Source organism: Myotis yumanensis, unplaced genomic scaffold (genome assembly GCF_028538775.1).
Source record: "Myotis yumanensis isolate MYYU_CA2020_CCGP unplaced genomic scaffold, mMyoYum1.0.hap1 SCAF_38, whole genome shotgun sequence".
NCBI classification, from domain to species: domain Eukaryota; kingdom Metazoa; phylum Chordata; class Mammalia; order Chiroptera; family Vespertilionidae; genus Myotis; species Myotis yumanensis.
In genome coordinates, this window is record NW_027223789.1 from 183356 (window position 1) to 254939 (window position 71584).

The 71584-nt window shown below is 49.4% G+C and overlaps 1 protein-coding gene and 1 pseudogene across 1 annotated transcript; one reads left to right on the top strand and one right to left on the bottom strand.

Annotated features, from left to right (window-relative positions):
• Positions 1–12077: 12077 nt before the first annotated feature.
• LOC139000873 (E3 ubiquitin-protein ligase RBBP6 pseudogene) lies at positions 12078–14712 on the top strand (annotated as a pseudogene).
• A 639-nt stretch (positions 14713–15351) lies between these two features.
• On the bottom strand, positions 15352–49731 carry LOC139000874 (nucleotide sugar transporter SLC35B4-like). The gene is made up of 7 exons (XM_070402853.1): positions 49655–49731; positions 39788–39901; positions 18631–18733; positions 17242–17291; positions 16296–16377; positions 16056–16120; positions 15352–15391 (listed from the first exon to the last, which is right to left on the bottom strand). Exons 1-7 carry the CDS (start codon positions 49729–49731, stop codon positions 15352–15354), a joined length of 531 nt encoding a protein of 176 aa, XP_070258954.1.
• Positions 49732–71584: the final 21853 nt, after the last annotated feature.

The window sequence follows — 71584 nt, forward strand, 5'->3', positions numbered from 1 at the left end:
GGCAGGGCCGTCTCCCGGAAAAACAGCCTCCCAAAATGTCGGAGACTGTTATCAGTACTGATATCTTATCTTTATCCATGTGCTGGGAATAAGGAATGAATTGACCCACCCAGGTCTTGATATGCTAAATCCTGTCCTTGTGCCAGGAATGAGGAATGAATAGGACCTGGGTACACCCAAAATTCCTTTGACCTTAAACCTCCCCTTTGGAAGTAAATAAATGCGCTGTGTTGTCTGTGGTGGGTGTGACTGTCTCTCCATCAGAGTGGCAGCCCCCCACCTGGCCCCAGCTTTTCTCTATTTCTGTGTCTGGTCTCGTTTTTTCTTTATTTTCTTAATCCCCAGCTCCTCCGCTCAAGAACCTGTCGTTTTCCCGTGCGGGTCGCGGGAAACAGAAACAGCTCACCACAATTGGCGCGCCGAACAGGGATTGAGTAAGGAGGCAAGAGAAGAAAGCGAGGGGATCGCTCCTAGAAGTGCGCACGCGACAGATTGAAGGTAAGGAGTGTATTGTGTGAATTGAATCAACCGGGTGTAAAATATGGGTAATTCAGGGTCTCGGGAAAGAGATCTCTACTCTCAAATACTTAAAAGTATGCTTAAAGCTCGAGGATGTTCTGTTAAGCGTAGTCAGATTCTTGAATTTTTAAATTTTATTAATGAAACATGCCCCAGGTTTCCTGAAGAGGGAACCGTGGATATTCAAATGTGGGAAAAGGTTGGAAAGCAGTTGCGTGACCGATACACAGCAGAAGGTCCAGAGAAGATTCCTATTCCCACGTTTACACTGTGGCCATTGATTCGTGATTGTCTTGATCCAGCACAGGCGAGTTCAAGAATGCCTAAGCGGGATGTAGCTAAGACTTTACAGCCTGCAGTTGAGGAGGGCGAATCTTTAAAAATATCACCTCTACCCTCTGCGCCTCCTCCACCTCCCCCCGCTGCTCCTGCTGCTGCTCTGCCATCTGTAGTTAAGAGTCCGCCTAACAAAGATTTGCCTCCAAAATATGAGCGGGAGCCAGAGATTGAGGAAAAGAGAGGCAAGCATCACCGTGAGTGGGATGATTCAGATGATGAGGAAGATCTTGCTCACAGTTTTGCAAAAATGGCCCTAGCCACCCGGCCTTTACGGCTACAAGCTGATGCACAGCCAAATGTGAAAGTAATTTCAACTCCCGCACAGGTACTGTCCCCTTTACAGCAGACCTTACGGGAGGCCAGACGAGCTGGAGAGGATGTTACAGGATTTTCAATGTATCCTGTCGTAGAAAGGCCAGACCCTACCAATCCAGGGCAGGTACTGAGAGTGCACGAGCCTATTCCTTTTAAAATCCTCAAGGAGTTTAAAAGCTCTGTCTCCATGTATGGCCCCACTTCTCCATTTGTCTTAAGCTTGCTTGACACTGTGACTAGTGAAGCTCTGCCTCCTCTGGACTGGCAAACACTGGCTAAGGCATGTCTCTCCCCTGGAGATTATTTAATGTGGAAATCCAATTGGACTGAACTTAGTACAGAGCAGGCGGCTAGAAATCAACAACATGGTGTGCCTATCACTCTTGAAATGTTAACAGGAACGGGGGCATATCACAGCTTACAGGCTCAGATGATGTTCCCTTTGCAAGCTTATCAGCAGATAAGTATTTGTGGTACTAAGGCTTGGAGGGAGCTGCCCACTAAGGGAGAAAAAACCATGGACATTGCTAAAATTATACAGGGGCCAGAGGAGCCCTATCAAGACTTTGTGGCACGGTTGCTTCAGGCAGTAGACAGAGTGATTGGAGATCCCGATTCGGGATCTCTACTAGTGAAGCAACTGGCTTTTGAGAATGCCAATAGAACATGTCAGGAGGCTCTACGCCCCTACAGAAAAAAGGGGTCAATTCCTGAGTTCATCCGTATTTGTGCTGATATTGGGCCTTCCTATGTTCAGGGAGTGACTTTGGCTGCTGCATTGAAAGAGTCTCTGCAGAAGGACCATTCAGAAAAGAGAACTTGTTTCAATTGCGGAAGGCCAGGTCACCTTGCTAGGAATTGCAGGCAACAAGTTGCCTCAGGGGGACAGGGAAGTTCTGCTCCTAGTCTCCCTGCTAGGCAGCCAGATCTTTGCCCTCGCTGCCGCAGGGGAAAACATTGGGCCAATGGCTGCCGCTCCCAGACGGACATTAATGGCCAGCCTCTTGACTCACGTCAGGGAAACAGCAAGTGGGGCCGGCCCCGGCCCCACCAAACAATAGGGGCACTGTTGCAAACAGTAGGGGCACTACTGCCTGCGGAAGGCCTACCGTCAGGAAACTCTACCACGCCACCCCAGGAAGTGCAGGATTGGACCTCTGTCCCACCGCCGGATATGTATTAACTCCTGATATGGGTCCACAAGCAATCCCTACAGGGATTTATGGACCATTACCTGAGGGCACCATGGGACTTATTTTAGGAAAAAATAGCTTAACTATGAAAGGATTTCAAGTTTTACCAGGTATGATAGATCAAGACTATACTGATGAAATTAAAGTTATGGCACAGACAACAAATACCATAATTCAAATTTTTCCAGAGACTAGGATAGCCCAGATTATAATTTTACCCTATTATAGAGCAGGGAAACTTCTCTCCACAGAGCTTCGGGGAGAAAGAGGATTTGGGTCCTCTAATCAAACGTGCTGGGCGCAGCTGGTTAAACGAGGGCGCCCAGAGCTAGAATTAAAATTGAATGGTAAAGTTTTCCTAGGAATAATAGATACGGGGGCAGATGTTTCTGTGATTGCCTCCAGGCACTGGCCCCCTGCATGGCCTCTTAATACAGCCACTGCCAATTTGCAAGGCATCGGCCAAGTCTCTCAGCCTCAGCAGAGTGCGCAGCTCATCAAATGGGAAGATTCAGAGGGAAATACAGGATATTTTACACCTTATGTACTTGATCATTTACCTATTAACCTCTGGGGAAGAGACATTCTAGAGCAAATGGGAGTATTACTAATGAGTCCCAATGCTGCGGTTACAGCTCAAATGTTAAATCAAGAATTTTATCCCATTAAAGGATTAGGAAAAGGGCAGCAAGGCAGACTATCTCCTATCCCCACGTCCACCCAGCAAGGGAGAAGTGGGTTAGGATACGGAGAGCCGCAGCCTTTTCATTAAGGGCCTTGGTCGTCTCTCTGACCCAGAAAAAGACTGCTGCAAAAATCACATGGCTGTCTAACGACCCTGTTTGGGTTGACCAATGGCCCTTAACTGGAGAGAAGCTTCAAGCAGCACAGCTTCTAGTACAAGAACAGCTTGAAGCTGGTCACATTGAACCCACTTATAGTCCATGGAATACACCTATTTTCGTAATCAAGAAAAAATCAGGTGGGTGGAGACTTTTGCAAGATCTCAGAGCAATAAATAAGACCATGGAGGTTATGGGCCCCCTTCAATCAGGGCTGCCCTCACCTACTGCTATTCCTCTTAATTATGAACTACTCATTTTAGATTTAAAGGATTGTTTTTTCACTATACCTTTGCATCCGGATGACTGTAAACGATTTGCATTTAGTGTCCCTACAATAAACTTTAAAGAGCCAGCGAAGAGATACTCCTGGAAAGTGCTGCCGCAAGGAATGGCTAACAGTCCTACGCTATGCCAGGATTTTGTAGATGCCGCTATCCACCCCATAAGGCGGCAGCACCCCCAGGCATACATCATCCATTATATGGATGACATCTTGTTGGCTCATGAGAATGTGGACACTCTTCATAAAGTTTTTGCAGATTTACGACACTCTCTTTTAACTATGGGACTGTGTATTGCACCAGAAAAGATACAGAAAAGTTCTCCTTTTCAATATCTAGGCAGTTTAATTGAGGGACGTACCGTACGTCCTCAACGCTTATAAATTCGGACGGATTCATTGGTAACATTAAATGATTTTCAAAAGTTACTTGGGAACATTAATTGGGTCCATCCTTCACTAAAATTGACTACTGCAGATTTAGCTCCTTTGTATAATATTCTTCGAGGGGATTCCTCACCATCTTCTCCTAGACAATTAACTGCTGAAGCTGGTGCTGCTTTAACCAAAGTAGAAGCTGCTCTTCAAGCTGCTCAGCTTACAAGAGTAGATTTGACTAAACCCCTTCAGGTATTAATTTTCCCTACTACTCACACTCCCACGGGAGTCATTTGGCAGGACTCAGGAGTAATAGAATGGCTCTATCTGGCCCATTCTCCAACCAAAGTATTAACACCTTTTCATGATTTGGTTTCTCAGCTCATAGCAAAGGCACGGTACAGACTAGTTCAATTGGTAGGGCAAGAACCTTCCCTCATTGTAGTACCATTTACCACAGCGCAGCAAAGTTTGCTGTGGCAAAATTCTGTAAATTGGCAAACGGCTCTTGCTAACTATCCTGGTCAAATTGGAAGTCATTATCCTGCTAACAAAATTTTACAGTTCTTGTCTTTAACAACTTTTATTTTTCCAAAAATAGTTAAACAGCAACCTCTCCCCCAAGCACTAACCGTCTTCACTGACGGGTCCAGCTCAGGGAAAGCTGGATTTCATAGTGTAAAGGGTTCAAAAGTAATTCAGACAAATTACTCCTCTGCGCAACGAGTAGAAATCCAAGCTCTCATTTATGCTTTAAAAAGCTTTGCCTTTGAACCTGTCAACATCTATAGCGACAGTGCTTATGTAGTTGGAATGGCTACAATTATTGAAACTGCTACCATTGGATATACAAACTCTGAAGAGTTATTCCATCTATTTATCACCTTGCAAAGAGTTATTCAAAAACGGCAGTTCCCATGTTTTATTGGCCATATTAGATCCCATTCTGGTCTTCCAGGTCCTTTGGCTGCAGGTAATGAGGAAGTAGATCGTCTCGTTGCCTCAGTAGAGGAGACCACCCCATTTTCCATGGCACAGGCCTCGCATGCCCTGCATCATCAAAATGCCTCTGCCTTGAGCAAGGAATTCCATATTTCCCGAGAGCAGGCTCGCCAAATTGTCAAACAATGTTCTCAGTGTGTTATTCACCTCCCTGTGCCAGCATTAGGGGTGAATCCCCGAGGTCTTAAACCTAATCAAATCTGGCAAATGGATGTTACTCATGTGCCTGAATTTGGCAGATTTCGGTGGGTCCATGTCTCTATAGACACATGCTCACGTTTCATTTTTGCTACTCCCCGAACAGGGGAAAGTGCAAAGCATGTAATTAACCACTGCCTAGCGGCTTTTCCAGTAATGGGACGGCCCCTAGAGATAAAAACAGATAATGGACCTGCATATGCTAGTTCCTCCTTTCAGAAGTTTTGTAAGCAATACCAAATTGTGCATAAAACAGGAATTCCCTATAATCCCCAGGGACAGGCAATTGTAGAAAGAGCTAATAGAACCTTAAAAACTCAATTACAAAAACAAAAAGGGGGAGAGAGGTATAATCCTACTCCACAGAATCAGTTAAATCATGCCCTTTACACTTTAAATTTTTTAAATTGTGACGATGAAGGTCACACAGCAGCCGAGAGGCACCAAACTCCTGGTGTCGTGGCATCTGCCGGTATGGCAAGATGGAAGGATTTGCAAACAGGACAGTGGAGAGGGCCAGACCCAGTAATGAAGTGGGGAAGAGGCCACGTTTGTATCTTTCCAGAAGGAGCTTCTAACCCTATCTGGGTGCCAGAACGAGCAGTGCGTCATCACCATGGACCTGGGAGAACAACTCATCCCACCTTTCAAGAAGCTGAAGATCACATCTCCGGCGATGACGCCAGTTCAGCCATCGGCCCCAAAGAAGGAGAGAAGAGTAAGGCAGCAGGCTAAGACCACCCGAGAAGCTAGTGTCCCCACATGGGGTCAACTGAAGAAGCTGACCTCCGATGCTCAGCAAGTAGTGGAGAAACAGGGGGTTCAGGTAACCCCCTCCAACCTTTTTCTTGCTATGGTGACACTTGTCAGCTGCCAGGTAAGTATGGCTGCAGCAGAAATTTACTGGACTTATGTTCCAGATCCCCCCATGGTCAATCCAGCCACCTGGACTGGAGATTCAGTGCCAGTATTTACTAATAACACCAATATGGTTGGGGGTAGCTCCGACAAGCATATAACTCCTTCTTCCCAAGGTGATTATACTTATAATGGCTTTAGTGGGGAGCTCCCTATTTGCTTGTCAAAAAGGGGAACTTCAGGATGTTTACAACTCGGCCAAGAGAGTAAGACATCTTATGGTGGCACAAACATTGCTAACATTGAAGGCCCCTGGGATATGGGAAAATATGTTCAGACAGTCACTAAACTAGGATTTCCTAAGGCCACCCGATGGCTGTCTGATAAATATCCCCTGCTCCCCTCCTGCCCTAATAGTACTACTTCTGAGCTGGGAGCATTTCCTCTATGGCAAGATTGTGCCAACCCTGTACCAGTGAGGCATAATATTTCTGGCTCTGACTTGTATGTATTGGATTGGTCCCACAGGCTTGATGCTAAATATCCCTACCACGAGCCTATGTCACCAGGAGGGTTTGTAGGTAATGCCCTAACCACAAACTCAGGAAATTTACAGAAAGATCTGTGGCGTTTAGCTGCTGCTCTTGATTTTCTTAATTTTACTGGCTCCTTTTCAGCTAACACTAAAGGAGCATGTACTTTAAACCCTTGTTATGGCTTACGAGCCTGTGTCCAGCGCCCATATGTATTGGTGACTGGAAATGTGAATATCACTAGACTGGACACCCATTATGCTGTCCAATGCCATCACTGTAACCTTACCAGCTGTGTCTCCAGGCATAACCTGAATGAAGATATATTAATTTTAAAGCAGCCTTCTTTTATTATGCTTCCTACCAATATAACAGGAAAATGGTATCATGATGTAGGCCTTCAAGCATTGCAGGAATTACACAATCAGCTGTCCAGGGAAAAGCGTGCTTTGGGACTTATTATTTTTGGTATTGTCACTCTAGTTACTGTTATTGCATCTGCTGTAACTGCTTCTCTTGCATTGACCCAAAGCATCCAGAATGCAAAGTTTGTCAATGAATTGGCTCAGAACACCTCAACTACATTCCATGATCAAGAAGATATAGACAAAAGGCTGGAAACAAAGCTAAATGCTTTGGAAGCTGTAGTGATAGGACTAGGTAGTCAATTGGAAAGTATCAAGTTGAGACAGCAGCTGCAATGCCATGCTGCTTTTAGATATATTTGTGTGACTTCAGCCCGCTATAACAGTTCTCTGTGGGATTGGAATAAAATCAAGATGCATCTACAGGGAATATGGAATCATAATAATATCAGTATAGACCTGGCGCGGCTACACAAACATGTGCAAGCCATTCAGAATAGTCAAGATGAAATTATATCTCCGGCAAAATTGGCAAAAGAATTGCTGGATGATTTTAAAAAATTTAATCCTTGGGAAAAAATATCGCCTCATACCTAATTGGATTCCTTTGTGTACTACTAATCTTATCCTGCTCTTTTTCAGTCATCAGCAAGCTCCTGCGATCTCAAATCCGAAGGATCCAACTAGATGTCCACAAGCTGCATTTAAAAATTAAAAATGGGGGAGATGTAGAGGGCCCCCTGGGAATGCACATGGATGACCTTTAAATTAATGTCAGCTGAGTCCGAGGTGACTGGCAGGGCCGTCTCCCGGAAAAACAGCCTCCCAAAATGTCGGAGACTGTTATCAGTACTGATATCTTATCTTTATCCATGTGCTGGGAATAAGGAATGAATTGACCCACCCAGGTCTTGATATGCTAAATCCTGTCCTTGTGCCAGGAATGAGGAATGAATAGGACCTGGGTACACCCAAAATTCCTTTGACCTTAAACCTCCCCTTTGGAAGTAAATAAATGCGCTGTGTTGTCTGTGGTGGGTGTGACTGTCTCTCCATCAGAGTGGCAGCCCCCCACCTGGCCCCAGCTTTTCTCTATTTCTGTGTCTGGTCTCGTTTTTTCTTTATTTTCTTAATCCCCAGCTCCTCCGCTCAAGAACCTGTCGTTTTCCCGTGCGGGTCGCGGGAAACAGAAACAGCTCACCACAGACCATGACTGGAGGATTTTCCACATAGCTGACATGCCTAGGGCTCTTCTCCCCTGTAGGGACTCTGGTGTCTGACGAGATTCGCATGTTGACGGAATGCGTTCCCACACTGACCGCATTCACATGGGCTGTCTCTGGTGTGTGTTATGTGGGAACGTGTCGTCAGCTCAGACTTTTGACGGAAAGCCTTCCCACACATGGGACATACATGTGTTTTCTTCCCGGTATGCATTCTCCGGTGCTGGTTCAGGCCAGAGCTTTGACTAGTGACATTCATAGCATTGCTTGCCCGGATGGACTCAATCCTGCTTTTCTGTGGTAAGATCTTTCATTGAGAGGTCTGTCACATAGGGGCCATTCATGTGGTTACTCTCCAGTGTGGATGGCCTCATGTTGTCTAAGGAAAGAACTCTGACGGTAGGCTTGCCCACACTCACCGCACTCATAAGGCTTCTCTCCCTTGTGCATTTCATTGTGGTTTCTAAGCTCAGAACGTTGTAGAAAGCCTTTCCCTCGTAGGTGACATTCACATGGTTTCTCTCTAGGGCGCGTCATGTTCAGCCCTCTGAAGTTGAAAGCATTCCTGAAGGGAATCCCACAGTCACACTGTGGTGTGCATGTCATTGTGTCTACTAAGGCACTCCTCTAGTCCAGGTGACTTTCCGCACTGCTGGCTGACATCTCGTGTCTTTCTTACATGAAGTGAGGAATGTGGAGACACGGCTGATCTATGAGTAAATTCATCACTCCTGTCAGCCCTTGGCAGCCTTCCTCTAGAAGCTGCGGAGAGCTCTCATTCTCAGGGCATGGTGGGGGCAGGGTTAGGGTCCTGGACATGTTCTGAAGTCGTGCAGGTCAAGGAGGGCTCCTCGGATGGGGGTGGGGTGGGCAGGGACTGAGGGATTCTGAGAGTCGCACTGAGGCTGCTGAAGGACCACAAGGGCGGGGCACCTTTGGAGGGTGAATCCCTAAGGGCTTTTAGTTCCCCTTAGGGTGGGGATGACCTTGACCGTGAGAGGGGGATTAGGCATGGACCTAGAGGTGGAGCCCAAACTACAGTCATTTCAAGGAACATCAGACTCCACTCTCCTGTCAGGGACCTGAGCTTTGTGGCACAACCATGATTCCAAACATGATCTGACATGGTCAGAAATGAAACCCAATCACAAGCATGACATATTGTGCAGAATTTTATTAGTATGGGATAAAAAGTATATGCAGCAGCATTTAATAAATCATTTCATAGAGCATAATACATAAAATAAAATGAAATAAAATAAAATAATTAAAATGCCCCCCACTCCCCAACAAGACGAGATGCGTCTTCCCGGTGTGCATTGATGCTGCCGCGAGAAGCGGGTGAATCCTCCGAGTCCAGGGAATGCCATGGCAAAAGCACCAGGAAGCCGAGAGTCTCGGATGTGCACGCTCCGAAAGTTCGCCCAGTCCTGCGGCCACCAGAGCACGCTGCCAGGAGGAGCGTGGAGGCTGAGCTGGGTCCTTGGGCAGGTTGTGGGCGCAGCTCTCCAGTGGGTCCCGCACCAGCAGCGGCTACTGCGCTCCCAGCGCTGGGAACGGGCAGCGAGGTCACGTGTGCAGATAGACACGCATCCCAGGCCGGTACCGAGTGTCAACAGAGGCTGGGTGACTACAAACTGAGGATCTGGAGGCTTCGGCGGCAGAGGCGGTAGCGGTGGCACTCAGGCCCACGCCCGCGGAGGCAACCGGCGTCCAGGCAGCCGCACGGGCCGCCATTCAAAGCGACTCATCTGGGCGGAGGAGTTGGATGCCCAGGTGGACTCTTACAACTCGATGACGGGCCCCCAGCGGTTGGACGTCAAGCAGGACGCTTACAGCGGGATGAGGGTCACCCAGCAGCTGGACGCCTAAAAGGACGCTTACAACTCGATGAGGGACACCAAAAGGATGAACGCCCACGTGGGCGCTTACCATGCCATGAGGGACACCAAAAAGGTGGACGCCCAGAAGGACACTTACAGCTCCATGAGGGACACCGAGGAGTTGGACTCCCAGCTGGATGCTGACAGCGCAATGAAGGACACCGAGGACTTGGACGGCCAGAAGGACGCCGAGGAGATGGACGCCCTGCTGGCCGATGACGATGCGATGATGGACACCAGCTAAAGCACCAGCATGTCAGTGTGCGTGAGGATGGCCAGGGACCTGGGGCCAATGATGGAGTTGTTTCTTCTGTTTGGAAATAGGATTTAAAACTCCTAGAAAGATTTTTCGTGAACTTTTATTTTATTGAATAACTCTGAAAAAGACCTGTTTTGTACCGAGTCATTTTCGGGATTCATTTTACCGTTTGCTGTTTTCACCTTGGCCATAATCACCTGAAAAGGTGTGGGAAAAACAAACAAACAAATAAACGAACAAACAAAATAACTCGTTCCCTCTGATAAAGAACAACAACAAAATACCCTCCTCAGAAAAAAAAGTTGACCCCGCCTTTCCAATTTTTGAGGCTTTGGCAAGCCCAGGTGGCCAGGCCTGGACTTGGTCTCTGGGCGGGGGCCTGACCATCCATCCACAGAGTTAGCGGGGTGGGGGGAGGGTTACAGGTGGGGGGTGGGAGGTGGGGGGTGGGCGTGGGCGGGGTGTCGATCAAATGAACAGGCCAGGACGTCATCTTTGGCTGTGGATTACAGAATTTGGGTGGACTGGGGCAGGGGCCGAAGAGCACGTCCCGCCCTCTGCTGGTCGAGAAGCGTCAATGCAAGCCCCGCTCCTGCAACCTCCTGTGGGGAAAGCACAGACAGGTGACTGGACTTCCCCATTTCTGGCTAGACCCTAGGCGGGAAGGACGTGCAGGGGGCATTGTCTTTGAGAAGGCAGGGGCTGAAGGGTGTTCATGGATGGCGACGGACCATTCAAAGCAAGGAGTGTCTGTGCGTGACTGGGGATATACACGCACAGACGCACATGCTCGCTCGCACACACAAACTCCCACACCCACACCCACACCCACACACCTATCCCTCCCTCCTCCAACCCCCCCATTCCCCGCCCCCCGCGTCCCCCTGCCACACACACACACACACACACACACACACACACGGGAGCATAAGGTCCCGCTAACAAGATATCTACCGAGTGAGGCAGGCCTAGGAGATTTTCCGTGGCTTTGTTTCCTTTTGGCCCGCCCTGGGCCCACCAGAGCCTGTCTAAGTATGTATTGTCCCCTCTTCCACCGAGAAAAAATGGCGATTCCATCCTGCAAGGCATGGAAACGGAGCCCTGCAGGCCTCCTTGGGCACCTGCCCTGTCTCCCAAGTCCTCCCCCAAGCCCCGTGAATCGCTTGGGCAGGCCTGTGGCGCCCTTCCTGGTCCTGCAGAGACAATGCAAGCCTCCTCCCCTCAACTTGAGGCCCAACCTGTGACATCAGTCCTAGGGGCGGCTGATTGGTCGAGCGGGCGGCTGATTTGGTTCCTCCCACTGGCTCTGGGCTATAAAAGAAAGCAGGGACTTCTTTGCAGAGCTTCTGAGCCCTAGGCTTGTGGTGTGGCCGCTAGGACACCTGACTAGAACCTAGCTAGGCTACTGATCACCGACCACGGTCTGTGTGTCATTTCTTCTTCACCGACTCAGGTCTTCTCGCAGTACCTGGGTCACCCCAAACCACGGAGAGGGCCCCAGGGAGGTGCGGACGCACTACAGACCCCTGACCCTGCTGGGTCACTCGGACTTGTGACGTGTGGACTCGCCACCGCTGACTGCACCGCCTGCTGGCCCTGAGTCTGAGCGAGGGGAATCGGGCCTGGGTGACGCCCTGCCCATTGGCGGAGCCCCGGGCCCTCCCGCCCTGGCCCGCCTTCCTGCACATTAAGTGATTCTGGGTTTGGGGACTGGATTGCGGTTCTTACGCCCCTGCTGTGGGGAGGGGGTGTTCAACCCAAGGCCTTCGGTCCTTCGGTGTCTTGCGAGTGTTCTGTGTATGCCCATATTCTGCTCTTCAGTTCATAAGTATACGTATACTGAGCGTGTCCACGTGTCCTCGTCCAACCTGAGGATTCTTTGGCATCATGTCTTGTGTTCATTATAAATTCGCTTCCACACTCAGCTATGCCATCGTCACCTTTGATGGGCGGCACATCTCCCTCCACAACCTAAAGACGCAGATTATGGGGAGAGAGAAGCTGAAAGCTGCCAAGTGCTACCTGCAGATCAGCAAGCGCAGACCGAGGAAGAGTACACTGATGATAATGCTCTGATTCCTAAGAATCCATCTTTCATTGTTAGAAGAATTCCTATTGGAGGTGTGAAATCTACAAGCCAGACAGACGTTATAGGTCGAACTGATCCAGTGATGGGAACTTCAAAAATCACTGACGACTCTTCTGCACCTATGTCTCTGGCCCAACTTAGAAAGACTGCCAATCTGGCTGAAGCCAATGCTTCTGAAGAAGATAAAATTAAAGCCATGATGTGGCGGTCTGGCCATACATACGACTCCATCAATTACATGAAGAAGCCTCTAGGTCCACCACCTCCATCTTACACCTGTTTCTGCTGTGGTAGACCTGGCCATTATATTAAGAATTGCCCAACCAATGGGGACAAAAACTTTGAATCTCTTCCTAGGATTAAAAAGAGCACGGGAATCCCCCGAAGTTTCATGATGGAAGTGACAGATCCCACCATGAAAGGTGCAAAGCTCACCAGCACTGGGACATACACAATACCGACTATAGAGGCAGAGGCATATGCAATTGGGAAGAAAGAAAAGCCACCTTTCTTCCCAGAGGAGCCCTCTTCGTCCTCTGAAAAGGACGACCCTATCCCAGACGAGTTGCTCTGTCTCATCTGCAGAGACATCATAACTGATGCCGCTATCATTCCCTGCTGTGCGAACAGCTACTGTGATGAGTGTATAAGAACAGCGCTCTTGGAATCAGAGGACCATACATGCCCAACGTGTCATCAACATGATGTCTCTCCTGTTGCTTTAGTTGCCAATAAAGCCTTGTGACAGGCTGTTAATAACTTCAAAAATGGAACTGGTGGTTATAAAACAGGACTACGGAAACCGTTACCCCCACCACCACCGCCGATACCGCCTTGGAGATGACTCCTTCAGCGGAATCTACAGCCTCTGATGAGATCTCCAATATCAAGACAGCAAGATCCTCCAATGATTCCAGTGGCGTCCAAATCAGGCCACCCTGCTCCCTCTATACCTTCTTTCACTTCTAATCAGTCTTCTTTAGCCCCTGCTGCACCTGGAAATACATCTATCCCAGTGCCTGTACCCGACGTAACTGCATCGGTCTCCATATCAGTCCACTCGGAAAAACCAGATGGGCCTTTCCGGGATTCGGATCATAAAATATTGCCGGCCACAGCCCTCACCTTCGAACATTCAAAGGGAACCTCTTCAATAGCAATAACTGCCCTTGTGGAGGAGAAAGGTTACCAGGTGCCTGTGCTCAGAAATCCATCTTTGCTTGGACAGTCACCACCTGCTGGGTATAGCTTCCCTCCCCCCGGATTCCCTGCAGCGCCAGCCAACTTATCCACACTTTGGGTATCATCAGGAGGGCAGACTGCTCACTCAGATACCAATTCAACAACACAAGCACCACTTTTGTCCAGGGAAGAATTCTATAGAGAGCAGCGACGGCTACAAGAAGAGTCTAAGTCTAAATAGTCCTACAGTGGTTCCTCATACTTCAGAAGTCCTTCTGTTTACGCTAAATCAACACGTGGTTCAGGGCGCTCATGTTCTCCTTCTCAATCACCTAGCCACTCACACTCTCCTTCCTATTCGAATCACTGCCATGCCCCAGAAGAGGCAGAGGCAAGAGTCGAAATTAACGGCCAAGGTCTAGGTCTAGATCTCATGGATATCGTGGTCGATCTAGGTCAAGGTCACCACTATATAGGCGACATCCTTCGCAATCAAGGTCCCCTCAAGCATTTAGGGGACAGTCTCCAAATAAACGCATTGTACTACAAGGGGAAACAGAACGTGAATATTTTAAGAGATACAGAGAGGTTCCACCATCCTATGACTGAAAAGCTTATGATGGGAGGAGTGTTGACTTTAGAGACCCATTTGTAAAAGAGCATTACCGAGAATGGGAGAGAAAATACAGGGAGTGGTACGAAAAACGCTACAAAGGTTATGCTGCTGGAGCACAGCCTCGACCGTCAGCAAATGGAGAGAACTTTTCTCCAGAGAGCTTTCTACCACTTCATGTCACCAATTCTCCCCTTACAAGGGGCCGCAGAGAAGATGATTCGGGTGGGAAAAGTCGTAGAAATAGAAGCATAGGTGGTAGCAAACATCCAGAACAGCTTTCAACAAGAGACAGCCATGATCGGAAGGACAGTACAAAGTCAAAAGAGAAGGAGAGGGACAGTGCTGCAGGAGAGGGTCCAGGAAGTAAACATACGGAACTTCGAAGGTGGAAGAAAGTGAAGGCTTTCTAAACCCAGAGTTGTTGGAACCTTCTAGAAAATCAAGAGAACCTACAAGTCCAGTGATGAGATGCCTCCCAGGGCCTCTGGTTTGGGTGGGAGTGGCATTCCAGCTGCACCCCTTCCCCAACTCCAGGGCTGCAACTCCGGGGATGCTGGGCCTATCCCACCACTGGGTGTTGACTGCTGGAGCAAGCCCAGCCTTGCCTTCTGCAGGGCTCCGTGCAGAACCCCTAAACCTAAACTTAACAACCCCATCCCTAACCCTATAAACCCTCTCCCTCACCCTCACCCAAACCTGACCATGACCTGACCTTGACAATAACACTAACACTAATGCTGAAAATGACCCCTATGCTGACCCTTACCCTGGCACTTATGATGACCCTGAATCTAACCCTGACCCTGATGCTGACCCTGACCTTGACCCTCATCCTGATCCCCACAATAACACTGACACTGACCCTAAACCTAACCCTAACCCTGACCCTAAATCTAACCCTGACAGTGACCCTAATCTGACCCTGAAAATAAACCTAACAATAACCCTGACCCTTACCCTGACCCTAAACTTGACCTGACACTGACACTTATGTTTACCCTGACCCTGACCCTAGGCATGACCCACTATGCCCTATCCCCTATCCTCTATGCCCTGGCTTCCACCACCTGGGTTTTTCCCCGGAAGGCCCATGGGCGGCCTGGCAGTGAAAGAGGGACTGGAGATTTTTTTATGTGTGTTTGTGGGTTAGGGAGGGGACTGGGGGGGGTGAATGGGTGTGACTGAGGACCAAGTGGATGTACCCGAACATAAAAAACCAGGACATTAATATTTTCCTCCGTAAGTGGCGTGTTCAACTCCTTTGCAAATTTCTCCTAATAGATAGTGTTCTTCCAATAGCTCATGAAGATCTTTCTGTGTTAAGGAATAGCAATCTAAAGGGGGGGGGTGTAAAGTTTCAAAGCCAAGAAGCAAGAATCCAGTTCCTTCCCTGCTATTTCTCTTTCGCCTGGTCAGTCTCAACCTATTATTGCCAGCACAGAAAGCACTTGGCAGGAGCATCACCTCTTTTTCTCACAACGGGAGGGCCAAGCACTACTGGAATTGTCTCATTATTTCCACAAAGAGATACAATTCCCAGGAGATTCTGCTGACCAGTCAGGTCTGGGAACACTGCCATGTGGAACAGCTAACTTCTGAAGAAAATAAATCTAAGATTTAGCAATGGGTCCCTTGGAGACTTAGAGTCCACTGCTACAACGTGCCCTTCTGAAGAAGCCTGTACTCAGCAGACAGGTCATAAAGAGACGGATGACAGCCAAGCACTCACAGGGTGCTGGGCAGGCAGGCAGGTGCTTTTCTTCCTAGATCAGTGGCAACAGAGAAACATGGCACCATGACCTCGACGTTTCCTTTCTGTCACTTCTTGAACACTGCGGTTCAGACTTATGATCCCAGGTGCCTCTTTCCTGTGGCATCATTTGTTTAGCTAACACTTCTTGCCAAGAAACATGTCCCTTAGGAGAAAACTCAGCAAACAGAACTGCAGAGACAATTATCATTATTGTAATTAGCATACTTGCCTCGTAACCACCATGTAAATGCCTGGAATCCTTCATTCTCACTCAAGCTGGACTGGGAAGTCTAGGGAATAAGAAAAAACACTAGGTACAGAGACCAGAACCACAAGCAATGGGCCTGGACACAAGGGAAATGTTTGCTACCTTTTTCTCTCCCCTCTTTGTATTATTAGTAAGTACCTGGTGCCTGGGCCCCATGGCAAGCAGTGAATATAAATGATTTGTGAACCGATTCTTACCACCTGCTTTGCTGACATGGAAGTGCAAATAAATATCCCCCCAGAAACCAGGGCAATGGAAGCATATTTGAATATACTGTATCTGCAGAAATAAGAACAAGAACACATTAGGAAGGCACAGGTACCAATTTCCACAGGATGTTTTCAGTAGATGATGCCTGAGAGTATAAATCACCAGCAGAGCCCATGTAAGTCTTCATGTGCAAGGATCAGGGTGCCCACTGGTTGCTACACACACCCTTCCTTGGTGTTGCTTAACATAGTTTCTAAAAGTTTGCGGACCAACAGATTGTTTCATTGGCGGGGGGAAGGGAAGACCAGACATGACATTCCATTGGTGACAGTCACATAGGACAGTTCTGACACTTTTCATTCTATCTTCTTGGCCACTTGGGCTTTATTTGGAATTTTCTTTGCACTACGTGCACGATTAGTCCTTCGTTCACTGTGTTGCACTAATGAACACCTTCTCTGACAGCACTGTCCCACACAACTATGAGCCTGGAAATGCTCCATCCTGGGCTCTCCAATATGGTCACCAACAGCCACATGTGGCTACTGGGCAATTAAACTCTGACCAGTGAGAATTGGAAACTAAATATTTAATTTTAAGTAATTTAAATGTTAAATGTGAATAGTCACATGTGGCTACTGGTGACTACAAGGGAACTGAAATTCTCAATCAATTGGCTTCATAGGTTAGGATGGATCTAAGGACTCAATGATGCTAAGAGCTAATTCTACAGAGAGAACACTGCTGCACAGGTGGGACCCCCTACCTGGTCAGCTGCTCCAGGAATGCACATCATTGTCACAGAGAGAACTCAAACAAAGAAGGCCAAGAGCACACCCCCTCTAGCAGGAGAAAAGTAATCCACATGCCTAGCCTATAGGTGGGGCCAAGAATGTGCTTCCTAAACATAAATTATAAAAGCATATTGTTTACTTTTTCTTCAAAATGATAATCCCTAGAATCATGTTGGCAATTAGAGAACCCTGTAAAAGGAGACAAAAGGAAGTTTTAGTGCACTAGGGAAAGACAACATACTTCAAGATAAAAATGAACATTGCCAAGAGGGGAAAACATCTGGGCAGGAAGAGATTAGAATGAATAATTAGTAAGGTCCAGGTGTTCTTATGAGGGCAAAAAGTATAAGCCATAAAAATCTATCTTGCAAAATAATTACGCCTTTTAAAGCTGACAATGAAGATAGCAATGATCAATTCTCAATAACTACTCATAGCTGAAGCTTATTACAGGCTTATTTTTGTCAACTTTTCCATCTAATTTATAAGAGCTTTTACTACGTTTCTCCTCCCCACTGCGTTTTGAGGAAAGAAGTTATGTGGAGATCTCTCTCTTTTCTGGAAAGGTGTCTGTCCTTCATCAAGTGCTCATAGAAAGTCTACTATGTGCTCAATGCTGTGAGGGTCATCTTAGTCATTATAATTAGCTCTGGGAAGTGCCTTTAGAAATAACACATTTGATATCACAAAAAATTCAGACCACACCAAAATGTTATAATTCTAATCCTCACCCATTTTGTATTCTTCTGCAACCCTAACTATACTTCCCTTGAAGTCTTTTCTGCCCTCCAGGGAAAACTGTTCTTATCTATATACTGAACACAGTTCTCTCACCATACATGAGGCAAAGAAAAAACCTCTACTGCTTTGGAAGAAGCATGCCTCCAAGAATTTTTCTTTATTTAATTGTCTCAAGTCTCTGATTAAAAAAAAAAAATCAGGAAGGAAAAGGGTCTGGCCGTGGCATGTGTTTCTCAATGGTTAGAGTGTGGGCCTGATCACTGAAGGATTGTGGGTTTGATTCCTGGTCAAGGGCACATACCTGGGTTGCAGGTTCAATTCCCGGCCATGGTCAGGGCACATACAGGGAGGCAAACAACCCGTGTGTCTCTCTCACATCGATGTTTCTCTCTCTCCCTCTGTTCAACTCTCTCTATAAATCAAATGAAAAAATATCCTCAGGTGAGGATTAACAACACACACACACACACACACACACACACAGAAACAAAATGAAAGAAGGGTCTGTTTCATTTACTAGAAATAAATGTAATTTTATGTAAGAAAGAAACAAAAAGTGATGAGAAATGTTAAAGAACATTCATAGGAAGTTTGAATATAAAATCAACCAGATGAAGGAATTTAAAAGTTAAAATCTGCTTCTCAGGAAAATGTTAACTTTCCTTTTATCAATCACCCATAAGACCTGAGATAGATAAAAGTAAACCATCCACTTTCACATTGCTCTCTTTCGGCCTTCTCAGACGACAGTCAGCCTCTGCTCACTGATCTGAGCAGCAGTATTCACAGATCTAAATATCATGTGCAGGGGCATGGGGATGTTGAAGTTCAGGGCATAGTTGTTCACCAAGCTGACCGTGAAAAACATAGTCACCATGACGGCATAGTATCTGAAATGCAGAGGCAACAGCTTACCACATAGAATCTACTAGTTCAAGAAAATCAAATAGAGAAGGAAATAAATACCTCTAGTTAAAAGTATTTTGCTTATTTCCTCTTTATTAAAATTGTATCTCTATTATAATTTGAGTAGAATAATAAGTACCTATAAAAATACTTCACAAAGCCAAATTAACATGGAAAAAGTTTAAATTGTAGAGTATGTTTCAAGAAACACTATTTTAATATGCTTCAAGAATACATAGCAACTAAAAATTAGGCTTCAAAAATGTTACCTAATAGCAATTGGGTTTTTTTATTATTATTCTATTGATTTTTTACAGAGAGGAAGGGAGAGAGAGAGCTAGAAACATCGATGAGAGAGAAACATCAATCAGCTGCCTCCTGCACATCTCCTACTGGGGATGTGCCCGCAACCCAGGTACATGCCCTCGACCGGAATCGAACCTGGGACCTCTCAGTCTGCAGGCCGACGCTCTATCCACTGAGCCAAACTGGCTTCAGCAGCAATTGGTTTTTAAAAGTAAATGGGGAGAGATGACATCAGCATCATGGAAGAGTGAGAAGACTCCATTGTTTCTCCTCTTAAATTTATCTCAAGACAATTATAACTCAACAAAGATCCCGTGCTCAGCACACAAACACACCTGAAATATTTATGCATTAGCACATCTGAAGGTGGGCATGTTGAAATGAGTAGGGAAGGTGGGATGGGAGAAGGACAGGAGGAGAGGGGGGACAGGGGAAGGACAGGGACGTGACCACAGATTCAGTTTGGTGCCCATCCTGGCTCCAGCGAGCAAGGAGCACAACAGTGGGGGAGAAGTCTGGCTGCAGCCCTCACACTACAACCTGGAGGGTCAGAGGGGCAGAAGCAGTTTCCTTCCTAGAAAAGGCATTTCCCTTCCGCCCTCCCCATTAAGGCAAAGCTGGTATTGAGGTGGCTGGGAAACCATTACTGTAGGGGTGGAGCAGAGCCATAAGATCTCTACCTCAAATGCACACACAGAGAAACAACCCATCAAATACCATGAACAACAGGGTAACTTGGGAGCACAGAAAGGAAATGAAAAATCTCCAGGAACCAAACTCAAAGGCATGGAAGACTGTGGTTTAAATGACAGAGAATTCAAGACTGCAATTACAAAGAAACTCAACAATATACAAGAAAACTCAGAAAGGCAAGTCAAAAGTTCAGGAATACAATTAATGAGCAAAAGCAGTACTTTACCAAAGAGATTCAAACTATAAAAAAAAGAAACACATTCTGGAGCCGAAGAACTCAATAAATGAGACAAAGAATGCACTAGAGAGCGTTGGAAACAGAGCAGACCAGATGGAAAAAAGAATTAGGAAATTTGCCCGGCCAGCATGGCTCAGCAATTGAGCATCAACCTATGAACCAGGAGGTCACGGTACAATTCCTGGTCAGAGCACATGACCAGGCTGCAGGCTCCATTCCTAGTGCAGGGTGTGCAGGAGGCAGCCAATCAATGATTCTTTCTCATCATTGATGTTTCTTTCTCTCTCTCCCTTCCTCTCTGAAATCTACAAAAATAACCCGTGAAGAAAAGAGAGAACTGAGAGTTAAAATTTAAAAACTAAAAGCAATATAAGGATAATAGATACGGTATACCAGAAGGAGAAGAGAGAGAGGAGGGAACAGAGATCCCACTTAAAGAAATAATTGACAAGAACTTCCAAGCCTATGCAAAGAACTAGATGTTAGAATAGAGAAAACTAACAGAACACCTACTTATATCAATGCAAAAAGAGCTTCCCCAAGACTCATTTTATTCAAACTGTCAAAAATCAATGACAAAGAAAAAATTCTTAAGGCAGCCAGGAAACATAAAGATTAACCGACAAAGGAAACTCCATTAGATGATCATCACCAGACTTTTCTGTAATGTTTTCAGTAGCAACACTACAAGAGAGGAGAGAGTGAACGAAAATATTTAAAATATTGAAAGAGAGGAACCCATCAGCAAAGGATAAGATATTCAGCAAAGTTATCCTTTAGACATTAAGAAGAAATAAAGGCTTTCCCAGACAGACAAAAGCTGAGAGAATTTACCACCGTAAGACTGCACATAAGAAATGTTGAAAGGAGGTCTTCTACTGGAAACAAAAACACAAAAGTACACAAAAAGATGAATAAGATCATCAATAGATAGAAACTGAAAATCTGTTTCAGAGTAGTTTATTAAATAATCTATACTAATAAAAGAGTAATATGCTAATTAGACTGAGAGACCTTCCAGAGACCTTCTGAACGTCCTTCTGGACAAAGCCGGGGGCTTGGCCAGCCTGCAAATGGCCCTCAGCCCCTCACCCAAGTTGGTCACGCCCCCCAGCAGAGACCCCCACCCTGATCCGGGACCCACTGCAGAGCAGACCAGGCAGCCCCCACACGTGCACCAGGCCTCTATCTATACTAATAAAAGGGTAATATTAGTAATTAAGGATAATTAGACTGGGAGACCTTCCAGATGCCTTTCTGGACAAAGCCATGGCAGCGGGGCCAAGGCAGAGGCAGTTAGGGGTGATCAGGCAAGAAGGGGAGGGCAGTTGGGGGAGATCTGGCTGACGGGGGGCGGGCAGTTGGGAGCGAGCAGCTTGGCAAGGGGGGGCAGTTGGGGACGAGCAGGCCAGCAGTGGGGGACAGTTGGGGGTGAGCAGGCTGACAGGCAGAGTGGTTAGGGGCGATCAAGAAGGCAGGCAGGTGAGCGGTTAGGAGCCATCAGTCCCAGATTGCGAGGGGGATGTCCGACTGCCGGTGTGGGATTGGGCCTAAACTGGCAGTCGGACATCCCCCAAGGAGTCCCAGATTGGAGAGGGTACAGGCCAGGCTGAGGGATACCGCATCCACCCACCCCCCAGGCACGAATTTTATGCTCCGGGACACTAGTTATAACATAAAGGTTAAAGGGGGGAAGGGCATTAAAATAATTGTAACTATTGCAGATTACAAGTTCACAACATAAAGAGGGATAATTTGCAACAACAAAATGATAAAAGAGAAGGAAGAGGATTGAATAGTACAGGTGAATGAAGAGGCAATCAGAAGGAAAAGGACTGTTATATGTATGTATATATGACATATTTTGCACAATCCTAATGGTAACCACAAAACAAAAATCCAGAGCTGAGATACAACATTAATAAAGAAGAAGAAATGAAGAAGAAAATCATAGAAAACTGTCAAATTAAAATAGCAAAAATAATTATAAGAGAAAACAAACAATGGAAATAGAACAACAAGAAAACAAAGGATACAATAACTGTGGTAAATCTTCATATATCATTAACAACCCTAATTATAAATGGATTGAACTCACAAATCAAAAGGCTCAAAGTAGAGGTATGGATTATACAACAAGACCCAACTATATGTTGCCTGCAGGAGACGCTGCTCAATTACAAAGACAAACACAGGCTCAAAGTGAAGGGGCGAAGATGATACTTCAAACAAATGGCATCCAGAGAGAAGTGGGTGTAGCTGTACTTATATGAGACAAAACAGATGTTAAGATTTAAAAAAAAAAGAAACAAGAGACAAAGATAGACATTTTATAATGATAAAAGAGACCATTCATTAAGAAGACATAACACTTATTAATATGTATGCACCCAACCTGGAAGTATCAAGATATATAAAGCAATTACTAATAGACCTAAGGGAGAAACTGAGAAAAATAATATTATAGTAGGGGACATGAATTCCCCACTGAGAGCAATGAATAGATCATCCAGACAGAAAGTCAATAAGGAGAAATGGGCCTTACATGACCCAGCAGGGTGAATCAACTTAATATTTATAGAATTTTACATCCCAAAATGCCAGAACACACATTCTTTTCAAGTGCACACAGAACATTCTCAAGGAAAGACCAGGCCGGCAGTGGGGGGCAGTTGGTGCGAGCAGGCCAGCGGTTGGGGGGGGGGGCGGCAGTTGGGGGCGATCAGGCTGGTAGGGGGGGCAGTTGGGGGTCAGCAGGCTGACAGGCAGAGTGGTTAGGGGCGATAATATACTGGATAATAAAACTAATCTCGATAAATTTAAGAAGACTGATATCATACCAAACATATTTTCTGGGAAAATCACAAATATGCGGAGATTAAACAACATGCCACTAAACAGCTACTGGGTCAAAGAAGATATAAAAGAAGAGATCAAAAGATACATAAAGACAAATGAAAATAAAAATACAATATACCAAAATTTGTGGGATGCAGCAAAAGCAGTACAAAGGGGGAAGTTTAGAGCATTACAGGTCTAGCTCAAGAAACAAACAAAATTTCAAATAAACCACCTAGCATTACACATTTAAAAACTAGAAAGAAAAAGTCCAAGATGCTGGCAACATAGGAGGTCTGAACTCAACCCCTCCCATGAGCAAACACAAATATACACATATATACAGAGTAATTACTCCTGCAAGATAGCTAAGGGCTTCATAAAGAGTTTCTCAACAACAAACAACAACTGAATGGAGAAGGCTGGGAAAGCCACAAGCCCTCTGGGAGCTGCAGGAACTCCATAGCCTGGAGGCACCTGTGAACACCTTAGGGCAGGCAGGATATCTGTTCAGGGGCTGTGGCTTGCCTGCAAATCACAGCAGCTTTCCCAAATCTGCTGCCCAATCCTTTTGCCTCCAGGAAAGGGAGCAAGCAGGAACAACTCAGTGGTGCAGATGCCTGGCCTCCCTGCTGGGCTCCAAGTTGGCACTAAAGCCAGAGGTCACTTCTACATAAGACCACTTTCTGTACAACAAATGAGAGAGACTCTATAGAGAAGTCTGGGGAGCCACTGGAGCTCTCTGGAGACTGCGGGGATTATCCCTTGTTGGAGGTGCCAAAGAGCACCATTGCTTACCCCCCCCCCTTCTACCTCCACAGAGTGGGCGGCAGGGGCTCTATCCAGGTACTCTGGCCTACCAGCAAGGTAACTGCAGAGTGTACCTGACACATCACCCAAACCCATTTCAGTCCCAAACAACGGGAGCAAACAGGATCAACAGTTCATTACTACATGCACCTGGCCTCCCTACCTGGAGCCATTTCAGCTCAGTGGGCCAGTATCCAGGACACCTTACACCTGCTCAGCTCCTCTGGCTGACCAAAATCACCCGACAGACACAGCCTACACCAAGGACCCTGGTACATAAGGCCACTTTACAAAGAATGGGAGAGAGGGCTATTTCATCTAATTCATAGAACAAACATAGACACTTTAACTAAATGAAAAGATGCAAGAATTCTCTCTCAAATGAAAGAACAAGAAAAATGTGCAGAAAAAAAAGAAAAACCTAAGGAAATGGATATAAGCAATTTGCCTAATAAAGAATTCAAAGAAATGGTCATAAAGGTGCTCACCAAACTTGAGAGTGACATAGAAAAACTTAGGGAGAACTTCAATAAAGAGGTAGAAAGGATAATAAAGAACCAACCAGGTCTGAAGAATACAGTAACTGAAATGAAAAACACATTAGAGGGAATTAGCTAATACAGAAAAGCGCATCCTGAAGACAAACAATGGGAATCAACCTATCAGGACAGAAAACAGAAACAGAATTTTAAAAAATGAGGATAATTTAAGGACCTCTGGGATAACATCAAGAACCCAAACATTAGCATTATAGGGATCCCAGAGGAGAAGAGAGAAAGGAGCAGAAACTATATTTAAAGCTGGGAAAGGAAAAGACACCCAGGTCCATGAAGCACAAAAGTTCCAAACAAAGATGAACCCAAGAGACTTACACCAAGACATATTGTAACTGAAATGGCAAAAGTTTAAAATATAGACACAATCTTTAAGGAAACAAGAGGAAAACTGAATTACACACAAAGGAAACTCCATAAGGTTATCAGCTGATTGCTCAGCAACAACTTTACCAGCTAGAGGAAGTGGCAAGACATCTTTAAAGTTCTGAAAGAAAGAAAACTACACAATAATTTACCCAGCAAGGTTATCATTCAGAATTGAAGAAGAGATAGTTTTCCAGAGAAAAGCAAAAACTAAAGAAGTTCATCACCATTAAACCAGCTTTACAAAAAATGTTAAAGGGACTTCTTTAAGCAGAAAAAGACAGGCCATATTCAGAAATAGGAATATATATATATTAAAGGAAAAAATCTCACAGGTAAAGCCAAATATTAAATAAATACAGTGAATCACACATTGAAAACATACTAAGATCAAAAGAAAGAAGTATCAAACACAACTCAAACAATAAGTAGCCAGGATATACAAAACACAAAACATAACACCAATAGCATACAGCATGGATGGAGTAGTAAAATGTAGTCCTTCTAGAATATATTCACCCTTAAATGCTTATCAACTTAAAACAGACTGTTATAGATATACATAGACCTCATGTAAACCACAAACCAAAAACCTACAAAAGATATACAAAGAAAAAAGAGAAAAAAACCCAACTACTGAAAACCAGCAAACCACAAGGAAGAGATCAAGAGAAGAAACAGAGAACTATAAAAACAATGAAAACAATTAACAAATGGCAATAAGTACATACTTATTAACAATTATTTTAAATGTAAATAGATTAAATGCTCCAATAAAAAAAATAAGGTGGCTGAATGGATTAAAAAACAAGACCCATCTATATGCTGCTTACAAGAGATTCACTGAAAATCGAAAGATGCGGACTGAAAGTGAAGGGATGGAAAAAGATATTCCATGAAAAGAAAGATAGGGTAGCGATTTCAGACAAAATATACTTTTAAACAAAAATATTTTAAGAATACAAAGAAGGACATTACATAATTATAAAGGGTTCGATCCAAGAAAAGGATGCAGCAAACATAAATATCATAACTATCACATCCAACACAGGAACACCTAAATGTATAAAGCAATTGCTAATGGCATAAAGGGAGAGACCCACAGTATTACAATAGTACACGATTTTAATATCCCACTCACATCAATGAATAGATCATCCAGACAGAAAATCAATATGGAAATAATGGCCTTAAATGTCACTTTAATCCAGATTGATTTAATATCATTTTTAGAATATTTCAAACAAAAACTGCAGAATACATTTTTTAAGTGTACATTGAACAATCTCTAGAATAGATCACATATTATACCACAATATAAGCCATAATAAATTCAATAAGACTGAAATCACATTAAGCATCTTTTCTGATCACAATAACATGAAACTTAGAAGTCAACTCCAGCAAGAAAATTGGAATGTATCAAAAAGGAAGTCAAACAGAACATCAAAAACTATCATAAAAACAAATGAAAATGAAAAAACAACTTTTCAGAATTTATGGGATACAGTAAAAGCAGTTATAGAATAAAGTTTATAGCTATGCAGGCCTACCTCAAAAAAAAAAAAAAAAGGAAAATCCCAAATAAACAATTTAAGTCCACACCCACAGGAATTAGGGGGAAAACCACCCAAAGTAAACAGAAGCAAGGAAACAGTGAAGATCAGAGAAGAAAAGACAAAATAGATATTTTAAAAATTGAAAAGATCAATAAACTAAAACACTGACTCTTTGAAAAGATAAACAAAATTGCAAACCCTTAGCCAAACTCATCAAGAAAAGTGAGCCCAAATAAATAAAATCATAAATGAAAGAGAATTTACAAGTGATACCACTGACATATAAAAACTCATAAAAGAATAATACAAACAATTGTTTCCCAACAAATTCAACAAAATATAAGAGATGGATGAATCTTCCAGAAGTATATAACCTTCCAAGCCTGAATCAGGAAAAATGCAAAATCTAAACAAACTGATTACTAGCAATGAAACTAAAGCAATAATTTTTAAAAATTTCGAACAAATAAATGTCCAGGACCAGATGGCTTTATAGGTGAATTTTCAAAGAAGAATCAACACCTACTCTTCTTAAACTATTTCAAAAAATTGCAGAGGAAGGAATGCTTCCAAACTCATTCTATAAAGCCAGCATTATCCTGATAACAAACTCAGACAGACATTACAAAAAAATAAAATTACAGGCCAATACCTGTGATGAACACAGATGCAAAATTCTGAACAAAATATCAGCAAACCAGATTCAATGATACATTTTTAAAAAGTATACATCATGATCAAGTGATATTTATCCTAGGAACACAAGGCTGACTCAACACCCATAAATCGATCATCATAATATATCACATTGACAAAATAAAGGGTTAAAACCATATGATCATCTCAATAGATGCAGCAAAAGCATTTGACAAAATTCAACAAAAAGCTCTCAACAAAGTGAGTATACAAGAAACATAGGCTATATATGATCAAACCTATAGGTAATATAATACTCATTGGTGAAAAGATTAAAGCTTTTCCTCTAAGATCAGGAATAGGACAAGGATCCTCATATCACTAGTTCTATTCAACATAGTATTGGAACTCCCATCTATAGCAAACAGACAAGAAAAATAAATAAAAGACAACTAAATAGAAAAGGAAGTAAAGCTCTCATTATTTCCAGATGACATAACCATAAGGACTGAAAGAAAAAAAAACAATTAGAATTAATAAATGAATTCAATAAAGTCACAGAATAGAATTAATACACAGAAATCAGTTGGGTTTCTCTACACCAATAACCAATGATCAAGAGGAGAAATTAAGAAAACAATTCCATTTACAATTGCATCAAAAGCATAAAATACCTAGAAATAAATTTAACCAAAACCTGTAATCTGAAAACTATAAGACAATGGAGGGGAAAAAAAATTGAAGGGCAAATAAATGGAAGAATACACCTTGCTCATGTAATGGAAGAATTAATATTGTTAAAATGTCCTTATTAAAGGAAGATACAGGTTCAATGTAACCAATATTAAAATATTAATGGCATTCTTTCAGAATTAAAACGAATCCTAAAATTTATATGGAACCACAAAAGACTGAAAACAGCCAAAGAAATTTTGAGAAAGAACAAAGTGAGAGGTATCACACTACCTGATATCAAACTATTATTATTACGCTACAATACTTAAAACAGTATGGTACTGGCATAAAAACAGATGTATACATCAATGGAATATAATAGAGCAACCAGTAATAAATCCTTGCTTATATGATCACTTAATCTACAATAAAAGAGGCAAGGATATACAATGGGGTAAAGACATTCTCTTCACTAAGAAGTATCAGGAAAACTGAACACATTAAAAAAAGAGCCGAAACCGGTTTGGCTCAGTGGATAGAGCGTCGGCCTGCGGCCTGAGAGGTCCCAGGTTCGATTCCGGTCGGGGGCATGTACCTGGGTTGCGGGCACATCCCCAGTGGGGAGATGTGCAGGAGGCAGCTGGTCAATGTTTCTCTCTCATCGATGTTTCTAACTCTCTATCTCTCTCCCTTCCTCTCTGTAAAAAATCAATAAAATATATTAAAAAAAAAAAAAAAGAGAGAGAGAGAACTAAACCACTTTTTTATACCACATACAAAAATAACTCAAAATGGATTAAAGACTTAGATATCAGACCTGAAACAATGAAACTCTAGAAGAAAACATAGGCAGTAAACTCTTTGACATTTCTTTAGCAATTTCTTTTTGGATATGTTTCCTCAGGCAAGAAAAACAAAAGAAACAATAAGCAAATGTGACTACATCAAACTAAAAATGTTTGCACGGCAAAGGAGACAATCCACAAAACAAAAAGGCAACCTACTGAATGGAAGAAGATATTCGCAAATGATACATCCTATAGGGAATTAATATCCAAAATACTGTACTTAAGGAACTCATACAACATAGCACCAAAACAAAACAAAAAAATAATCCAATTTAAAAATGGGCAGAGGACCTGAATAGACATTTCTTTAGAAGACATACACATGGCCAACAGATATATGGAAAGATGTTCAAAATCACTAATCAGGAAAATGCAAATTAAAACCACAATGAGATATCACCTCACACCTGAAAGAATGGCTATCATCAACAAATCAACAAATAAGTACTAGTGATGATGTGAAGATGCACTGCTGGTAGGATTATAAATTACTGTAAACACTATGAAAAATGGTATGGCAATTCCTCAAGAGATGAAAAATAGAGTTGCCATAGGATCTATAAATTGTTTTTTGGGGGGGAGGTATTTATCCAAAGAAAACAATATCACTAATTTGAAAGACATATGCACCCCTATGTTCACTGCAGCATTATTAATAACAGCCAATATAGAAGCAACCTAGATGCCCATCAATAGATGAATGAGCAAAAAAATGTAGTGAACATATACAATGATATATTAGTCAGCAATAAAAAATAATAAAATCTTGCCATTTGCAACAACATTGAGGGACCTAGAAGGTGCTATGCTAAGTGACATAAGAGAAAGACAAATACTGTATTTCACTTCTGTGTGAAATCTAAAAACAAACCACACCAAAGAATGAACAAAACAATACAAACAGACCTATAAATATAGAGAACAAGCTGATGGTTGCCAAATAGGGTTGGGGAAGGTGGTGAGAGGGGGATGTAAATATTTTTTTAATTAAATTTTTAAAAAAGCAACAAGCTATTGAATAACTATTGGGTCAAAGAAAAAAAAGAAGAGATCAGAAGATGCATAGAGACAAATTAAAATGAAAATTCAACATACCAAAAATTTTTGGATGCAGCAAACGTGATATTAAGAGAGAAGTTTAGCTTATTAAAGGCCTATCTACACTAATAAAAGAGAAACATGCAAATTGGTGTCACTCCGCTACCCTTCCGATTGGCTAATCAGGGAGGCATGCAAATTAACTGCCAGCCAAGATGGCGGCCGGCAGCCAAGCAGCTGATGTGAACAGGGAGGGTTGCTTGCTTCAGTTATGGAGGACTCCAACGTTCCCCGCCTGACTTGCCAGCCTCTCAGCTGCAACTCTAAGCAACTATGTTGCAAATATAGAAACTAAACAAAACCCCAGAAACCTGCTTTACTCAGCCCGGCTTCAGCCAGCTGGACCGCAACATTGTATCAAATACAAAGGTAAACAAAGGCCAGAAAGCTCCTTTCAGCAGCCGAGGCCTCAGAGCTAAAGCTGGCCCAGAATAAAAAAAGAAAGAAAGAAAGAAAGGGGCACTGGGAGCTATAGTCACCCGCCAGCCTGAAAACGGGCCTCAGCCCCTCACCCAGGCTGGCCAGGCACCCCAGTGGGGACTCCCACCCTGATCCAGGACATCCTTCAGGGCAAACCAGCCAGCCCCCACCCATGTACCAGGCCTCTATTCTATATAGTAAAAGGGTAATGGGCCTACCGGCACCAGGATCAGCAGAGCCGCGAGGCCTCCAGGCACCGGGATCAGCATGACAGGGGGCAGCACCCAAACCCTCTGATTGCCCTGCAGCTCTGTGTGTGACAGGGTGCAGCGCTCCAACCCCCTGATCGGCCCTGCTCTGTGGGTGACAGGGTAGAGTCATAACCTCCCCATCGGCCCTGCCCTGAGTGTGACAGTGGCGGCACCCCAAACCCTGATCGGCCCTGCTCTGTGTGTGACAGGGTGCGGTGCCCCAACTCCCCCCCTCCCCCACAGGCCCTGCTCTGTTTGTGATGGGGTAGAGCCATAACTTCCCCATTGGCCCTGCCCTGAGTGTGACAGTGGTGGCGCCCCAATCCCCTGATCGGCCCTGCTCTGTGTGTGACAGGGGGTGGTGCCCCAACACCCCGATCGGCCCTGCTCTGTGCATGACAGGGGGTGGCGCCACAACTTCCCTATCGACCCTGCCTTGAGTGTGACAGGGGGCGGTGCCCCAACGACCCAATTGGCCCTACCCTGAGCGTGACTAGGGGTGGCATCGCAACCTCCCGACCTGCCCTGCTCTGTACGTGACAGGGGGTGGCGCCCCAACTCCCCAATTGGCCCTGCTCTGAGCCCCACAAGGGGCTGCACCTAGGGATTGGGCCTGCCCTCCGCCACCCGGGAGCGGGCCTAAGCCAGCAGGTCATTATCTCCTGAGGGGTCCCAGACTGTGAGAGGGCACAGGCCGGGCTGAGGGACACCCTTTCCCCCCCTCCCCCAAGTGCACAAATTTTTGTGCACCGGACCTCAAGTCTCAAAATAAAAGAAATTTTAAAAATTAAATTCATCTTAGCAAGTAGAAAAAACATCTAGAAAAAGAAGAACAAATAAAGCTCAAAGTCAGTAGAGGAACAAAAATAATAATAATCCAAGCAGAAATAAATGAAATAGAGAACAAAAAAAGGTAGAAAAAAACATCAATGAAATCGCTGGTATTTTGAAAAGATAAACAAAATTGACAAACCTCTAGTTAGATACACTAACCAAAAAAATGAAAACAGACTCAAAATCAGAAATGAAAGAGAAGTTACAGTGGCCATCACAGAAATATAAATCATTATACAAAAACAATATGAAAGGCTATACACCACCAAATTCTATAAAACTAAAAAAAAAAAAAAATGGTAAAGTTCTTAGAAATATACAACCAACATAGACTGAACCATAAATTGGAAAACCTAAAGAGAGTGATCACTAGTAAGGAAAATGAAACAGTAACACTCAAAGAAGACTTAATACTAATCCTTCTCAACCTCTTCCAAAAAATTGAAGAGGAGGGACTACTTCCTAATTTATTTTATGAGACCAACATTCCCCTGATATCAACACACAAAAAGAAGATCACAGGCTAATATCTCAGATGAACATAGATACAAAATTTCTAAACAAAATATTAGCAAATATAACAATACATTAAAAGGATAATACATCAAGATTAAGTGGGGTTGCCCAGTCAGTGTAGCTCAGTGGTTGAGCAATGACCCATGCACCAGAAGGTCTCAGATCAATTCTTGGTCAGGACACATACTGGGTTGTGGGCTCAATCCCTGTTGGGGAGCACAGGAGACTTGGTTGGAAAGTTTGTAAGGAGGACATTCTGAGAGGGAAAAAAAAGTGTGCTGAAGGCAGACTGCCCTGTTTATTGGAATTACGACTTAGGGGAGTGCCAAAGGCCACACCCCTAATTATTCCTTGACCTTTCCAAACAAAAAGTCTGTGCACGTGCAGACCCCTGGATGTTTACTGGAATCCTTATGCTTAATCTTTGGGTGTCCTTGCTTAAAGGACACTGCAAACACATGTGTCCTCCCAAGATTACTTACCCTACTGATTGTATCTAAAAGATAAACTTTATCTCAAACTGCTGCTACAATAAAAGCCTAATGAGACAGGTGATCCAGGCTGTCTGGTTCCTTTAGCCAGGCAGTCCCTTAGTCCTCTCTTTCACAGCAAACATTGTGTTAGAGTAATCATTCATCTGTCACTCAGGGTGTGCTGGTCAGCCCTAACAGATCCCCAGGGGGCGTGCAGGAGGCAACAGATCAATATTTCTCATCGATGTTTCTATCCCCCACTTCCTCTCCTTTCCTCTCTCAGAAATCAATTCTATATAATAAAAGCCTAATATGCTAAGTGTCTGACCATTCATTCAACCATTCAACCAGTCACTATGATGCACACTGACCATCATGGGGCAGACACTCCAGCCGGTAGGTTAGCTTGCTGCTGGGTCTGGCCGACTGGGACTGGGTGAGGTGGGCTGAACACACCCTGGAGCCTTCCTGTGGTCCCTCCCAGCCCCGATTGTGCACCAGTGAGGTCCCTTGGCCTGGCCTATGCTCTCTCACAATCTGGGACTCCTCGGGGGATGTCCGCAGGCCAGGCCGAGGGACCCCACCAGGGCACAAATCCGTGCACCAGGCCTCTAGTAAAAACAAATTGGAAAGATTAAGTAGGGTTCATTCCCTGGATGCAAGGATGGTTCAATGTCTGCAAATCAATCAATGTGATAAACCACATTAACAAAATAAAAGATAAAAATCATATAATCATATCAATAGATGCAGAGAAAGCATTTGACAAGATACAACATCCACTTATGATTAATATACTCAATTATATGGATATAGAAGGAAAGTATCTCAACATAATAAAGGCCATATATGACAAACTCTCAGCTAATATCATATTCAACGGTGAAAAACTGGACGTTTTTTCTCTAAGATCAGGAACAAAACAATGATGCTCACTCTTGCCACTGTTATCCAACATAGTACTGGAAGTGCGAGCCAGAGCAATTAAGGGAGAAAAATAAATAAAAGGTATCAAAACAGAACTGTCACTATTTGCAGACAACATGATTCTGTATATAGAAAGCCGTAAAGAGTCCACCAAAAGACTATTAGAAACAATGACAAATACAATGAAGTAGCAAGATACAAAAATCAATACATAAAAATCCACTATATTCCTATATGCCAGGGGTCCTCAAACTTTTTAAACAGGGGGCCAGTTCACTGTCCCTCAGGCCGTTGGAGGGCTGGACTATAGTTTTAAAAAAACTATGAACAAATTCCTATGCACACTGCACATATCTTATTTTGAAGTAAAGAAACAAAACGGGAACAAATACAATATTTGTATTTGCATGTGGCCCGCGGGCCATAGTCTGAGGACCACTGCTATATGCTAACAACAAAATACCAGAAAAATAAACAAAACAATCCCATTTACAACTGCAACAAGACGGATAAAATACCTAGGGAGAAATTTAACAAAGGAGGTGAAAGACCTGTACACTGAAAACTATAAGACATTGTTGAAAGACACTGAAGAAGACACAAAGAAATGGAAAAATATCCCATGTTCATGGACTGGAAGAATAAACATTGTTAAAAGTGACCATTACCTAAAGTAATATACAGATTTAACACAATCCCCATCAAAACCCCAATGTTGTTTTTCACAAAATAAGAACAAAAAAATCCTCAGATCTATATGGAACCACAAAATACCCTAAAATAGACAAAGCTACCTAGAGAAAAAAGGACAAAGCCTGATGTATCACACTGCCTGTCTTAAAATTATACTACAAAGCTAAAACAATCAGAAAAAGAGACATACAGACCAAAGGAACAGAGTTTAGAGCCCAGAAATAAGCTAACACATACTAGTCTATGGGCAACTAATAGTTGACAAACGAGACAAAAGCACACAGCAGAGAAAAGAAAGTCTCTTCAATAAATGGTGCTGGGAAAACTGGAAAACCACATCCAAAAGAATGAAACTAAACTGCTATTTGACACTATAAACAAAAGTTAGCTCAAAATGGACCAAGGACTTGAATATAAGACCTGAACCAATAAAATACATAGAAGAAAACATAGGCACTAAACTTGTGGACTTTGGTCTCAGAAGGGCTTTTGTGAACTTGACCCTAAAGGCATGGGAAATGAAAGCAAAAATAAATGAATATGTCTACTAGTACATCAAACTAAAAAGCTTCCACATAGCAAAAGAAACCATCAACAAAACAAAAAGGCAACCAACTGAATGGGGGAAGATATTTGCAAATGATACCTCTGATTAGGGCTGATACCAAAAATACATAAAGAACTCATACAAATCAACAACAACAAAAAAAAAAAAACACACCAAACAATCCAATTAAGAAATAAGCTGAGGCTGAACAGACATTTCTCTAAAGAGGACATATAGATGGACAATAGAGATATAAAAAGATGCTCGGCATGACTAATCGTCCGGGAAATGACAATTAAAACCACAATGAAATATCATCTCACCTCTGTCAGAATGGATATCAGTAAATCAAATAAGTGCTGGCGAGAATGTGGAGAAACAGGAACCCTCTGGCATTACTGGTAGAAATGTAAATTGCTGCAATCATTATGGAAAACAGTGTGGACTGGTTCCTCAAAATATTAAGAACAGAGCTACCACATGACCCAGCAATCCCTCTTCTGAGTATCTACCTAAAAAGTTGGAAAACATTTATCTGTAAAGATATGTGTATCCCTATGTTCACTGCACAAGACCCAAGATATGGAAACAACCTAAGTATCCTTTGACAGATGATTGGATAAAGAAGATGGAGTACATATATACAATGGAATACTACTCAATCATAAGAAAAGATGAAATACTCCCATTTGCAAGAACGTGAATGGATCTTCAGAATATTTATGCTAAGTGAAAATAAGACAAAGAAGAACAAGAACGGTATGATTTCACTCGTATGTGGGATATAAGAAAAAACAAACAAACAAACCCCAAACTCTTAGAAACAGACAACAGAATGGTGATTATCAGAGGGGAAGTGGTAAGAAGGGAGAACAAAGAGGGTAAAATATAGTGACAGAAGATTTGAGTTGGGTGGTGAACACACAAAAGAGTATACAGATGTCATAACTTGTATACCTGAAATTTATATAATGCTATTAATAACAAATTTATTGTTACCTCAACATACTTAATTTCAAAAATAAAACAAAAAGTGAATAATTTTTTTGACTTTTTAAAAATATATATTTTATTGATTTTTTACAGAGAGGAAGGGAGAGGGATAGAGAATTAGAAACATCAATGAGAAACATTGATCAGCTGCTTCCTGCACACTCCCTACTGGGGATGTGCCCACATCCAAGGTACATGCCCTTGACTGGAATCGAACCTGGGACCCTTGAGTCCGCAGGCTGACGCTCTATCCACTGAGCCAAACTGGTTAAGGCAAAGTGAATAATTCTTACTACTGTATCACTTCTTTTTATAAGTTTCATATACCTCTAAAGAACTTAAAAATGGTTAATTCTCTCAAATACTTCTTCTATACACTTGTTTATACTATTAATTTTCACTATTTCTAAAGAAATTATTTGCTAAGTCAAAGGTTACTTTCAGCCTAGCAACTCTTAATAATTATCTCGCATTTGGAGTGGCCTCCAAATTAATGAGGACATCATTTAACTTGTACAAATATGTTTTTAAAAACCAGCCCCCCCCTCCTTGCCGAATCCGGTTTGGCTCAGTGGATAGAGCATCGGCCTGCGGACTGAAGGGTCCCAGGTTCAATTCCGGTCAAGGGCATGTACCTGGGTTGCAGGCACATCCCCAGTGGGAGATGTGCAGGAGGCAGCTGATCGATGTTTCTCTCTCATCGGTGTTTCTAGCTCTCTATCTCTCTCCCTCTCTCTCTGTAAAAAATCAATAAAATATATTTAAAAAAAAAACCAGGGCCCCAGTTTTTAAGACTTATAGATCTATAGATAAAAAGAACCACACAAAAGCTAAAAAGAAAATCCAGTAACCCTAGTACCTTAGAAAAATAAAGGGATAAATGCAAATAAACAAATTAATTAAATAGTTTTACTTTTGTATGAACCCACTTTGAACTACAAAATACTTTTACAATGCCTTTCATACATACCAGGTTATACCAAATAAAATTAAGATGCCTTTTATACATATCACATTCAACCACATGAAATTACCATACTTTTGTAGGTCAAAAAGGATTGAATGTCAGTAATTTCATTTTATTCAACCTAATACATTCAATCGGAGAAAAAATTGAATATATATATATATATATCCTAATATATAAAAAGCTTTCACTACCAAAACAACCGGGCTGATGACCGAAAAGGCTGTGTGGGGCGACAAGCCCGGCAAGGGGGTTACTGAGGGACAACCAAATGAATGAATAGAAGGCTGCGTGGGCAACCAGGCCAGCAGGGGGGGTTAGTGAGGGATGACCAAATGACTGAACAGCGGGCTGCATGGGGTGACCAGGCTGGTGGGGGAGGAGGCAGTTGGGGCGACCAGGCTGGCGGGGGGAGGGGGGATCAGTTAGGGGTGACCAGGCCAGCAGAGGGAGGCAGGAAGAGATGATCAGGCTGGCCAGGAGGGCAGTTAGGGGTGAACAGGCTAGTGGGGTGGGGGGGGGGGGGAGTTGGGGGAGACCAGGCTGGCAAAGGAGGCAGTTAGAGGCAATCAGGCAGGTGAGCAGTTAGGAGCCAGCAGTCCCGAATTGTGAGAGGGATGTCCAACTGCCAGTTTAGGCCCAGGGATCAGGCCTAAACCAGAAGTCAGACATTCCCGGAATGGAGAGGGTGCAGGCTGGGCTGAGGGGACCCCCAACCATACACAAATTTCTTCCACTGGGCCTCTAGTATCTATAATAATAAAAACATACTATGCTAATTAGACCGGATGTCCTTCCTGACGACCTTCTGGACAAAGCCAGGATGCAAGAGAAGCCTGAGTCAAGGGTGCCAGAGGGAAGCCGGTGCCGGAAGCCAGGGGAAGGAAGGCCTATCCTTGCACAAATTTTGTGCACCAGGCTTCTAGTCTACACTAATAATAGACAAACATGGTAATTGACCATACCTTCGCTACGATTCCCATTGGCTAATCAGGGCGATATGCAAATTAATTGTCAACAAAGATGACGGTTAATTTGCATATGTAGGTGCAATGCTGGGAGGCGAAAGGGGAAGGACGGAAGAAGCCGCCTGCTGCTGACAGTGATTGGAAACCCAGGCGGCCCCCAGGACCATGATTGGAGAACCGGGCTGCCTTTGCCTGCCCCGCGGCCAGTGATCAGAGAAGCCGGGCAGGGCAGGGAAGAGGCGGACGCCAGCAGCCGCCTCTTCCCTGCCCCGCTTGGCTTCTCCAATCACTGATCACTGGAGACTGGTGATCAGAGAAGACCTAGAAGCCGGGCTGTGTTGCCACCCGGGGACCCGATCTGGAACCGCGTGGGGAGCAGGAGGCAGCTCTTCACCTGGAAGCTTAAGCCCAAGGTGGGAGGTGCCATTTTCTGTACTGAAAGGCAGGGGGCGTGGCTAAGCACAAGGTCCACCATGTTTGCATATGGAGAGGGGGCGTGGCTCAGAGCAGGGCGGCGCTACGTCTGGAGAGAATGGTGCTGAGGCCAGGTGTTCGCCTCAGAATGCGAGAGGCAGGAGAGGAGTGCAAGGTACAGGAGGTGCGGCTTCAGGCAAGTGAAGAAAAAGGGCAGGTCGTCCAGCCACGACACCATTCCAAGCTTCCCGGCCCAGGTTTTCAAATGTAAATATTACTTCAGATGTTGTAATTGCACATAGTTTATTCCCTTCCCCTCATCTTGGCTGTTAAAGTCATGCCCAACCCCTGGGCAGCCAGGCCTCACATTCATGGCACAGACGAGGTTTGGTTCTGGGGTCACCCCTTAGATTTTAAGCGGCTGCTACACTTGGTTGATAGGAAGAGTGAGACTTTAGCCCTGAAAAGATGGAAGGCTTGGGGCAGACGGTTCCCTTGAGGGCTCAGCCCACTTTCGGGCCATAGGCACAGGGAACGTCCAGGGCAGCGCCCAGAGCAGGCATTCATCTGAGCTTGGATGAGGCCATTTTGCAGCCTCCCTGTCCTCTGTCCCAGGTGGTGGGGGCTGTGACTGCCTCAAGGCTGCTCCTTGGAAGCCATTCTCCCCTCAGCCTGTAGCTGTAAAGCAGCACACACGAAGAGAATCTTTTTTTGTGCCTCATGTTAAAAAAAAAAAGGGTGTGTGATTCCTCACTGTGTTCATTTGTTAAAAAAAAAATGCTCTTAAGACCCCGGGCAGTGAGGCAGCCCAGCCCCAAAGAAAGTACATGCACAACATTGGTCACAGACAACAATATGGTGATGGCCAGAGAGAAGTGGGGCACAAGAACTGGGTAGAGAGGGCAAAGGGGGGGAAATAGGGACATCCTATCCTATCTAATAAAAGAGAGACATGGTAATTAGCCGTAACTCTGCTACCCTTCCCATTGGCTAATCAGGGCAATATGCAAATTAAATGCCAGCCAAGATGGCGGCCAGCAGACAGGCAGCTTGAAGTGAACAGGAGGCTTGCTTGCTTCAGTGATGGAGGAAGCCAATGTTCCCCGCCTGCCGCTGCCGGCCTCTGAGCTTGCACTCTAAGAAACAATGTTACAAATATAGAAGCTAAACAAAACCCAGAAACCTGCTTTCAGCCAGCTGGGATCTCATAACTGAAGTTGAAACAGTGTTTCGATTATAGAACCCAAACAAACCAGATACCTGCTTTCAGTAGCCGAGGCCTCAGGGCTCGGCCAGCTTTAGCTCTGAGGCCGCCTCGCTGCTGGAAACATCGATGCAATGTTGCGGTCCGGCTGGCTTTCAGTCCAGCTGGTTTCTGGGGTTTTGTTTAGCTTCTTATTTGCAACATAGTACATAGTTGCTTAGAGTTGCAGCTGAGAGTCCAGCAAGTTAGGCGGGGAACGTTGGAGTCCACAGTCACTGGAGCAAGCAAACGTCCCTGCTCGCTTCAGTGCATGGCTGTCGGCCGCCATCTTGGCTGACAGTTAATTTGCATAAGGATACGCTGATTAGCCAATGGGAAGGGTAGCAGTCATACGCTAATTACCATGTTTCTCTTTTATTAGTGTAGATACTGTTGTCTCCATCACAGTTATTTAAAGTGTTGTGGCAGCAATTTTATTCTAAATATAGGCTCCTGGAGTTTCACAACATATTAAATTCAGAAAATGAATATAAACTCTACTAATATCTTTGATACAAATCTTATAAATGGATCTCATATTCCTTTTATATAAGTACCAGAAAAGCTCTTAATTTTTAAAAAATTTCTCTTTATCATTGAAAGCATTACAAATGTCCTGTATGTGTTTTTTCCCCATTGACCCCCTCCACCCAGTACCCACCTCTCCCAGGCTTTTACCACCCTATTGTCTGTGTTCTTGGGTTATACATAAATGCGTATAAGTTCCCCAGAGAATCTTCCCCTTCCACTCCTAACCGCCCCCCCCCCTTTCCCTCTGAAGTTTGTCAGCCTGTTGCATGCTTTTATGCCTCTTGATTGGTTTATTTTGTTCATTAGATTCCAGAAATGTGTGAGATAATGTGATACTTATCTTTCTCTGACTGACTTACTTAGCTTAGCATAATACTCTCCAGGTTCATGCCCACTGTTGCAAATGGTGAGTTCTTTCTTTTCTTACAGCTGTGTAGCATTACAGTGTATAAAGGTACCACAGCCTTTTTATCTGCTCATCTCGCTGATGGGCATTGAGGCTGTTTACAAATCTTAGCTAGTGCAAATTGCACTGCTATGAACATAGGGGTGGATATATTCTTTCTGACTGGTGTTTCTGAATTCTTAGGTGATGTTATTTTAAGACAAACAAGGTTAAAAGAGACTTCAATGTACATACCTTATTGGAATAGCTGGCTGCTTCCTCCCCAGATTGGCTTCAAAGAGGAAGCCTTCCACAGCAATAAATAAAAATGGTGCAAATGTCACAATGTTCCCGCATCCTGGATGCTTTCTGCATAGTGAGGGACATAAAGAAAAAGACACAAAGGACTGAGATAAAGGCCACTATGACCTGTTATATTAACAGTTCAGAGTAACAGGGAGATAGATTTCCATTACCCACTGTCCTCTCAGTTTTCATGTCCCATGGATCACATACATTGAGCAATATACCTCACAGAGAAGAACGTCAAGCCTTATTTCACTCTTCCAGGCCATCAGGAAGGACCACTCTGATACACTCTTCCTGGAACTATGACACAACCTTCCTAGTAAACTATAGGAAGTTGGTCAGACAGATGTTCTTTTTGAGATCTTCACTTACGTAACCAAGAGGACTTCATTTAGGATCCTAGTCAGCCTATACATCTCATGCTCAGGTCTCCTAGAAACATTTATATATCCTCCTGACCAGCAATCTCCAAGACTACAGTCAGTCAAAGACTCATATCCAGGGACATTGCCTTCGCTCCTGTATAGGGGCAAAAACTGGTTCTTAAGGTGGGAGAAAGCTTTGTATTTTGTAAGTATAAAGTACAGATATATGTACAGTACATAAACCCATATACAGTGTGTCTGTGGGGGGATGACTAGGAAAAAATGTCTAAAAGGGGGGTTTAGAAGGGGGTGGGGAGAGTGGTAAGAAGCAATAATGAAAAGAATGAGGACACTGCTATAGTCTACTATTCTCCATAACCTTTAACACAAATATACTGAAGCATAGTAATTCCTCCTTTAGAAAACTGCTGTTTGAACTACTTGTTATTCTTAGACAGTCTCTTATTCTGTAGGTCAACTCTGTTATTTTTAGATAGTCCCTTCTTCTATAAAAGAATTGTTTTAGTTTGAATAATAGAAAAAGATAAAAACTTAACTGTCTGACCTTGCAAGCTAGCCGTCTAACGTAATAGGTGAATACTGACAATGATTCCCATATTCTCATGCCAAGTGTTTGTTCATTATGTATCCAAAGTTACAAACTGTCTGCAAAAATCACCTACACAAAGCTCTTTGTAAAATCTGCAAAGCGATCAAAAGATATAAATAGAGAGAACTTCCTCTATGTTTGGGGGTTCAGAAGTTGACAGCGGTATTCTGCTCTGAACCTGCACGCAATAAAGATGACTCCTAACTAATTGACTCATTAAGGTGTCTTGTCTAGCTCGCTGATTTACGATACAACAGGATTAGGCACTCAGTGAATTGTTACAGTTAAGCCCCCCTTGTAAAATCTCTTAACCTATGAATGTCCCTCTCAGGTATGTTGGCAGTTACTGGGGAAATGGAACCAACTATGGTCGAGGGTAGTCTGAGAAATGGGGCAAGTTGGTATTAGTAGCTAGAGAAACGGGACAGTGTTGATTAATGTACCCCAGGTAACTTTGTGTGTGTTTAGCCAACCGCTTTTGGGAATAAAAGGCTGGCATGGAACCAGGGTCAGTGCTGTCATGGGAGAACACGCCTGTGGCAGCCGCTGGCCAGCTTTTCAATAAATCCTCACTTGCTGCTTAAGACCTAATTGGAGTTGGTGGTCTTACTCTCGGGAACATTGGTCCATAACAGAATGTTCATGAAATTCAATCGAAGCTCTTCAGTGATCTAGAAGGGATGGGGAATCTTTCATGGTGACTTAGGGAAAAATGTACAAGAGAAGAATTCCTTCTGGAATCCCTCCTGAGGCACGCTGAAAGGAGTTACTCAAACCGTGTGTGTTATTCTTGAGCTTGTCCTCCATGAGGCTCTGCTCAACCACTGGAGGAAGGTCAAAGTGAGCAGCTAGCTGCCCTTGTTTTCCTGAAGCATCCTGGTTGCCCATACTACCCATATCCCCACATTACAAAATTCAGCCTTCGTATCCTGCATCTTCACCTTCACCCAAGGCATTTACCCACAGATACTGAGTAGAGGGGTGTAATTATATTACTACATATTAATACAACGCTATTAAAAAAAAACTCCATCCTCTGTTAGTGGTTTTAGTATTGAATAGCAGTGCTGAGCATACAAATTCCAAAATACACCCATCAGGCATAAAAATAAATAGCTCTAAGCACAAGCCTTTCTTGTATGGAGCTATGCTGACATCTAAGGCAGAGCTGTTGCTACTCTTTAGGCTCCACTGCCTATGAAAACTACAGCTTTATATTCAATTCGGTGATTTCTTTTAGCACCTCTTACGTTCAAGGGACAGGGCTAAAGGCTTCAGGAATCCATAAGTAATCATGTAAGACATTTACCTCATTGAAGGAGCTAATTAAAGCCACTAGCCTATGAGTTAGGGGAGAAGGAACCTGAGATCTAGATAGTTCCTGGCACAGTCTTCACACTTAGGCTGCTCCTTAAAACCATGTGCACTGGGAGCCTCCCCTCCCAGTTTGGACTGGATTGGTCTGGGGTAAGTCCTGTACTTTTGTAAGCTTCCCACTTGATTCTCATGTGCAGCCAGAGCTGAGAACCCTAAGGTAGGTCTGGGGGAAAGGACAGGAGGGGTGAAGGTGTGTGTAAGATGCACAGGCAATCTTTATGTGCTGACACAGGGTTGAGAATTACTGCGTTCCAGTGGCTAAAAATACACAGTGACATTCAAGACGCAGCTGTCACTTACCCAGTGACATGGAAGTTGATTATCCTATCTACATCTAGTTTTCTTGTCTTTCAAATGGGAACAGTATGAGTGCCTACTATCTCATTGGTTTTACTGCAGAGCAAATAAGCCAGTCCCTGAAAAGCACTTCCCACAGTGCCTGCCAAGCAGGGAAAAAGGCAGACTGGGACTCTACGATGACCAAAATGTTGCATCTTGCATATGAGAAGGTCTTCAATTGAATATAGTAACCTTTTAAAATGTGTTTATATTGACCGTGTTCTTCTCACCTATAAATCAAAAGGGACATGTTTTTAACCTTGTCATGAGGATGTAATGAAAAAAATATACATAAAGTGCCAAGCCCAAGACTTAGCCCGAGGGCTCAAGAAGCTTCCTGGCTTTCCCTCCCATTTCTCTTTACCAAAAGCCTAGGATTCAACTAAAGAACAATTAGGGAGTACTTACTGTGGGAAAAGTTAGGGGATAGCTGCCAGGAAGCTCCCATGTGAATGAGACCTGATCCCTGCCCCCTAGATGACAGGATGAGGGAGTATGAGATAGTAAGGACCCAGTGCCACAGAGGGATGACTAGAGGAAGGTGCCCCTACTCTCTGGGCAGTGTCTGGCCTTCCCTCAAGCACCTGAATGAATGTGGGGATGCCTCGATTTAAGTAAACATGATCTGGATTTAGGACACCTCCAACAACAAATCCAATCACCCCCCTGACAACTCTAATCTCCGTGCTCTATTTCCATAGCATTGTTAAACTTCCCTACTGCACTCACATAATTCCATTTTTTAAAAATGATCTTACAGAGCTTTTTAGGAACACACTGTTGTGTAGATATCAATGGAATTATTTACTTTAACTTAATTCATTTTAAAACTTCAGAGTAAAAACTTAAGAGCCTTTTCCCTAAATCACTTGTTTTGTTGAAATTCATTTTTGGGAATTATAGTCATAATTGCAAGCAGTTTCTTTGACTTTGAATTCTCTTTTGCAAGAATCCAAATTTATTTTATTTCATTCTAACTTTTTATATAAAGTTTTTTTAAATCCTCACCAGAGGATATGCTTTTATTGATTTTAGAGAGAGACATACACATGAGAGAGGAACATGATTGGTTGCCTCTCGTATGCACCCTTACTGGGGATTGAAACCACAACCTGGGTATGTATCTAACCAGGAATCGAACCCATGACCATTCAGTGCATGATGGAATGATGCTCCAACCAACCGAGCCATGTGGGCCAGGGCAAATTTTTATTTTTAAAAAAAGCAACTTTGAAGAGAAATGTTAACGTAAAAAAACATTGAAACCTGTAAAGAATTTTTGTGAGTTTATTTGAGCCAAACTGTCGACATATGCCGGGAAACAGAAACTCAAGGAATTGAGATAGTGCTCCAGAGAATGGCAGGGTTACATGCGTACTTATACGTGAAATTCATTGGTGACAGATTTAAGGAGGTGGGATTAAGCAAAGCGGGGGGGGGGGGGGGGGGGGGAACCTACGTGATAGGATAAAAAGTAAAATGGACACATACTTAGGTGGGTGCAGGAACAATTAACATGATAAATGAAAGAATTTGCTGTATCTGTCCTGGGCCCAGCACACCTGGCTGTGCCCTAGGGGCTTCAGATACAGGGAAATCACAAGTTACCCAGACATTTCAAGGGTATGTTATCATAGATGCAAAAAGACAGATAGGCTCAGTTACGGTAAAGGTTGACCTTATCTGTGAAGATATCGGCTTAGAACGTAACTGCCCACCATAACTGCTTTTAGTTAAGGTTTAATTTCAGACCATTCTCTGTGGTTACTTTAGGTTTCTGAGTCTGCAAAATTGTCATGCAGGCCTCTCCTGAGCTTGTCAGGTCAGCATGTGGCCCCTTTCATCCACAGAAAGAATTGGGCATATATTTTATGCCTTTTGTAATCTCATAGTCTAGATTTAGGAAACTTTTCTATTTGATTCAATACCAGGCACTTGATTGGAATAAAATGGGGGAAAGAAAATGTTTCAGAGTGTTTTCCTCATGTAAAACACACAGTACCTTGCCTACTCAGTTAGCTGCTGCATATCCCCTCAGTCATTCACATCTTCTCTTTACACTGCATTGTGGCCTGTATTTTATTTTAGATCCTCAATATAGGCATGAACATCAGAAAGAAAAAACCTACATTTGTTTTTCCAATTTGGAAAAAATAATTTAAAATGTTCGCTTCTCCCTGCAATTCACTTTAGCATTTCCATGTTTCTACTTTCCATTTATTACAGCACCCAAGGGTTCCAAGGAAGCCATATAAAAAGCACAGTTCCTGCTCTATACAGATTTATGAGCTGTGATGTCCCAAGATGGAGTCGCAAATTCTGAGAAGGCCAAAACTAGAAAGAACTTTAAAGACCATCCAGTCCAACCAGCTCTTATTTTATTGTAACATGAGAAGTCGTGAGTTGCCCAAGCAAATCAGGAAAAAAGCTGCTATTCATCTGATGTACCATTCATTAAAGTCATAAATGTACCCCTCTCCTTACGAAAGCCCACTGCTGTATGCAAAAATCTCGATTTACAAAAGGGATAAATGAGTGACGATTTATTTACACATTATTCAAAGTATTCTAAATAGAAGCTTCCATAATGCATGAAAACATTCCATAAAGTTAGATTTATCCACAACTTCTCAGGAACAAACCCATAAAACAAGGCAGACCTGCACTGAAATAAAAGTTGTTAGAGGGGAGGGGAAGCCTGAATGTGCTTCAGGCTTTGCACGTGAATCTCCTTCAAATCCACTTGAGGCAGGTGGAGCCATCACATCCCCACCCCACTTTTACTGTTGAGCAAACAGACCAGGGAGATCAAGTAATTTAGCCGAGTGCTCATAACTAGTAAAGAAGACCTTCAGCTGCCAGCGTAACTGAGTTCACACAACCTTTCAGAAGATTTAATGTAATGGCATATTCAACACAAATGTGACACTATTCTTCTCTGACCTTTATTTGGCTGGCCTGATTTTATCACATCTTTATATTTTAAAATCAATTTCCATTAGTTAAGTTGTATGAGTCCTTTAAATATTTTGAAAATTAACCCCTTACCATATATATGTGTGGAAACATGTTCTCCCATGCAGTGAGCTCGCTTTTCATTTGTTGGTGATTTCTTTTGCTGTACAGAAGCTTTTTATTTGATGTAGTCCCATTTGTTTATTTTCTCCTTTGTTTTCCTTGCCTAAGGCTTAGAGATCTATCAGCAAACATGTTATAAGAGGTATCTAATATTTTGCTGCCTATGGTTTCTTGCAGAATTTTTATGGTTTCATGACTTACATTTAAGTCTTTTATCCATTTTGACTTCATTCTTGTGTATGGTGTAAGTTGGTGGCCTAGTTTCATTTTTTTGGCATGTATTTGCCCAATTTTTCCAACACCACTTATTGAAGAAACTGTCTTTACTCCATTATATGTTCTTGCCTCCTTTGTCAAATATTAATTGATCATAATGGCTTGGGTCAATTTCTGGGTTCTCTGTTCTGTTCCATTAATCTATATGCCCATTCTTGTGCCAGCACCAGGCTGTTTTGAGGCACAGTGCCTTTGTAGTATAACTTGATATCTGGTATTGTGATCCCTACCACTTTGTCCTTCTTTCTCAAGATTGCTGCAGCTATTCATGGTCTTTTTTGGTTCCATATAAATTTTGGAATATTTGTTCTAGATCAGTGAAACATGCCATTTGTATTTTAAAGGAATTGCATTAAATTCATAGATTGCTTACAAATAATCCAATTAAAAAATGGGCAAAGACCTAAATACACACTTTTCCAAAGAGGACATAAAGCTGGCTAAGAGACACATGAAAAAATGCTCAGTCACTAATCAACAGAGAGATGCAAATTAAAACAACAATGAGGTAGCACCTCACACCTGTCAGAATAGCTATCATTAACAAATCAACAAAGGACAAGCACTGGTGAAAATTTGGAGAAAGGGGAACCCTAGGACACTGCTGGTGGGAATGCAGACTGGTGTAGCCACTGTGGAAAACAGTATGGAGTTTCCTCAAAAAATTAAAAATGGAACTGCCATTTGACCCAGTGATCCCACTTCTAGGAATATATCCCAAGAAACCTGAAACACCAGTCAGAAAGAATGTATGTACCCCTATGTTCAGAGCAGTACAATTTACAATAGCGAAGATCTGGAAACAGCCCAAATTAGATGAGTGAATAAAAAAAGCTGTGGTACATTTACACCATGTAATACTATGCAGCAGTAAAAAAGAAAGATTTCTTACGCTTTGGTATAGTATGGAGGGACCTGGAGAGTATTATACTAAGCCAAATAAGCCAGTCAGAGAAAGACAAGTATCACATGATCTCACTCATATGTGGAATGTAATGAACAAAATAAACTGATGAACAAAACAGATCCAGAGGCATAGAAGCATGGAAAAAATTGACAAATCTCAGAGAGAAGGCAGGGTGTTAGAGGGGATGGAGGGTGGGAAGAGATTAACCAAAGAACTTCTATGCATATCTGCATAACCCATGGACACAGACAAAGTGCAGTGAAGGCCTGGGCCAGGGGTCAATGTGGAAAAAGGGGGGACATATGTAATACTTTCAACTATAAAGATAAATTTTTAAAAAAGAGAAAAGAACAGAAATCATTAAAAAAAATGATTTCCAAAGTAATCTTCCTTTGAAATGTACCAGCTTACAGCAGGATACATTGTTATATCCCTCGCCACCTACTCTCAAGAAGGACAAATGGCTCTGGCCAGTGTGGCTCAGTTCGTTGGGCCTCCTCCTGTGCAACACAAAGCTGCTGGTCAGATTCGAGGTCAAGGCCCATACCCAGGTTTTGGGCTGGCCCCCCCGTGGGGAGCATGCAGGAGGCAGCTGATTGATGTTGCACTTTCATATCGATGTTCCTCTCTCTCTTCCTCTCTCTCTAAAAATCAATAAGCTATTCTTTTTTTAAATACTTTATCATTTAAAAAGAAAAGAGTGACAAATGACAGATCTTTATCAACATTGTCTGCATAACAAAATTTCAAGCTCAGTAACTGCAAAAATTAACCCCACACAGAGTTTACCTTAAATAAACTGGTTGATTCAGAATGACTTAATCAATGGTATCAAGAAAATAAAATACATTTTTAGTGAGCACCACATGAGAAACTGGGTGACCAAAACCTATAAGCTGCTCAAGTTCAAAATTAACAGGTTCTCAACCTTCCTAATGCCGCGACCCTTTAATACAGTTCCTCATGTTGTGGTGACCCCTAACCATAAAATTATTTTCGTTGCTACTTAAGTAATTTTGCTACTGTTATGAACCGTAATGTAAATATCTGTTATGCAGGATGTATTTTCATTGTTTGCAACCCACAGGTTGAGAACCGCTGGACTAGGAGTTTAGATACCATGGATTCCAGTTTTGTCTCTGCCACTTACAAGAAGTAAAAGACGATCTAACTTCTTGGGAACTGTTCCATTTTCAGTAAAACAGACATTATAATTCTTGACCTATACTGGACACAGATTGTCCTGAGGGTCAATGGAGATAACGTGTAGACTCAGAAACATGATGGTAGATAGCGCCATAAATAGCATTTTACAGCAGGAGGAGGAGGTCCAGAGAAGCGAAATGATTTGAAAAGGTCACCCAATCTGGGTATGACAGAGCCAAGAATGAAGTTCATAATTTCGAGATTTTTCAGTCCTGAGCCTTTTTCAGGACACCTGGTGCTTTCTCTGTAACAGTTTGTACCTATTGAATGTTGTACATTATTACTCAACATTATTTGCATGCCATCCTACTTTCCCTTTGGTGAAGCCATTCTTTTCTTATATTCTTTTCTTCTCTTTTCTTTTCTCCTTCCTTCCTTCCTCCCTCCCTTCCTTCCTTCCTTCCGTTTAGCTAAAATTGCATAAGTATCAGGTGTGCAACATTAAAATTTGACATCTGTGTGTAGTACCTCCTGCTCACCACTAGAAGCTTCCATTTGTCACCCCCATTCTTTTTTTCTCTTTTAAGTGAATTTATTGGGGTGACACTGGTTAATAAAACCATACAGGATGCATGTGTACAACTCAATAAAAACATCACCTGCATCCAGCGCTCACCACCCAAAGTCAAGTATATTTCTGTTCCCACTTACCTCTTCTTTGCCCACTTCTACCTCCCAACTCCTCCTTTCCACCTGGCTATCACCATGCTGTTGTTCCTTTCTATGTGTCATATATTTTTTTTCTTAATACATTCACCTTTTTTCACCCAGTCCTCAACTCTCCTCCCCTCTGACAGCTGTCAATCTGTTATGTACCTATGCTTCTTTCTATTTTGTTTGTCAAATGATTGTGTTGATTATATTCCACATACACCTGAGATCATATGGTATTTGTCTTTCTCTGAGTGGCTCATTTGACTCAGCATGATACTCCCCAGGTCCATCTATGCTGTTGCAAAAGGTCAGATTTCCTTCTTTTTTACAGCCAAGTAGCAATCCACTGTATAAATGTACCACAGCTGTTTTTATCCACTACCCCAATCTTAATTCAGAAAGTTAGGTCTCAAAATACATGCCTCCCAATTTAAAGACTAATATCTTAAAGCTGGAAATGCTCACTTAGGTCAATCAGAGGGACTATATACATAAATAAGAACTGATTCACCTACATCACTGAGAGGTAATGTTTGAGCAAAGTCCTCATGGCCATCTGATCTGTAAGGGTAGCAATCAAATGCTTTGGAGGCACTTTAATACACATGACACTTTCTTTGCAGCGTGTGCAAAACCAGACTGCATTATAAGTGGAAAAGCTTTGCTTTAGCCAAACATGGCATTATTACCCGAGAAGAAAGCTAGAGGAACCTTGGCGTCTGCCACAAGTTCCTGCCAACCTGAGGCCAGTCACGTGAGAAATCCCCCCGGATTAAATCCCCCGGTGTGTGAAAAGGGGGTGATGCCAGCAACACCCCGAGTGTTTCTGAGAGTGATGCTGTGAAACTATCTGGTGGGACACCTGGCGGAGCGCAGAATGAAGGAGTGGACTCTCAGGGTTCCAGGCGCGCAGAGCCGACCCCGAGGCGCGTGGGGATGACGCGTGCGGACGCCCCTCCGGCTTTCTCCTTGCAGCCCCGGGAACCGAGGGGGGCACTCACCTGACCAGGAGCTCCAGGAAGATCACGATACTGCAGCAGCCAGCGAACACCACGCCCACCGCAAAGAGCAGGCCCATGGCCGGCGCAGGGAAGGGGAGCGAGCACGCGGAGGAAGCGCCCGCCTAGACCACTACCTCCGCGGTGGCACAAAACTTCGTCCCTTCCCAGAGCGCTGCTCTTCACCTGCGCCGCCACCAACGCTCCCAGCCAGAGGAGCTGTAGTTCATTATCAGCCACGACCACATTCATTTGAGGGGGCGATCTGGTCCCAGCCAGACTACATATCCCAGGATGCCCCGCGCACTTGACACGGTGCTGGGAGGTGTCCCGCCTCTGCTGGGACACTCCACTCAAGAAGAGAGAGCAGCAACATTCTCCTCAAGCCTCTCGCGATAGGAAGCCGCAGGGTTTGTTGGGAAGTGAAGTTCAACCCTGCCTAGGTGGTCTCTGGCGAGTAAGCCAAGGGCTCAGAGAGGGTTGCAAGTGTCCCAGTCTCAACAAACACAGCGCCATTTTTTCTCGGTGGAAGAGGGGACCATACATATTTAGACAAGCTCCCGTGGGTCCAGGACGGGCCAAAAGGAAACAAAGTCACGGAAAATCTCCTAGGAATGCCTCAATCGGCAGATATTCTGTTAGCAGGACCCTGTGCTCTAGTGTGTGTGCCTGTGTGTGTGTGTGTGTGAATGTGTGTGTGTCTGTGTGTGTGTGTTTGTTTATCCGACACCTTTTCGGGTAATTATAGTCCAGGTGAAAACAGCAACCGGTAAAATGAATCCCGAAAATGACTCTGCACAAAACAGGTCTTTTTCAGAGTTATTGAATAAACTACAAGTTAATGAAAAATCTTTCCAGGAGTTTTAAATCCTATTTCCAAACAGAAGAAACAACTCCATCATTGGCCCCAGGTCCCCAGCCATCCTCGCGCACACTGACCTGCTGGAGCTTTAGCTGGTGTCCATCATCGCATCGTCATCGTCCAGCAGGGCGTCCAAGTCCTCGGCGTCCTTCATCGCGCTGTCAGCGTCCAGCTGGGAGTCCAACTCCACGGTGTCCCTCATGGAGCTGTAAGCGTGCTTCTGGGCGTCCAACTTTTTGGTGTCCCTCATGGCATGGTAAGCGCCCAGGTGGGCGTCCATCCTTTTGGTGTCCCTCATCGAGTTGTAAGCGCCCTTTTGGGCGTCCAACTGCTGGGTGCCCCTCATCGCGCTGTAAGCGTCCTGCTTGGCGTCCAACCGCTTAGGGCCCCTCATCGAGTTGTAAGCGTCCAGCTGGGAGTCCAACTCCTCCGCCGAGATCTGTGGCTTTGAATGGAGGCCAGTGCGCCTGCCTGTATGCAGGTTACCTCCGCGAGAGCGGCCCTGAGTGCCGCCGCCACCGCCGCCACCGCCGCCGCCGAAGCATCCAGATCCTTGGTTTGTAGTCATGCAGCCTCTGTTGACACTCGGTACCGGCCTGGGCTGCGTGACTATCTTCGAGGTGAGGATCTGGATGTGGAGGGGACGGCCATCCAAAGGGACGCCGTTGTACTGCTTCCTGGCTTCCAGGGCGTCTGCCTTGCGCTCAAAGTGCACGTGGGCTGTTCCCAGGCTGCGGCCAGAGCGGTCGTAATGGACAGCGGCGTGCTTCAGAGGCCCGAACTCCGCAAACAGCTGCTGGATGTCCGCGTCGGACACTCCGAAGTCCAGGTTGGACAGCAGCAGCTTCCCCCCGGTCATCAGGCCGGCGCCCCTGCCGAAGGCCCTGCGGAAGCGGTCGTGGTGCCACTGGTCGGGAAGCTGTCTCGGCCTGCTGTAGGGCGCCGGCCGGTTCCTGCCTCGGCCGAGGGCCGCCCTGTTCCGGAACGGCCCGCCGCCCCAGCTCTCGGGGGCGGGGGGCGGCGGCGGCGGCGGCGGCGGCGGCGGCGGCCTGCGCTCCGCCACCGCGGGGGCCTCCCTGGGAGCCGGCCCTGCCTCGGTCCCTGCCCCCGCCGCGGCCTCCCTGGGAGCCGGCCCGGCCTCGGTCCCAGCCTGGGTCCCCGCCTCGGTCCCCGCCCCCGGCCCCGCCGCGGCCGCGGCCGCGGCCCCGGCCATGGCCGTCCCGCTGGCTCCGGTCCAGCCGAATGATGTCGTCCAGTGACATGTGGATTTTGTCGGCCATGGCGGGCCCCGAATCAGCCTCGGATCGAGCCCGTGCGGAGGCACGCCGGTCCTTCACTTCCTTCCCGCGCGCGGCGCCGGGGCTCTCCCAGAGCTTGGGGTCCAGGCCCAGGGGTTCCCAAGGGTGTGGACGGGTCGGTGAAGAAGAAATGACACCGAGACAGCGTTCAGTGGATCAGCAGCCCAGCCAGGCTCTAGCCAGGTGCTCTCGCGGCTTCTATGTCCCGGGACCGGGTCTTGGCGAGACCTCTCTCCTGAAAGCTCCCTTGGAGAACGAGGACGACGACCACGACCACAAGCCTAGGGCTGAGAAGCTCTGCAAAGAAGGCCCTGCGTGCTTTTATAGCCCCAGAGCTGGTGGGAGGAGCCAAATCAGCTGCCCGCTCGACCAATCAGCCGCCCCCAGGACCGACGTCACCGGTTGGGCCTCAAGTTGAGGAGAGGAGGCTTGCATTGGCGCTGCAGGACCAGGAGAGGGCGCCACTGGCCCGCACAAGCGACTCACGGGGCTTGGGGGAGGACTTGGGAGACAGGGCAGGTGCCCAAGGAGGCCTGCAGGGCTCTGTCTCCACGCCTTGCGGGACGGCATCGCCGTTTTTTCTCGGTGGAAGAGGGGACAATACATACTTAGACAGGCTCCCGTGGACCCAGGACGGGCCAAAAGGAAACAAAGCCACGGAAAATCTCCTAGGCGTGCCTCACTCGGCAGATATCTTGTTAGCGGGATCTTGTGCTCCCGTGTGTGTGTGTGTGTGTGTGTGTGTGTGTGTGTGTGTGTCGGGGGACGCGGGGGGAGGGGGGATTGGAGGCGGGAGGGATAGGTGTGTGGGTGTGGGTGTGGGTGTGGGAGTTTGTGTGTGCGTCTGTGCGTGTACATCCGCAGTCACGCACGGACACTCCTTGCTTTGAACGGTCCGTCGCCATCCATGAACACCCTTCAGTCCCTGCCTTCTCAAAGACAACGCCCCCTGCACGTCCTTCCCGCCTCGGGTCGAGCCAGAAATGGGGAAGTCCAGTCACCTGTCTGTGCTTTCCCCACAGGCGTTTGCAGGAGGGGGGCTTGCATTGACGCTTCTCGACCAGCAGAGGGCGGGGCGGGCTCTTCGGCCCCTGCCCCAGTCCACCCAAATTCTGTAATCCACAGCCAAAGATGACGTCCTGGCCTGTCCACATGATCGACACCGCGCCCACGCCCGCTGCTCCCCCCCCCCCCCCCCCGCCCCTAACCCCCACTCCCAACCCCGCTCACTCTGTGGATGGACGGTCAGGCCCCCTCCCAGAGACCAAGTCCAGGCCTGGCCACCTGGGCTTGCCAAAGCCTCAGAAATTGGAAAGGCGGGATCAACCTTTTTTTTCTGAGGAGGGTATTTTGTTGTTGTTGTTTTATCGGAGGGAACGAGTTATTTTGTTTGTTTGTTTGTTTGTTTATCCCACAGCTTTTCGGGTGATTATGGTCAAGGTGAAAACAGCAACCGGTAAAATGAATCCCGAAAATGACTCGGCACAAAACAGGTCTTTTTCAGAGTTCTTGAATAAAATACAAGTTAACGAAAAATCTTTCCAGGAGTTTTAAATCCTATTTCCAAACAGAAGAAACAACTCCATCATTGGCCCCAGGTCCCCGGCCGTCCTCGCGCACACTGACTTGCTGGAGCTTTAGCTGGTGTCCATCATCGCATCGTCATCGTCCAGCAGGGCGTCCAAGTCCTCGGCGTCCTTCATCGCGCTGTCAGCGTCCAGCTGGGAGTCCAACTCCACGGTGTCCCTCATGGAGCTGTAAGCGTGCTTCTGGGCGTCCAACTTTTTGGTGTCCCTCATGGCATGGTAAGCGCCCAGGTGGGCGTCCATCCTTTTGGTGTCCCTCATCGAGTTGTAAGCGCCCTTTTGGGCGTCCAACTGCTGGGTGCCCCTCATCGCGCTGTAAGCGTCCTGCTTGGCGTCCAACCGCTTGGGGCCCCTCATCGAGTTGTAAGCGTCCAGCTGGGAGTCCAACTCCTCCGCCGAGATCTGTGGCTCTGAATGGCGGCCAGTGCGCCTGCCTGTACGCAGGTTGCCTCCGCGGGAGCGGCCCTGAGTGCCGCCGCCGCCGCCGCCGCCGCCGCCGCCGCCGCCGCCGAAGCCTCCAGATCCTCGGTTTGTAGCCACCCAGCCTCTGTTGACACTCGGTACCGGCCTGGGCTGCGTGACTATCTTCGAGGTGAGGATCTGGATGTGGAGGGGACGGCCATCCAAAGGGACGCCGTTGTACTGCTTCCTGGCTTCCAGGGCGTCTGCCTTGCGCTCAAAGTGCACGTGGGCTGTTCCCAGGCTGCGGCCAGAGCGGTCGTAATGGACAGCGGCGTGCTTCAGAGGCCCGAACTCCGCAAACAGCTGCTGGATGTCCGCGTCGGACACTCCGAAGTCCAGGTTGGACAGCAGCAGCTTCCCCCCGGTCATCAGGCCGGCGCCCCTGCCGAAGGCCCTGCGGAAGCGGTCGTGGTGCCACTGGTCGGGAAGCTGTCTCGGCCTGCTGTAGGGCGCCGGCCGGTTCCTGCCTCGGCCGAGGGCCGCCCTGTTCCGGAACGGCCCGCCGCCCCAGCTCTCGGGGGCGGGGGGGGGCGGCGGCGGCGGCGGCGGCGGCGGCGGCGGCGGCGGCGGCCTGCGCTCCGCCACCGCGGGGGCCTCCCTGGGAGCCGGCCCTGCCTCGGTCCCTGCCCCCGCCGCGGCCTCCCTGGGAGCCGGCCCGGCCTCGGTCCCAGCCTGGGTCCCCGCCTCGGTCCCCGCCCCCGGCCCCGCCGCGGCCGCGGCCGCGGCCCCGGCCATGGCCGTCCCGCTGGCTCCGGTCCAGCCGAATGATGTCGTCCAGTGACATGTGGATTTTGTCGGCCATGGCGGGCCCCGAATCAGCCTCGGATCGAGCCCGTGCGGAGGCACGCCGGTCCTTCACTTCCTTCCCGCGCGGCGCCGGGGCTCTCCCAGAGCTTGGGGTCCAGGCCCAGGGGTTCCCAAGGGTGTGGACGGGTCGGTGAAGAAGAAATGACACCGAGACAGCGTTCAGTGGATCAGCAGCCCAGCCAGGCTCTAGCCAGGTGCTCTCGCGGCTTCTATGTCCCGGGACCGGGTCTTGGCGAGACCTCTCTCCTGAAAGCTCCCTTGGAGAACGAGGACGACGACCACGACCACAAGCCTAGGGCTGAGAAGCTCTGCAAAGAAGGCCCTGCGTGCTTTTATAGCCCCAGAGCTGGTGGGAGGAGCCAAATCAGCTGCCCGCTCGACCAATCAGCCGCCCCCAGGACCGACGTCACCGGTTGGGCCTCAAGTTGAGGAGAGGAGGCTTGCATTGGCGCTGCAGGACCAGGAGAGGGCGCCACTGGCCCGCACAAGCGACTCACGGGGCTTGGGGGAGGACTTGGGAGACAGGGCAGGTGCCCAAGGAGGCCTGCAGGGCTCTGTCTCCACGCCTTGCGGGACGGCATCGCCGTTTTTTCTCGGTGGAAGAGGGGACAATACATACTTAGACAGGCTCCCGTGGACCCAGGACGGGCCAAAAGGAAACAAAGCCACGGAAAATCTCCTAGGCGTGCCTCACTCGGCAGATATCTTGTTAGCGGGATCTTGTGCTCCCGTGTGTGTGTGTGTGTGTGTGTGTGTGTGTGTGTGTGTTTCGGGGGACGCGGGGGGAGGGGGGATTGGAGGCGGGAGGGATAGGTGTGTGGGTGTGGGTGTGGGTGTGGGAGTTTGTGTGTGCGTCTGTGCGTGTACATCCGCAGTCACGCACGGACACTCCTTGCTTTGAACGGTCCGTCGCCATCCATGAACACCCTTCAGTCCCTGCCTTCTCAAAGACAACGCCCCCTGCACGTCCTTCCCGCCTCGGGTCGAGCCAGAAATGGGGAAGTCCAGTCACCTGTCTGTGCTTTCCCCACAGGCGTTTGCAGGAGGGGGGCTTGCATTGACGCTTCTCGACCAGCAGAGGGCGGGGCGGGCTCTTCGGCCCCTGCCCCAGTCCACCCAAATTCTGTAATCCACAGCCAAAGATGACGTCCTGGCCTGTCCACATGATCGACACCGCGCCCACGCCCGCTGCTCCCCCCACCCCCACCCCCCGCCCCTAACCCCCACTCCCAACCCCGCTCACTCTGTGGATGGACGGTCAGGCCCCCTCCCAGAGACCAAGTCCAGGCCTGGCCACCTGGGCTTGCCAAAGCCTCAGAAATTGGAAAGGCGGGATCAACCTTTTTTTTCTGAGGAGGGTATTTTGTTGTTGTTGTTTTATCGGAGGGAACGAGTTATTTTGTTTGTTTGTTTGTTTGTTTATCCCACAGCTTTTCGGGTGATTATGGTCAAGGTGAAAACAGCAACCGGTAAAATGAATCCCGAAAATGACTCGGCACAAAACAGGTCTTTTTCAGAGTTCTTGAATAAAATACAAGTTAACGAAAAATCTTTCCAGGAGTTTTAAATCCTATTTCCAAACAGAAGAAACAACTCCATCATTGGCCCCAGGTCCCCGGCCGTCCTCGCGCACACTGACTTGCTGGAGCTTTAGCTGGTGTCCATCATCGCATCGTCATCGTCCAGCAGGGCGTCCAAGTCCTCGGCGTCCTTCATCGCGCTGTCAGCGTCCAGCTGGGAGTCCAACTCCACGGTGTCCCTCATGGAGCTGTAAGCGTGCTTCTGGGCGTCCAACTTTTTGGTGTCCCTCATGGCATGGTAAGCGCCCAGGTGGGCGTCCATCCTTTTGGTGTCCCTCATCGAGTTGTAAGCGCCCTTTTGGGCGTCCAACTGCTGGGTGCCCCTCATCGCGCTGTAAGCGTCCTGCTTGGCGTCCAACCGCTTGGGGCCCCTCATCGAGTTGTAAGCGTCCAGCTGGGAGTCCAACTCCTCCGCCGAGATCTGTGGCTCTGAATGGCGGCCAGTGCGCCTGCCTGTACGCAGGTTGCCTCCGCGGGAGCGGCCCTGAGTGCCGCCGCCGCCGCCGCCGCCGCCGCCGCCGCCGCCGAAGCCTCCAGATCCTCGGTTTGTAGCCACCCAGCCTCTGTTGACACTCGGTACCGGCCTGGGCTGCGTGACTATCTTCGAGGTGAGGATCTGGATGTGGAGGGGACGGCCATCCAAAGGGACGCCGTTGTACTGCTTCCTGGCTTCCAGGGCGTCTGCCTTGCGCTCAAAGTGCACGTGGGCTGTTCCCAGGCTGCGGCCAGAGCGGTCGTAATGGACAGCGGCGTGCTTCAGAGGCCCGAACTCCGCAAACAGCTGCTGGATGTCCGCGTCGGACACTCCGAAGTCCAGGTTGGACAGCAGCAGCTTCCCCCCGGTCATCAGGCCGGCGCCCCTGCCGAAGGCCCTGCGGAAGCGGTCGTGGTGCCACTGGTCGGGAAGCTGTCTCGGCCTGCTGTAGGGCGCCGGCCGGTTCCTGCCTCGGCCGAGGGCCGCCCTGTTCCGGAACGGCCCGCCGCCCCAGCTCTCGGGGGCGGGGGCGGCGGCGGCGGCGGCGGCGGCGGCGGCGGCGGCGGCGGCGGCGGCGGCCTGCGCTCCGCCACCGCGGGGGCCTCCCTGGGAGCCGGCCCTGCCTCGGTCCCTGCCCCCGCCGCGGCCTCCCTGGGAGCCGGCCCGGCCTCGGTCCCAGCCTGGGTCCCCGCCTCGGTCCCCGCCCCCGGCCCCGCCGCGGCCGCGGCCGCGGCCCCGGCCATGGCCGTCCCGCTGGCTCCGGTCCAGCCGAATGATGTCGTCCAGTGACATGTGGATTTTGTCGGCCATGGCGGGCCCCGAATCAGCCTCGGATCGAGCCCGTGCGGAGGCACGCCGGTCCTTCACTTCCTTCCCGCGCGCGGCGCCGGGGCTCTCCCAGAGCTTGGGGTCCAGGCCCAGGGGTTCCCAAGGGTGTGGACGGGTCGGTGAAGAAGAAATGACACCGAGACAGCGTTCAGTGGATCAGCAGCCCAGCCAGGCTCTAGCCAGGTGCTCTCGCGGCTTCTATGTCCCGGGACCGGGTCTTGGCGAGACCTCTCTCCTGAAAGCTCCCTTGGAGAACGAGGACGACGACCACGACCACAAGCCTAGGGCTGAGAAGCTCTGCAAAGAAGGCCCTGCGTGCTTTTATAGCCCCAGAGCTGGTGGGAGGAGCCAAATCAGCTGCCCGCTCGACCAATCAGCCGCCCCCAGGACCGACGTCACCGGTTGGGCCTCAAGTTGAGGAGAGGAGGCTTGCATTGGCGCTGCAGGACCAGGAGAGGGCGCCACTGGCCCGCACAAGCGACTCACGGGGCTTGGGGGAGGACTTGGGAGACAGGGCAGGTGCCCAAGGAGGCCTGCAGGGCTCTGTCTCCACGCCTTGCGGGACGGCATCGCCGTTTTTTCTCGGTGGAAGAGGGGACAATACATACTTAGACAGGCTCCCGTGGACCCAGGACGGGCCAAAAGGAAACAAAGCCACGGAAAATCTCCTAGGCGTGCCTCACTCGGCAGATATCTTATTAGCGGGATCTTGTGCTCCCGTGTGTGTGTGTGTGTGTGTGTGTGTGTGTGTGTGTGTGTCGGGGGACGCGGGGGGAGGGGGGGTTGGAGGCGGGAGGGATAGGTGTGTGGGTGTGGGAGTTTGTGTGTGCGTCTGTGCGTGTACATCCGCAGTCACGCACGGACACTCCTTGCTTTGAACGGTCCGTCGCCATCCATGAACACCCTTCAGTCCCTGCCTTCTCAAAGACAACGCCCCCTGCACGTCCTTCCCGCCTCGGGTCGAGCCAGAAATGGGGAAGTCCAGTCACCTGTCTGTGCTTTCCCCACAGGCGTTTGCAGGAGGGGGGCTTGCATTGACGCTTCTCGACCAGCAGAGGGCGGGGCGGGCTCTTCGGCCCCTGCCCCAGTCCACCCAAATTCTGTAATCCACAGCCAAAGATGACGTCCTGGCCTGTCCACATGATCGACACCGCGCCCACGCCCGCTGCTCCCCCCACCCCCCCCCCCCCCCCGCCCCTAACCCCCACTCCCAACCCCGCTCACTCTGTGGATGGACGGTCAGGCCCCCTCCCAGAGACCAAGTCCAGGCCTGGCCACCTGGGCTTGCCAAAGCCTCAGAAATTGGAAAGGCGGGATCAACCTTTTTTTTCTGAGGAGGGTATTTTGTTGTTGTTGTTTTATCGGAGGGAACGAGTTATTTTGTTTGTTTGTTTGTTTGTTTATCCCACAGCTTTTCGGGTGATTATGGTCAAGGTGAAAACAGCAACCGGTAAAATGAATCCCGAAAATGACTCGGCACAAAACAGGTCTTTTTCAGAGTTCTTGAATAAAATACAAGTTAACGAAAAATCTTTCCAGGAGTTTTAAATCCTATTTCCAAACAGAAGAAACAACTCCATCATTGGCCCCAGGTCCCCGGCCGTCCTCGCGCACACTGACTTGCTGGAGCTTTAGCTGGTGTCCATCATCGCATCGTCATCGTCCAGCAGGGCGTCCAAGTCCTCGGCGTCCTTCATCGCGCTGTCAGCGTCCAGCTGGGAGTCCAACTCCACGGTGTCCCTCATGGAGCTGTAAGCGTGCTTCTGGGCGTCCAACTTTTTGGTGTCCCTCATGGCATGGTAAGCGCCCAGGTGGGCGTCCATCCTTTTGGTGTCCCTCATCGAGTTGTAAGCGCCCTTTTGGGCGTCCAACTGCTGGGTGCCCCTCATCGCGCTGTAAGCGTCCTGCTTGGCGTCCAACCGCTTGGGGCCCCTCATCGAGTTGTAAGCGTCCAGCTGGGAGTCCAACTCCTCCGCCGAGATCTGTGGCTCTGAATGGCGGCCAGTGCGCCTGCCTGTACGCAGGTTGCCTCCGCGGGAGCGGCCCTGAGTGCCGCCGCCGCCGCCGCCGCCGCCGCCGCCGCCGCCGCCGCCGAAGCCTCCAGATCCTCGGTTTGTAGCCACCCAGCCTCTGTTGACACTCGGTACCCGGCCTGGGCTGCGTGACTATCTTCGAGGTGAGGATCTGGATGTGGAGGGGACGGCCATCCAAAGGGACGCCGTTGTACTGCTTCCTGGCTTCCAGGGCGTCTGCCTTGCGCTCAAAGTGCACGTGGGCTGTTCCCAGGCTGCGGCCAGAGCGGTCGTAATGGACAGCGGCGTGCTTCAGAGGCCCGAACTCCGCAAACAGCTGCTGGATGTCCGCGTCGGACACTCCGAAGTCCAGGTTGGACAGCAGCAGCTTCCCCCCGGTCATCAGGCCGGCGCCCCTGCCGAAGGCCCTGCGGAAGCGGTCGTGGTGCCACTGGTCGGGAAGCTGTCTCGGCCTGCTGTAGGGCGCCGGCCGGTTCCTGCCTCGGCCGAGGGCCGCCCTGTTCCGGAACGGCCCGCCGCCCCAGCTCTCGGGGGCGGGGGCGGCGGCGGCGGCGGCGGCGGCGGCGGCGGCGGCGGCGGCGGCGGCCTGCGCTCCGCCACCGCGGGGGCCTCCCTGGGAGCCGGCCCTGCCTCGGTCCCTGCCCCCGCCGCGGCCTCCCTGGGAGCCGGCCCGGCCTCGGTCCCAGCCTGGGTCCCCGCCTCGGTCCCCGCCCCCGGCCCCGCCGCGGCCGCGGCCGCGGCCCCGGCCATGGCCGTCCCGCTGGCTCCGGTCCAGCCGAATGATGTCGTCCAGTGACATGTGGATTTTGTCGGCCATGGCGGGCCCCGAATCAGCCTCGGATCGAGCCCGTGCGGAGGCACGCCGGTCCTTCACTTCCTTCCCGCGCGCGGCGCCGGGGCTCTCCCAGAGCTTGGGGTCCAGGCCCAGGGGTTCCCAAGGGTGTGGACGGGTCGGTGAAGAAGAAATGACACCGAGACAGCGTTCAGTGGATCAGCAGCCCAGCCAGGCTCTAGCCAGGTGCTCTCGCGGCTTCTATGTCCCGGGACCGGGTCTTGGCGAGACCTCTCTCCTGAAAGCTCCCTTGGAGAACGAGGACGACGACCACGACCACAAGCCTAGGGCTGAGAAGCTCTGCAAAGAAGGCCCTGCGTGCTTTTATAGCCCCAGAGCTGGTGGGAGGAGCCAAATCAGCTGCCCGCTCGACCAATCAGCCGCCCCCAGGACCGACGTCACCGGTTGGGCCTCAAGTTGAGGAGAGGAGGCTTGCATTGGCGCTGCAGGACCAGGAGAGGGCGCCACTGGCCCGCACAAGCGACTCACGGGGCTTGGGGGAGGACTTGGGAGACAGGGCAGGTGCCCAAGGAGGCCTGCAGGGCTCTGTCTCCACGCCTTGCGGGACGGCATCGCCGTTTTTTCTCGGTGGAAGAGGGGACAATACATACTTAGACAGGCTCCCGTGGACCCAGGACGGGCCAAAAGGAAACAAAGCCACGGAAAATCTCCTAGGCGTGCCTCACTCGGCAGATATCTTATTAGCGGGATCTTGTGCTCCCGTGTGTGTGTGTGTGTGTGTGTGTGTGTGTGTGTGTGTGTGTCGGGGGACGCGGGGGGAGGGGGGGTTGGAGGCGGGAGGGATAGGTGTGTGGGTGTGGGAGTTTGTGTGTGCGTCTGTGCGTGTACATCCGCAGTCACGCACGGACACTCCTTGCTTTGAACGGTCCGTCGCCATCCATGAACACCCTTCAGTCCCTGCCTTCTCAAAGACAACGCCCCCTGCACGTCCTTCCCGCCTCGGGTCGAGCCAGAAATGGGGAAGTCCAGTCACCTGTCTGTGCTTTCCCCACAGGCGTTTGCAGGAGGGGGGCTTGCATTGACGCTTCTCGACCAGCAGAGGGCGGGGCGGGCTCTTCGGCCCCTGCCCCAGTCCACCCAAATTCTGTAATCCACAGCCAAAGATGACGTCCTGGCCTGTCCACATGATCGACACCGCGCCCACGCCCGCTGCTCCCCCCCCCCCCCCCCCCCCCCCCCGCCCCTAACCCCCACTCCCAACCCCGCTCACTCTGTGGATGGACGGTCAGGCCCCCTCCCAGAGACCAAGTCCAGGCCTGGCCACCTGGGCTTGCCAAAGCCTCAGAAATTGGAAAGGCGGGGATCAACCTTTTTTTTCTGAGGAGGGTATTTTGTTGTTGTTGTTTTATCGGAGGGAACGAGTTATTTTGTTTGTTTGTTTGTTTGTTTATCCCACAGCTTTTCGGGTGATTATGGTCAAGGTGAAAACAGCAACCGGTAAAATGAATCCCGAAAATGACTCGGCACAAAACAGGTCTTTTTCAGAGTTCTTGAATAAAATACAAGTTAACGAAAAATCTTTCCAGGAGTTTTAAATCCTATTTCCAAACAGAAGAAACAACTCCATCATTGGCCCCAGGTCCCCGGCCGTCCTCGCGCACACTGACTTGCTGGAGCTTTAGCTGGTGTCCATCATCGCATCGTCATCGTCCAGCAGGGCGTCCAAGTCCTCGGCGTCCTTCATCGCGCTGTCAGCGTCCAGCTGGGAGTCCAACTCCACGGTGTCCCTCATGGAGCTGTAAGCGTGCTTCTGGGCGTCCAACTTTTTGGTGTCCCTCATGGCATGGTAAGCGCCCAGGTGGGCGTCCATCCTTTTGGTGTCCCTCATCGAGTTGTAAGCGCCCTTTTGGGCGTCCAACTGCTGGGTGCCCCTCATCGCGCTGTAAGCGTCCTGCTTGGCGTCCAACCGCTTGGGGCCCCTCATCGAGTTGTAAGCGTCCAGCTGGGAGTCCAACTCCTCCGCCGAGATCTGTGGCTCTGAATGGCGGCCAGTGCGCCTGCCTGTACGCAGGTTGCCTCCGCGGGAGCGGCCCTGAGTGCCGCCGCCGCCGCCGCCGCCGCCGCCGCCGCCGCCGCCGCCGAAGCCTCCAGATCCTCGGTTTGTAGCCACCCAGCCTCTGTTGACACTCGGTACCGGCCTGGGCTGCGTGACTATCTTCGAGGTGAGGATCTGGATGTGGAGGGGACGGCCATCCAAAGGGACGCCGTTGTACTGCTTCCTGGCTTCCAGGGCGTCTGCCTTGCGCTCAAAGTGCACGTGGGCTGTTCCCAGGCTGCGGCCAGAGCGGTCGTAATGGACAGCGGCGTGCTTCAGAGGCCCGAACTCCGCAAACAGCTGCTGGATGTCCGCGTCGGACACTCCGAAGTCCAGGTTGGACAGCAGCAGCTTCCCCCCGGTCATCAGGCCGGCGCCCCTGCCGAAGGCCCTGCGGAAGCGGTCGTGGTGCCACTGGTCGGGAAGCTGTCTCGGCCTGCTGTAGGGCGCCGGCCGGTTCCTGCCTCGGCCGAGGGCCGCCCTGTTCCGGAACGGCCCGCCGCCCCAGCTCTCGGGGGCGGGGGCGGCGGCGGCGGCGGCGGCGGCGGCGGCCTGCGCTCCGCCACCGCGGGGGCCTCCCTGGGAGCCGGCCCTGCCTCGGTCCCTGCCCCCCGCCACGGCCTCCCTGGGAGCCGGCCCGGCCTCGGTCCCAGCCTGGGTCCCCGCCTCGGTCCCCGCCCCCGGCCCCGCCGCGGCCGCGGCCGCGGCCCCGGCCATGGCCGTCCCGCTGGCTCCGGTCCAGCCGAATGATGTCGTCCAGTGACATGTGGATTTTGTCGGCCATGGCGGGCCCCGAATCAGCCTCGGATCGAGCCCGTGCGGAGGCACGCCGGTCCTTCACTTCCTTCCCGCGCGCGGCGCCGGGGCTCTCCCAGAGCTTGGGGTCCAGGCCCAGGGGTTCCCAAGGGTGTGGACGGGTCGGTGAAGAAGAAATGACACCGAGACAGCGTTCAGTGGATCAGCAGCCCAGCCAGGCTCTAGCCAGGTGCTCTCGCGGCTTCTATGTCCCGGGACCGGGTCTTGGCGAGACCTCTCTCCTGAAAGCTCCCTTGGAGAACGAGGACGACGACCACGACCACAAGCCTAGGGCTGAGAAGCTCTGCAAAGAAGGCCCTGCGTGCTTTTATAGCCCCAGAGCTGGTGGGAGGAGCCAAATCAGCTGCCCGCTCGACCAATCAGCCGCCCCCAGGACCGACGTCACCGGTTGGGCCTCAAGTTGAGGAGAGGAGGCTTGCATTGGCGCTGCAGGACCAGGAGAGGGCGCCACTGGCCCGCACAAGCGACTCACGGGGCTTGGGGGAGGACTTGGGAGACAGGGCAGGTGCCCAAGGAGGCCTGCAGGGCTCTGTCTCCACGCCTTGCGGGACGGCATCGCCGTTTTTTCTCGGTGGAAGAGGGGACAATACATACTTAGACAGGCTCCCGTGGACCCAGGACGGGCCAAAAGGAAACAAAGCCACGGAAAATCTCCTAGGCGTGCCTCACTCGGCAGATATCTTGTTAGCGGGATCTTGTGCTCCCGTGTGTGTGTGTGTGTGTGTGTGTGTGTGTGTGTGTCGGGGGACGCGGGGGGAGGGGGGATTGGAGGCGGGAGGGATAGGTGTGTGGGTGTGGGTGTGGGTGTGGGAGTTTGTGTGTGCGTCTGTGCGTGTACATCCGCAGTCACGCACGGACACTCCTTGCTTTGAACGGTCCGTCGCCATCCATGAACACCCTTCAGTCCCTGCCTTCTCAAAGACAACGCCCCCTGCACGTCCTTCCCGCCTCGGGTCGAGCCAGAAATGGGGAAGTCCAGTCACCTGTCTGTGCTTTCCCCACAGGCGTTTGCAGGAGGGGGGCTTGCATTGACGCTTCTCGACCAGCAGAGGGCGGGGCGGGCTCTTCGGCCCCTGCCCCAGTCCACCCAAATTCTGTAATCCACAGCCAAAGATGACGTCCTGGCCTGTCCACATGATCGACACCCGCGCCCACGCCCGCTGCTCCCCCCCACCCCCCCCCCCCCCCGCCCCTAACCCCCACTCCCAACCCCGCTCACTCTGTGGATGGACGGTCAGGCCCCCTCCCAGAGACCAAGTCCAGGCCTGGCCACCTGGGCTTGCCAAAGCCTCAGAAATTGGAAAGGCGGGATCAACCTTTTTTTTCTGAGGAGGGTATTTTGTTGTTGTTGTTTTATCGGAGGGAACGAGTTATTTTGTTTGTTTGTTTGTTTGTTTATCCCACAGCTTTTCGGGTGATTATGGTCAAGGTGAAAACAGCAACCGGTAAAATGAATCCCGAAAATGACTCGGCACAAAACAGGTCTTTTTCAGAGTTCTTGAATAAAATACAAGTTAACGAAAAATCTTTCCAGGAGTTTTAAATCCTATTTCCAAACAGAAGAAACAACTCCATCATTGGCCCCAGGTCCCCGGCCGTCCTCGCGCACACTGACTTGCTGGAGCTTTAGCTGGTGTCCATCATCGCATCGTCATCGTCCAGCAGGGCGTCCAAGTCCTCGGCGTCCTTCATCGCGCTGTCAGCGTCCAGCTGGGAGTCCAACTCCACGGTGTCCCTCATGGAGCTGTAAGCGTGCTTCTGGGCGTCCAACTTTTTGGTGTCCCTCATGGCATGGTAAGCGCCCAGGTGGGCGTCCATCCTTTTGGTGTCCCTCATCGAGTTGTAAGCGCCCTTTTGGGCGTCCAACTGCTGGGTGCCCCTCATCGCGCTGTAAGCGTCCTGCTTGGCGTCCAACCGCTTGGGGCCCCTCATCGAGTTGTAAGCGTCCAGCTGGGAGTCCAACTCCTCCGCCGAGATCTGTGGCTCTGAATGGCGGCCAGTGCGCCTGCCTGTACGCAGGTTGCCTCCGCGGGAGCGGCCCTGAGTGCCGCCGCCGCCGCCGCCGCCGCCGCCGCCGCCGCCGCCGAAGCCTCCAGATCCTCGGTTTGTAGCCACCCAGCCTCTGTTGACACTCGGTACCGGCCTGGGCTGCGTGACTATCTTCGAGGTGAGGATCTGGATGTGGAGGGGACGGCCATCCAAAGGGACGCCGTTGTACTGCTTCCTGGCTTCCAGGGCGTCTGCCTTGCGCTCAAAGTGCACGTGGGCTGTTCCCAGGCTGCGGCCAGAGCGGTCGTAATGGACAGCGGCGTGCTTCAGAGGCCCGAACTCCGCAAACAGCTGCTGGATGTCCGCGTCGGACACTCCGAAGTCCAGGTTGGACAGCAGCAGCAGCTTCCCCCCGGTCATCAGGCCGGCGCCCCTGCCGAAGGCCCTGCGGAAGCGGTCGTGGTGCCACTGGTCGGGAAGCTGTCTCGGCCTGCTGTAGGGCGCCGGCCGGTTCCTGCCTCGGCCGAGGGCCGCCCTGTTCCGGAACGGCCCGCCGCCCCAGCTCTCGGGGGCGGGGGCGGCGGCGGCGGCGGCGGCGGCGGCGGCGGCGGCGGCGGCGGCGGCCTGCGCTCCGCCACCGCGGGGGCCTCCCTGGGAGCCGGCCCTGCCTCGGTCCCTGCCCCCGCCGCGGCCTCCCTGGGAGCCGGCCCGGCCTCGGTCCCAGCCTGGGTCCCCGCCTCGGTCCCCCGCCCCCGGCCCCCGCCGCGGCCGCGGCCGCGGCCCCGGCCATGGCCGTCCCGCTGGCTCCGGTCCAGCCGAATGATGTCGTCCAGTGACATGTGGATTTTGTCGGCCATGGCGGGCCCCGAATCAGCCTCGGATCGAGCCCGTGCGGAGGCACGCCGGTCCTTCACTTCCTTCCCGCGCGCGGCGCCGGGGCTCTCCCAGAGCTTGGGGTCCAGGCCCAGGGGTTCCCAAGGGTGTGGACGGGTCGGTGAAGAAGAAATGACACCGAGACAGCGTTCAGTGGATCAGCAGCCCAGCCAGGCTCTAGCCAGGTGCTCTCGCGGCTTCTATGTCCCGGGACCGGGTCTTGGCGAGACCTCTCTCCTGAAAGCTCCCTTGGAGAACGAGGACGACGACCACGACCACAAGCCTAGGGCTGAGAAGCTCTGCAAAGAAGGCCCTGCGTGCTTTTATAGCCCCAGAGCTGGTGGGAGGAGCCAAATCAGCTGCCCGCTCGACCAATCAGCCGCCCCCAGGACCGACGTCACCGGTTGGGCCTCAAGTTGAGGAGAGGAGGCTTGCATTGGCGCTGCAGGACCAGGAGAGGGCGCCACTGGCCCGCACAAGCGACTCACGGGGCTTGGGGGAGGACTTGGGAGACAGGGCAGGTGCCCAAGGAGGCCTGCAGGGCTCTGTCTCCACGCCTTGCGGGACGGCATCGCCGTTTTTTCTCGGTGGAAGAGGGGACAATACATACTTAGACAGGCTCCCGTGGACCCAGGACGGGCCAAAAGGAAACAAAGCCACGGAAAATCTCCTAGGCGTGCCTCACTCGGCAGATATCTTGTTAGCGGGATCTTGTGCTCCCGTGTGTGTGTGTGTGTGTGTGTGTGTGTGTGTGTCGGGGGACGCGGGGGGAGGGGGGATTGGAGGCGGGAGGGATAGGTGTGTGGGTGTGGGTGTGGGTGTGGGAGTTTGTGTGTGCGTCTGTGCGTGTACATCCGCAGTCACGCACGGACACTCCTTGCTTTGAACGGTCCGTCGCCATCCATGAACACCCTTCAGTCCCTGCCTTCTCAAAGACAACGCCCCCTGCACGTCCTTCCCGCCTCGGGTCGAGCCAGAAATGGGGAAGTCCAGTCACCTGTCTGTGCTTTCCCCACAGGCGTTTGCAGGAGGGGGGCTTGCATTGACGCTTCTCGACCAGCAGAGGGCGGGGCGGGCTCTTCGGCCCCTGCCCCAGTCCACCCAAATTCTGTAATCCACAGCCAAAGATGACGTCCTGGCCTGTCCACATGATCGACACCGCGCCCACGCCCGCTGCTCCCCCCCCCCCCCCGCCCCTAACCCCCACTCCCAACCCCGCTCACTCTGTGGATGGACGGTCAGGCCCCCTCCCAGAGACCAAGTCCAGGCCTGGCCACCTGGGCTTGCCAAAGCCTCAGAAATTGGAAAGGCGGGATCAACCTTTTTTTTCTGAGGAGGGTATTTTGTTGTTGTTGTTTTATCGGAGGGAACGAGTTATTTTGTTTGTTTGTTTGTTTGTTTATCCCACAGCTTTTCGGGTGATTATGGTCAAGGTGAAAACAGCAACCGGTAAAATGAATCCCGAAAATGACTCGGCACAAAACAGGTCTTTTTCAGAGTTCTTGAATAAAATACAAGTTAACGAAAAATCTTTCCAGGAGTTTTAAATCCTATTTCCAAACAGAAGAAACAACTCCATCATTGGTCCCAGGTCCCCGGCCGTCCTCGCGCACACTGACTTGCTGGAGCTTTAGCTGGTGTCCATCATCGCATCGTCATCGTCCAGCAGGGCGTCCAAGTCCTCGGCGTCCTTCATCGCGCTGTCAGCGTCCAGCTGGGAGTCCAACTCCACGGTGTCCCTCATGGAGCTGTAAGCGTGCTTCTGGGCGTCCAACTTTTTGGTGTCCCTCATGGCATGGTAAGCGCCCAGGTGGGCGTCCATCCTTTTGGTGTCCCTCATCGAGTTGTAAGCGCCCTTTTGGGCGTCCAACTGCTGGGTGCCCCTCATCGCGCTGTAAGCGTCCTGCTTGGCGTCCAACCGCTTGGGGCCCCTCATCGAGTTGTAAGCGTCCAGCTGGGAGTCCAACTCCTCCGCCGAGATCTGTGGCTCTGAATGGCGGCCAGTGCGCCTGCCTGTACGCAGGTTGCCTCCGCGGGAGCGGCCCTGAGTGCCGCAGCCGCCGCCGCCGCCGCCACCCGCCGCCGAAGCCTCCAGATCCTCGGTTTGTAGCCACCCAGCCTCTGTTGACACTCGGTACCCGGCCTGGGCTGCGTGACTATCTTCGAGGTGAGGATCTGGATGTGGAGGGGACGGCCATCCAAAGGGACGCCGTTGTACTGCTTCCTGGCTTCCAGGGCGTCTGCCTTGCGCTCAAAGTGCACGTGGGCTGTTCCCAGGCTGCGGCCAGAGCGGTCGTAATGGACAGCGGCGTGCTTCAGAGGCCCGAACTCCGCAAACAGCTGCTGGATGTCCGCGTCGGACACTCCGAAGTCCAGGTTGGACAGCAGCAGCTTCCCCCCGGTCATCAGGCCGGCGCCCCTGCCGAAGGCCCTGCGGAAGCGGTCGTGGTGCCACTGGTCGGGAAGCTGTCTCGGCCTGCTGTAGGGCGCCGGCCGGTTCCTGCCTCGGCCGAGGGCCGCCCTGTTCCGGAACGGCCCGCCGCCCCAGCTCTCGGGGGCGGGGGCGGCGGCGGCGGCGGCGGCGGCGGCGGCGGCGGCGGCGGCGGCCTGCGCTCCGCCACCGCGGGGGCCTCCCTGGGAGCCGGCCCTGCCTCGGTCCCTGCCCCCGCCGCGGCCTCCCTGGGAGCCGGCCCGGCCTCGGTCCCAGCCTGGGTCCCCGCCTCGGTCCCCGCCCCCGGCCCCGCCGCGGCCGCGGCCGCGGCCCCGGCCATGGCCGTCCCGCTGGCTCCGGTCCAGCCGAATGATGTCGTCCAGTGACATGTGGATTTTGTCGGCCATGGCGGGCCCCGAATCAGCCTCGGATCGAGCCCGTGCGGAGGCACGCCGGTCCTTCACTTCCTTCCCGCGCGCGGCGCCGGGGCTCTCCCAGAGCTTGGGGTCCAGGCCCAGGGGTTCCCAAGGGTGTGGACGGGTCGGTGAAGAAGAAATGACACCGAGACAGCGTTCAGTGGATCAGCAGCCCAGCCAGGCTCTAGCCAGGTGCTCTCGCGGCTTCTATGTCCCGGGACCGGGTCTTGGCGAGACCTCTCTCCTGAAAGCTCCCTTGGAGAACGAGGACGACGACCACGACCACAAGCCTAGGGCTGAGAAGCTCTGCAAAGAAGGCCCTGCGTGCTTTTATAGCCCCAGAGCTGGTGGGAGGAGCCAAATCAGCTGCCCGCTCGACCAATCAGCCGCCCCCAGGACCGACGTCACCGGTTGGGCCTCAAGTTGAGGAGAGGAGGCTTGCATTGGCGCTGCAGGACCAGGAGAGGGCGCCACTGGCCCGCACAAGCGACTCACGGGGCTTGGGGGAGGACTTGGGAGACAGGGCAGGTGCCCAAGGAGGCCTGCAGGGCTCTGTCTCCACGCCTTGCGGGACGGCATCGCCGTTTTTTCTCGGTGGAAGAGGGGACAATACATACTTAGACAGGCTCCCGTGGACCCAGGACGGGCCAAAAGGAAACAAAGCCACGGAAAATCTCCTAGGCGTGCCTCACTCGGCAGATATCTTGTTAGCGGGATCTTGTGCTCCCGTGTGTGTGTGTGTGTGTGTGTGTGTGTGTGTGTGTGTGTGTCGGGGGACGCGGGGGGAGGGGGGATTGGAGGCGGGAGGGATAGGTGTGTGGGTGTGGGTGTGGGTGTGGGAGTTTGTGTGTGCGTCTGTGCGTGTACATCCGCAGTCACGCACGGACACTCCTTGCTTTGAACGGTCCGTCGCCATCCATGAACACCCTTCAGTCCCTGCCTTCTCAAAGACAACGCCCCCTGCACGTCCTTCCCGCCTCGGGTCGAGCCAGAAATGGGGAAGTCCAGTCACCTGTCTGTGCTTTCCCCACAGGCGTTTGCAGGAGGGGGGCTTGCATTGACGCTTCTCGACCAGCAGAGGGCGGGGCGGGCTCTTCGGCCCCTGCCCCAGTCCACCCAAATTCTGTAATCCACAGCCAAAGATGACGTCCTGGCCTGTCCACATGATCGACACCGCGCCCACGCCCGCTGCTCCCCCCACCCCCCCCCCCCCGCCCCTAACCCCCACTCCCAACCCCGCTCACTCTGTGGATGGACGGTCAGGCCCCCTCCCAGAGACCAAGTCCAGGCCTGGCCACCTGGGCTTGCCAAAGCCTCAGAAATTGGAAAGGCGGGATCAACCTTTTTTTTCTGAGGAGGGTATTTTGTTGTTGTTGTTTTATCGGAGGGAACGAGTTATTTTGTTTGTTTGTTTGTTTGTTTATCCCACAGCTTTTCGGGTGATTATGGTCAAGGTGAAAACAGCAACCGGTAAAATGAATCCCGAAAATGACTCGGCACAAAACAGGTCTTTTTCAGAGTTCTTGAATAAAATACAAGTTAACGAAAAATCTTTCCAGGAGTTTTAAATCCTATTTCCAAACAGAAGAAACAACTCCATCATTGGCCCCAGGTCCCCGGCCGTCCTCGCGCACACTGACTTGCTGGAGCTTTAGCTGGTGTCCATCATCGCATCGTCATCGTCCAGCAGGGCGTCCAAGTCCTCGGCGTCCTTCATCGCGCTGTCAGCGTCCAGCTGGGAGTCCAACTCCACGGTGTCCCTCATGGAGCTGTAAGCGTGCTTCTGGGCGTCCAACTTTTTGGTGTCCCTCATGGCATGGTAAGCGCCCAGGTGGGCGTCCATCCTTTTGGTGTCCCTCATCGAGTTGTAAGCGCCCTTTTGGGCGTCCAACTGCTGGGTGCCCCTCATCGCGCTGTAAGCGTCCTGCTTGGCGTCCAACCGCTTGGGGCCCCTCATCGAGTTGTAAGCGTCCAGCTGGGAGTCCAACTCCTCCGCCGAGATCTGTGGCTCTGAATGGCGGCCAGTGCGCCTGCCTGTACGCAGGTTGCCTCCGCGGGAGCGGCCCTGAGTGCCGCCGCCGCCGCCGCCGCCGCCGCCGCCGCCGCCGCCGAAGCCTCCAGATCCTCGGTTTGTAGCCACCCAGCCTCTGTTGACACTCGGTACCCGGCCTGGGCTGCGTGACTATCTTCGAGGTGAGGATCTGGATGTGGAGGGGACGGCCATCCAAAGGGACGCCGTTGTACTGCTTCCTGGCTTCCAGGGCGTCTGCCTTGCGCTCAAAGTGCACGTGGGCTGTTCCCAGGCTGCGGCCAGAGCGGTCGTAATGGACAGCGGCGTGCTTCAGAGGCCCGAACTCCGCAAACAGCTGCTGGATGTCCGCGTCGGACACTCCGAAGTCCAGGTTGGACAGCAGCAGCTTCCCCCCGGTCATCAGGCCGGCGCCCCTGCCGAAGGCCCTGCGGAAGCGGTCGTGGTGCCACTGGTCGGGAAGCTGTCTCGGCCTGCTGTAGGGCGCCGGCCGGTTCCTGCCTCGGCCGAGGGCCGCCCTGTTCCGGAACGGCCCGCCGCCCCAGCTCTCGGGGGCGGGG

What these genes read in the sequence shown, in the direction of transcription:
- LOC139000874 (XM_070402853.1), bottom strand. Translation starts at nt 49,731, where the DNA reads ATGGGCCTGCTCTTTGCGGTGGGCGTGGTGTTCGCTGGCTGCTGCAGT. An exon ending in CCATGTCAGCAAAGCAGGTG is followed by an intron (nt 16,121 to 16,295) that starts GTAAGAATCGGT and finishes CTTATTCCCTAG; the next exon opens with ACTTCCCAGTCCAGCTTGAG. An exon ending in ACATGGTGGTTACGAGGCAA is followed by an intron (nt 15,392 to 16,055) that starts GTATGCTAATTA and finishes TCCTTAACACAG; the next exon opens with AAAGATCTTCATGAGCTATT.